Source organism: Sebastes fasciatus, chromosome 21 (assembly GCF_043250625.1).
Source record: "Sebastes fasciatus isolate fSebFas1 chromosome 21, fSebFas1.pri, whole genome shotgun sequence".
NCBI classification, from domain to species: domain Eukaryota; kingdom Metazoa; phylum Chordata; class Actinopteri; order Perciformes; family Sebastidae; genus Sebastes; species Sebastes fasciatus.
This window is the reverse complement of record NC_133815.1, coordinates 17,631,366-17,692,313: the sequence shown is the minus strand read 5'-3', so window position 1 is coordinate 17,692,313 and position 60,948 is coordinate 17,631,366. Positions and strand designations below refer to the sequence as shown.

Here is a 60,948-nt window from a genome sequence, read left to right as displayed (position 1 = left end):
ACAACTAATTGATTATTAGAGAAAATTATCGACAGATTAATTGACCATGAATATAATGGTTAGTTGCAGCCCTAAACTACCGATTACTTACTCAAGAAACTTTCCTTAAAAACGGTGGCATCACTGTAATAATGAGACCAAAATTGTGACCATGAAAAAGGTAAAAACTATAATTGAGCACATAACCGAGTAACAAAAATACATTTTAATAAAACTAAGGGTCAATATTAGACGTAAATGAACTACCTGCACTTGAACTTTGAGATAATTGATAGGAACCTCAAACAGAAGAACATATCATTGATATATTATCCAATATAAATGTATTTATTGTGTTATGTTGCATGAAGTCCTTTGTTTCTGTGTCATTTAGATTGTTTTTGACTGTTTAATTGTGGCTGTTGGCCTTTAAAACCAGGGTGGAACAATTTAATAGGAGGAGACTTAACGTCAAATAGCTATATATGTGTGATCAGCAAGTGTGACCTTTAACGGACAAATACGATTTTGTAAAAGCCACAAGTCACACCTCTGTACAGTAAAATCAAATAACAGCACTTAGAGGCTTCTTTTAGGTTTTTGCCAGTTGCTGCATTTCTGAATGATCTCTTTCATAACCGCGGACTGCGGTTGTGGCTGTAGAGCACGTATGCATTCATTCATTGTGTGTGTGGGTGTGTGTGTTGTCTGCTGACTCTGCAGGCCCTATCAGAGAACATGAGATGAGAGGGCTGAAGTTTAACCAGACATGTTGTAGCTCTCTTTATCTCATATCTACAGTAGCCCCCACCCCTTTACTTCCCGTCTCGTTCACAGGTCGTACAGTATGTGTGTGTGGGTGTGTAACCCCCTCCCCCAGTTCCCAGAGAGAGAAAGTCACTATTTTTAACAACCAGACGTTAGTATTGTTAGTAGATAAAGTGTAATCCTCCTGCTGGCTCATGACTGAAAGTCAGAACTGTTTCACTCACAGCAGCTACTTATCAATGTTGTAAAAGTGATGATTACATTATTTTCCTAGATGGTTAACTATAAACTTTCAGGGGGCAACTTCACAGCCTCTAATGGCAGCAAGAGGGAACTGCTTGAAATTTGAGCTCCAGTATTCAGACATTATGTAACACGATGTCCAAAATCACAGAGATTCACGTTTCTTTTGGAGGTGGAGGAAGGGAAGATTTTCAGCTCTTTGCTTAATGAAAAAAACTGTTTTGTGTCTCTTTTCAGGTTGCTTCTTTAAAAAATTCCTCTTGCTATTGTATCCACTAAAGCTGAAACGATTAGTTGATTAATCGATTGACAGAAAATCAACTGCCAACTATTTTACTTTCACTGTTTCCATCTTCTTCCAAGCGTTTCTTTATGGAGCTCGATCCATCCCCGGAACTAAATGTCTAAATTATCTCGGGCATCTGCTGCTTCAATTTTGAACTTTGCTTTTTGAAATGAACACCAAACTATACAAATTTAAGTTATACATGTTTTTTAGTACCACTTTACTGTAGTAAAATAGAAGCCATTATTGGGTTAATTTATCAGTATGAATTGAATTACTGCCGATGTGACGGCGTGATGTCCGTGGCTGACGATCACCAGCTGATCTACCGAGCTTCCAGTGAGTGCACAACAGTGCACGTGCAATTTGAGACAACACTATACCCGGTCGAAATTCATGCTCTACGCTAGTAAGTACATATAGTGTGCACAGTGTACTACATGGCAGTGTAGGCCTAATAACGAATGTATGAGACTTTGACTTTGTCAAAAATCACATACTATGTACTACATACTCAATATGCGTACTATGGTGTAACATACTTATGTGTGAATAAACAGCACTGAGCAGTAATTTACCTCGTCACTTACTGAAAGCCTGCTTGCCGGTTGGAGACGTGTAACCATGGTAACCCATGCCAACCTCATGTGACCAAAACGACGGTTTGTGAGAATCAACATCTGAATTAATTCAATATATATATATATACTCCTAGAAAAGTGAAATCTTATACTTAAAGTTAAATTGAAGCGTTATTGATGTCACAGAGCTGTTGTCGTTACTAACCCATCGTACTTTGGGATATTTATGCCGCGTAGTGTCCAGCGTTGCATAATGGAATATTTCACTGGAAATAGTATGCAATTTGCCTACTATTGGTTTTATACTACGGTTTCGGACATACTAAAATATCTCACATGCTGTTTTAGCGTACTGAATAGCATGTTAGTATGGAATTTCAGACGCAACCACAGCTCAATTTTAAATGACTGGAGTGCCCCTTTAAATTATGCACCGAAAACAGATTGCAACTCCTCTTTTTTCTTTTTTCTTGAACACAAAACAAACAACAGTACAGAACACCAAACATTACATCAGTGGTCTATTTCAGTAATAATAAGAAATATATAAACAATAATAGGCTAATAGTAATGGGAATAAATAAAATTTTTATTTTTATTTTATTAGTTTATTTGACAGGGACAATACATAGGCATTGTTACACTTAATTAAAGTGCAACCGATGCAAGGTATATAGGACTTCTAGCCATAGCTAATTTGCAGACCTTGGCACTGGTTAGGCTTTTAAGAAAAAGAAAATAAATAAAAAAAAAAAATACAGAATAGCACATCTTACATAAAATCCCATAATACAACACTGTACATTACAATCAATTTACATATCAATAATCAGTGATCACAGGTTTGGTTTAGTTTCAGCCAGTGTTTCACCTTTTCATTAAACGTTTTCAGGTCAGGTTGTATTTTTATTTCCATTGGTTGGGCGTTCCAGAAATGTGTTCCTCTTACTATAAAAGATGACTGGCCGAAGGTAGTTTTGCGCTGTGCCACTCTGCAGTTACCATTTGTTGATCCCCTAGTGGCTATTCTATTGGTATTCATTTTGATGACATATGGACAAATTACAGCCGGGGCAAGATTGTTCACACATTTAAAAATCAATTTGATAAAAGAAAACTTGATAAAACTATCAAACCTGAGCAGCTTATACCTTTTCAGAATTATACAGTGGTGCCATTTCATCTTCTTTTGATCCAGTATTTTCAGTGCTTGTTTATATAGCGATGCAACAGGTTTGACAGGTGACTGTGAAGCCTGACTCCATACAGTAACACAATAAGACAAGTGTGAAAATATCATGGCATGCATAAACAGTTGAGCTGCTTTAAGGGGTATGTATTGTCGTATCATTCTAAAACAGTTTAGATTTACCTTTACTGTCATAAATAGATTGTGCAGGATTTACAGAAACAATCATCAAAACTTAAAAAAATGACCTCTCATGGATTGTATTTGAGATTTGAGGTCTACAATAAAAACAAAGTACAACTTACAACTAACCTGGACCATTTTATACTCACTTGTTGCTGAATAAAACATTATAACTTTAACAAGGAAGTGTAAAAGTAGATTTCTTTTTAATTTATTATTTCAAAATGACAGTAGCCTATATATAATAACAAATACAGAAGAAGCATAGCGAAAACATAAACAAAGATCTGTGCCCAACATAAAAGGACAACAGAAATTAAACAAAACCAACATAAAGTATTTCACTTAAAAACGTTAAAGATATTGCATACATTCATTGTTTTTTGTTTTGTGAGGAAGACATTGTTTAGCTGACGTGTGTCGCCTCACTGTTTTGATCAATGCTCGTTCACGTCTATGTAGAGCGAGCACAAGCATGAGCCCGTCGCTGACTTTCGTTGACTTAACGGCCACAGGTGTCGCTGTTAACAAGCATTTCTGATTCTTACAAACAATCCCTTTAAATAAAGGTTAAACAAATAAATAAATAAATAAAATAAAACAAAAAAAAGTACAACTTACAACTAACCTGGAGCATTTTATACTCACTTGTTGCATTGTGTAGCAGAATAAAACATTATCACTTTAACAAGGAAGTGTAAAAGTAGATAGGCTTGTGCAACACACTTGAGTTGTTGCACTAGTCTGTAACCTGAAACCTCTTCAGGAGGAGTTTCATGTGAACACACATCTACACTATCAAGCATGTGAGATCTATTTCCGGATGTGTCTCGTACTTCCGGATGTTCCTCCTCCACGCTGGTTTCTAGTTGTTCTGCGATGCGGAAACTTGTTTGACTTGGGAGGGGCAACAAGCCGGTAGAGCTCCGTTGTTTTGGAGGAGAGAGGACACAACAATATGGAAACAACCTCCGAAGAAGTAATTATATTTAACTTTAAGAGCTCCTCCTCCTCAGAGAGCCGGTCACTTCTTTCTGCAGAGTGATGCGTTTAGGGACCCTCGGAGAACTGCTCTGTACACTGTGTTCATGCGTCCACAGTTCACTGGTTCACATCAAAGGTGTCTTCGTGTGAATGTCCACGTTGAGCAAAGTGCAAGGTCTCCTCAGAGATCATCAGATATGAGCTGCGACGAGCTCTGATCCTCACTTTACCTCCGCAGCTACCTTTAAATGTGCCTTTTTTTGCACTTTTTTTATTTTGTATAAGATAGTTTTATTTTATTTTTTTGCATCTAAAACATGTCGTGCATGTTGCTGGGAGTCATACGAAGGTGAGTTTATTGTGACTTTATTGTGTTGTTTTTTATGGATTTAAAATGTTTTTAACTTTGTGAATGATGCAATTCATTGTAATTGTACTATGTTTAGAGAGTTTGTGCTTCACAATGCACAACATGGCTAAAAAATAAAATAACAACCTGCAATTAATGTAATTTAAAGGGCAACTGTGCCCATTTTCAAAATTCATACATGTTATTCCTACGGTCCAAGACAGTCCAAAATATGGATATATAATCGTGTTTTAACTTTGTGAACAACACATTTCATTGTCGTTAAGCTAATGTTTAAAGAGTATGTGCTTCAGAATGTACAAAATGGCTAAAGAACCCCAACACAATCTGCTATTTAAATGTAATTTAAAGGGCAACTGTGCCCATTTTCAAAATTCATACATGTTATTCCCACGGTCCAAGACAGTCGTAAATATGGATATATAATTGTGTTTTAACTTTGTGAACAATACATTTCATTGTACTTGTACTATGTTTAGAGAGTATGTGCTTCAGGATGCACAAAATGGCTAAAAAAAACCCCAAAACAATCTGCTATTCAAAATGTAATTTAAAGGGCTACTTTGCCCATTTTCAAAATTCATACATGTTATTCCTGCGGTCTAAGTCAGTCCAAAATATGGATATAAAATTGTGTTTCAGCTTTGTGAACCATACATTTCATTGTACTTGTACCAAGTTTTAGAGAGTGTGTGCTTCACAATGCACAAAATGGCTAAAAAATAAAATAACAACCTGCTATTCAAATGTAATTTAAAGGGCAACTGTGCCCATTTTCAAAATTCGTACATGTTATTCCTACGGTCCAAGTCAGTCCAAAATATGGATATAAAATTGTGTTCAAGCTTTGTGAACAACACATTTCATTGTGCTTGTACTATGTTTAGAGAGCGTGTGCTTCAGAATGCACAAAATGGCTAAAAAAACCAAAATAATCTGCTATTTAAATGTAATTTAAAGGGGAACTGTGCCCATTTCCAAAATTCATACATGTTATTCCCATGGCAGTCCAAAAATATTAGTAAACATGAACAACTCTCTCCCAAATCCTAAAACTAGAGTGCCAAAACTCAAACTTGTGGTGTCATAGGGTATAAAGTGTGGAGCTGCTTCATGGACAATGAAATGGAAGAGTAGTAGGAGTATATGGGTACATTTTCTGTTTCACAACTCGCAACACTACAATAGAATAAAGCTCATTTGGGTATAAACAAAAAAGAGAACAAACATTCTGTTGGTCCACAAAATCAGTCGCCCATTCATTATCTATGGAGTAGCTCCACACTTTATACCCGATGACATCACAAGTGTGAGACTTACTTCTCTGGTTTCTGGCTTTGAGAGAGAGAGAGAGAGTAGCTCATGTTCACAAATATTGACTGAACTCTCCTAGGCCATGGAAATAAAATATTGGAACTGTTAATTTAGGTGGTGTTTACTTTAGCAAATGGTCTCTTTGGAATAATGTTCACCACTTTTCTGAAGCAGACACTAAATATATTGGCTTACGACACAATAAAGGCTCCCATTTTAACACAAAATTGAATACATGATGTCTACTTCTACAATGAGATAAGACCTGTAGCAGCTGCATTGTTAAATATTCATTTGCTATGCAGCAGACTGCTGCAAGAAACTTGCCAGACTTGATCTCAGATCAGATGACATTGAGCAAAGACATATAGGCTCTTTATAGGTAAACAACACTCTACAGTTGTATTTGATTTTGAAAAAAGGGCTCCTGTCCTGTCTTTTTGCATTCCTTCTCTTCACACCTTTCCCCCCCTCCAGGCTCTGTGATGACACCCCATCACACAGGGACCCTGGAGTCAATGTGAGCACTCCATGGCATTGTGTGTGTGTCTGCTTTTATTTTCTCATTAAGGATGCATGTGAGCGAGTGACTGACACCATGGTAGGACATGTGAGATAGTGACAAGGAGGCCCATGCTGCTGTGCATTTTTGTTTGTATTTCTGCCTGAGAGTTAATGTCTGGAGTCATCATTCACCACTCCTCTATTTGCCTGAATTTCGTGGAGCATGTTCCGTGTATTCTTCTTCCTCCCGGGTACTCGCTGTACCATGGCGTGATGTATGCAGCACGTGTGCATGTTCTTAGTGATACTGTGGCTTGTCTCTGCTTCATGTTTAGACTCTGCCCCAAAGAGGCTATTGACCAGGATCAGTATGAGGGGGGAGTGTAGGCGTGTCTGGCTGTGGTGTGTGAGGATTGGCTTGCTGACTTGGAGGTGTGTTTGGAGGAAGAGTTGCTCAGCTGGTCGCTAGAGACTGCCAGGGGAATGGATTCCAGATGAGGGTTATCTGTTCCTCGACATTCCTCGTCCCCACCTCTCTCTGGACGACGTCCTTTATTTCAGGCTTATTTTGCACCCTTAAAAAAAATAGAGAATGATGTTCCCTCTATCAATGTTGCCGATCAGTCGCATTTCAAAGGTTTCCTTAAAAGCTGATGCTAAAGTTATCAAATGGGAGGCATGCTTGTCCTCATTAGGTATGGGGCACGGGGTGGCAGAGACAAAAGCATGAGAGGATAAATGCCTGCGGGGGAGGGGGGAAATTGGGAACAAAGGTCACCAGAGTCTGAAAAAGCTTCTTTTTTGATGCAAAGAAGGAGAAACAAAGCTGCTAATCTCGTCCCACTGCTTTTATCCTTTTATCTTTTGTCTCAAGTCAGCCACGGCCCGTCCCGTGCTTCTGCAAACAAACAAATAATCAACAATTCTGTTTATTAATTTCAAATTCAGATCGACTCATCTACTTTCCTAATCACGTTGAAGATAATATTCAGCGCCACCCGAATGATTACAGTAATTAGTGGCATAACAGGATGGATTATTGCAAGCATAGGTAATTGATTTACTGCGGGGGGAGAAGAGTGTAAAGTTCTGTGGAGCTGATTTTAAGGAGACTGGTTCCTCTAATGTCACAGATAGGGCTGACACAGGGCCTTTTATGTTTTGGTCTTCTGAGGCTAAAGGTCAATCTAGGGTGCTGTGATGATACAGTAACACTATTGTTCTTTTAGTTCACTTTCAGCTAATAATTCATTCATTCATCTGCTCAGATCGTAATCAAACAGTCTAAACTGAGACACATCAGCCGTGTTTCTTTTAAGAAAAAGAGAAATTAGAGTGTTTAAATGTGCTTATTTGGTGGATTGTCATTTGAAATGTAGTACAGACACTTTCTGATAATTTTGTTCTTCCATCTTCACAACAAAGTGCACAGTGCTTTACTTTTCTATCTTTGACTGATGTTCAATTATAGCATTTTTTATGGAGAATATTTACTGTAAACTTTACTGTAATCCGCCAACTATTTTGATAATCGATTAATCGTTTTTTAGTAATATTTTAAGAAAAAAAAGTCAAAATTCTCTAATTCCAGCTTCTTAAATGTGTCTTTCCTCCTCTATGACAGTAAACTGAATATTTTTGAGTTGTGGACAAATCAAGACATTTGAGGACGTCATCTTGGGTTTTGGGAAACACTGATCGACTATTTTTCACCATTTTCTGTCACGTTATAAACCAAACAAGTAATCGATTAATCAAGAAAATAATCAACAGCTTAATCGACAATGAAAATAATTGTCAGTATAATTGCTAATAATAAGTTAATAAGATGAATATTTTTATCCGTTCAGATCTTCTCTCATCTGGACTGTGGTGGGTGAACAGGTAGAAAATACAGTCTACAGTACGAAAATTGACCTGAAACTGCAGGCTAAAACGATGTTGACGTCTCTGGTGACGTCTATGACGGCTACGACCTAATCTACAGCCATCCCCAAATTATTGTCAAGATTATAAAATTCAACATAGATATTTAAGAAAATTCAAAAATTCTTGAAATGTCAATTCTAAGTATTCAGTGGCTGTTCAAATTGTAATAATGATGTCTCTTATTTATATATGTCGAGCATACATTTTCAGCACACAGTGGTTCATGATTAATCGCTGCCACATCAACACGGTACAGGTCGCCTGTTCGGAGGGAGTTTGAACCCTGAGGCTGGCACTAGTCAGCTCTCAACTCTTTGCCCCGTCGAGCTGCATGTTATCGTCTCTCTCACCGTGAGCCTCTCTGTTCTACTCATGCCCTTTGTACGCGCGCTCCAACCAGATTTACTTGTGTGTCGAGTAGATGCGTGTCTGTGCGCGTGCGATTTACACATAATGGCGCACTCGGTGCAGCCAATTGGGAGCCGCGTGCCTGCACTTGACGGGAAGACCTCACCCCATTGTCTTTGAAACAACAAAGTGTCATTTGTATTCCCAGTCAAATTAGCCTTTGATGACAGTTGATTTATGGTTGAAGTTCCTGCAGCTCCTCTGGGCTTCTCATTTGAGGACACAGGAATTCAAATTTCACTTTTTTTTCACGTTTTTAAAGAGGTCATCTGTGGTCATCCACATTGTCCACGGACAGACAATAGAATAGACGATGTGTGTATGTGCTTTGTTTTCTAACAGTAGCTGTGGACAGACAGGCAGGAGACGTGCACATACACACACACACACACACACACACACACACACACACACACAGGCTTGTGTTTTAACAGCTTGCATATATAGCTACTGCCCTCTCAGTGACTTGTGTTTAGTGAATATCATGCTACTAACAAACAATAGGCCGACCCCCTGCATGCCTCTCTTTATGTGGAGAAGTTTAAGGCTCTCAGGTTACACCAATATCTGCAACAAAGGCATCTCTCTATCACTGCTGCCACATGATAACTCCAACTCCTTATTTAAACTTGTGTTAAAAGTGTTCCTCATGCTCTTCCAACTCCTCAGTATCCATTGGTATAAATATTAAAGTTAAAGGTCCAATGTGTAACATTTCGGGGATCTACTAGCAGAAATGGAATATAATATTCATAACTATGTTTTCATTAGTGTATAATCACCTGAAACTAAGAATTGTTGTGTTTTCATTAGCTTAGAATGAGCCCTTCATATCTACATAGGGAGCAGGTCCTCTTCATGGAGTTCGCCACGTTTCTACAGTAGCACAGAACGAAAGCGAGAGCCTTTTGTGTTTTTACGTTACCTGAAGGCCACCATAGTTCTCTGACACACTTGTGTTGTGTTATTATGGTATGGATGGCCTCCGTGTGAGGTTAACGGCGTTACCACTGGTTTGCACTCGGCGGCTCACGTTAGCGCAGTCTTGGAAAGGGAGGAGTGAGCGGAGGGGGACCCAGTTGGTTGCAATCTGCAACCACACCCCTAGATGCCTCCAAATCCTACACACTGTAGCATTAAGAAAAAAAATAGCAGTGAATAAAGACTAGAATCTCAAAGATAATGAGACAAAAAAAATTTAATATCTGAAGCAAAATTAACCTCGTAAGAGACTGAACTCGTCTTAACCCACTAAACTAAATGTGTCTTCCCTTGAGCCAATAAGGACGCTCTCCCTGCACTATATCCTGTTAATCTGCACTCATGTATCTCCCTACATTGATAATGTCATTAAATAAGATCTAGATAAGATAAGTCTGTCTATAAATTCAACAATGCTATGTACAGTGAAGTGAACAGCATGGTCTGTTGAGGTCACAGGCCGCTGTAGCATTACGTAGATGACGGATCACAGGGCTGTCGCACTGCTAACACCGATATCCTGCACATGACAAGTCCAACAAATGCTGCTGTTCATGCTCTTGTCATCTCAAAGAATGGCACGTAATATTTCATGTATATGAGTATCAGTTTAGTTGGAATGTCCCTGGGTCACAAGTAAAAGGTCAAAAGAATAATGACTAACTTATATGCCCGTTGTGTTTCAGGCATGGTGGCGTTGGGGCAAGTGTCGGGGTTCGGTCCCTGGCTTCCATCCCCTCGCTGCCCCCGGCGGTGGCCGAGTTTGTGAAGGGAGCGGTGGCTGAATGTAAGCCCGCCGGTGTGCACGTGGTGACGGGGACGCCGGAGGAAGCGGCCAACATCCTGGCAGGTCTGGAGAGGGAGGGGATGGTCAAGAGGCTCTCCAAATATGAGAACTGGTAAGGGCTTTACATTCCGTACACTCGCACACACACACACACACACACACACACACACACACACACACAAATACAAATACATGCATTCGGTGGTGTGTTGCTTCAAGGCAACGTTCTTCTGCATCATGCTCAGATTCCTGCTTCTTTTTTCAGTTGGTTGGCGCGTACAGACCCGAAGGACGTTGCTCGGGTGGAAAGCAAGACTGTGATTGTGACCAAGAGCCAGAGGGACACCATCCCCATCCCTGCTGGAGGGGTGAAGAGCCAGCTGGGCAGCTGGATGAGCGAGTCTGACTGGCAGAAAGCCAGACAGGAGCGTTTCCCGGGCTGCATGGCAGGTTCGTTATTGGATGGAAATGTTTATCCCTTGTTGCCAGAAGATGTGTACGAAGCCCTCCTAGACCCCTAGGAGAACATTTTTATTAATTTGTGCCCTCAAGTTACTTCATAGAGCACTTCTTCCAATCATTCCTGACAGTCCACGCACTGCTGATGTACAGAGCTCCCCTAGATGATGTGCTTTGGTAAAGTTGGAAAGATATTGACAGATTCAAACTTCATGGATCAATAACTCATAACCGAAACATTGTTAAAACACAAACATCGGCTCTTTCTAAACATAGTAAGGTAAAAAAACGAGCTGCAACCTCATCTTAATCACAACGAGTCGTCCTCCGAGCTGGTCTCTATGTACAGCTGGCTGTGAGACGAGCGGTCAGGGACCGTCTACAAAGTGCAACGCCGAAAAGAGATGCTATAAAAATATTCCATAACTTCACTATTATACAGTGTAGTACCATCAAAATTACTTCACACATCAATGGTCTCTTCATAGTTGTACTACAACACTTAGTTTGGAAAAATATGCTTTTGCATAATTTTGGTGAATTTTTAATGGGAAAAATATTGTTTTTCGGGAGACTCCAGAGGTGGCGAGTCGCAATTGGCAGTGGTTTACGGGATGAGTAATTCCTTCACTCTTAAGATAATTATGTACACGTTCTTGTGCCTAAGGAGTAAATGAATGGGAAATTCACTCCCTGAACTCTTGAGCTCTATCTTAACCACCTTTTCAACATTTGTCAATATTGAAAAAATAAACTGCATTAATGTGTTTATGCTTCTCTGTGTGCCCTCTGTAGGTCGGACCATGTATGTGATTCCCTTCAGTATGGGTCCTGTAGGCTCCTCTCTGACTAAATATGGTGTCCAGGTACTGACTGTGCTCCTCTCAAAGAATGCAATAAAGCAATAACCCAGCTGTGTTGCACCTATAAATATCTATGATTTATTATAGTAATTTATCACACGGTGTATTCTAATGAATTGCTGTAGCACTTTATGGTTATTACTCGCTGAGTGTTTCAGGTTGTAGATCAGGGCGATAAACATTTTTGCTCTGCTTGAAGGTGACGGACTCACCTTACGTCGTGGCCAGTATGGGGATCATGACGCGCATGGGCTCTCCGGTCCTGAAAAAACTGGCCGAAGGAGCGGAGTTCGTCCGCTGTCAGCACTCTTTAGGACGACCTTTACCCCTCAAAGGTACATATTCTAAGTTCCTGAAACAAGTTGTTTTAATGCTTTTGTAAAAGTTAAAAGATCTTACAAATCCTCCCTCTCTGGTATTTCCCCTCTGTGTCTCCTCTCCAGCCCCTCTGGTCAACTCGTGGCCCTGTAACCCAGAGAAGGTGCTGATATCTCACCTGCCAGACACCAGGCAGATCATGTCCTTCGGCAGCGGCTATGGAGGAAACTCTCTCCTGGGGAAGAAGTGCTTCGCCCTCCGCATCGCCTCCCGCATCGCCAAGGATGAAGGCTGGCTGGCTGAGCACATGCTGGTGAGAGTGGAACGTTGCTGCCTAAAGCCAGCGCCACATGCTTCACACATTATTCTCCATTAAAAGTGTCTTATTTCTGTGAGGAATCCAGATTCATGCTGTAAAATGTCAGGGATTTACTGTTTTATTTGTTGACTACTGTAAAGCATGGTCGTTCTTTCGAAAGTGTTTGGCCATGATGCTCTGTCAGTTTGAGTGAATTGATATTCACCACTCTCTCTCCCCTCCTCAGATCCTGGGTATTACCAACCCTCAGGGAGTGAAGCGCTACGTCGCGGCGGCGTTCCCCAGCGCCTGTGGTAAAACCAACTTGGCCATGATGAAACCAACTCTGCCAGGCTGGAAGGTGGAGTGCGTGGGCGACGACATTGCGTGGATGAAGTTCGACAGCCAAGGTGAGAGGGAGGAGGACGTCTCCTACTCATATAAATCACTTTGTTACTCCACAGGTTGGTGTTGTAAATCCTCCCATCTGTCTCTGCAGGGAAGCTCAGAGCGATCAACCCAGAGAACGGTTTCTTCGGCGTAGCTCCCGGCACCTCGGACAAGACCAACCCCTATGCCATGGCCACCATCGCCAAAAACACCGTGTTCACCAACGTCGGAGAGACCAGCGACGGAGGAGTGTGGTGGGAGGGCCTCGACCCCCCCGCAGCCGGGGTCAAACTCACAGACTGGCACGGAAAAGCCTGGCAGAAAGGTAACCGGCTGGGACCGCCCAGGCTTTTATAAAGACATCAATCTAAAGAGTCCTGCTGGTAGTTCAGCCGTTCTGGAGGAGATGAATTGGTTTTACCACTTAGTTTCTAATGAACATCAGTGAATACTCAGCAGTTTTACTGATTTAATTTTAGCTTGAATTATGCAGTTGTTTTTGTGCCAACAAAGACATCAGAAGTTCTGATTATTGATAGGCCCCACAAAGAGCAGGCCTGGCTCATACACAACTTTAAGAATCAGTCACTGAAACGCCATCTTGTATATTACTATCTCTTTCATCACAGACTTCCTGGATAAATCAAACTAACAAATGAAGAGTAAAATGAACAGCCATAGTGTATACAGTGCCATCTAGTGGTATGTCAGAGCAAAGCAATTTATGGAAATTGAGGGACCAGACACAGTATAAACCAGCAATTCTCCACCACTGGGCCAGGACCCACTGGTGGGCCTCAGAGCGCCACGTAGTGGGCTGCGGAGGTACTGCCAAATGGTTAGATTAGATTAAAAAAATATATATATTGTTTTAATTTACAAAGCCAGTTATTTTTACATCTAAATGTGCTCAAGAATTCACATAAAAAACATAGGAATTCAAACAAAGCATAATTTCCATGACCAGTTACGTTTGAATATCACCACACCAATCACGACGCATCATCAGGACAAGTAGAGACAAACGCGTTTTGCCACTGTAAGCTAGTTAACGTTCCCTCAGACACAAAATGGATTGTTTTTTTAAATGAAAAAGTGATGTGGGAGACAACCCTGCGCTAGTAAAAGCACCGAGGGCGGCTGTGCATATGTCGATGTGTCCTTGAGCAAGACACTTAACCCCAAATTGCTCCCGAAGGCATAGCGTGTGTGATGAGTATTTAGATTAGATCCTGATGGGCAAAGTTGGCACCTTAGCAACCTCTGCCATCAGTGTGTGAATGTGTGTGTGAATGGGTGAATACTGACATGTAGTGTAAAGTGCTTTGAGTGGTCGGAAGACTAGAAAAGCGCTTTATAAATGCAAGTCCATTTACCATTTACCAAAGCGTGTGGTGAGGACCCTGAATGCATTAAATCTGGATTCATAATGTTAGACAGTGATAGGTGAGGGTAAGCCGTATATTTATTTTGTCATTACAGCTGACAGTGGCAGAACACACATTTACAGCCCAGTTTATTTTTCTCCTTTTTTGTCATGTTATGTTTTTTTTCTCATTTATTTGGGAAAGTGGTCATTGGAATTTTTTTTAACAATCAAAAGTGGGCCTTAAGTACCCAAAAGGTTGAGAACTCCTGATATAAACTATGATATTCAGATGTAGATTACTAACTACTGTGACATTAAATAACATGAACAACACTGAAGATATAATAAACTCTGGTTTCCTCTTTGTACAAAAGGAAGCGCGACCCAGTGCGCCCACCCCAATTCCCGCTTCTGTGCCCCGGCGGCCCAGTGTCCCATCATTGACCCCCGGTGGGAGAGCGAGGAGGGCGTTCCCATCGACGCCATCATCTTCGGTGGCAGGAGGCCGGAAGGTTCGTGTTGCTCTCACTGAACATGGAGAGATTTTCTCTAAATAGTCACAGACTTTATTTTACCATTTCACATTTGAAGCCTTTAGTTGTTAGTCTTCTTTGACAGTCACAGAGGGAAGTAAGCTAAATTAGCTTAAAGGGGAACACCACCTAAATTTCTAATATGTTATTTTCATGTCCTAGTAAAGTTCAATCCATATTTGTGAACATGAGCTGCTCTCTCTCAAAGCCAGAAATCAGAGAAGTAAAACTTGTGATGTCATAGGGTAAAAAGTCTGCAGCTGCTCCATAGACGATGAATGGGAGACTGATTTCATGGACCCACAGAATGTTTATTTTCTTTTTTTACACCCAAATGAGCTTTATTCTATCATAAAGTTGTCAGTTGTGAAACAGAAAATGTTCCCATATACTCCTACTACTCTTCCATTTCATTGTCTATGGAGCAGCTCCACACTTTATACCCAATGACATCGCAAATTTGAGTTATAGCACTCTAGTTTTGGATTTTGGAGAGAGTTGTTCATGTTTACTAATATTTTTTGGTCTGTCTTAGACCATGGGAATAACATGTATGAATTTTGAAAATGGGTGTAGTTCCCTTTTAACTTCCTCTACATGTCTATCTTACATTGCAACCAGAAAAGGAAGCCTAGAAACATTATGTAAAATTGTGTTGTCTTGCCCTTTAGCATATTACACGTTTGAGTCGTCACACACAAGTAGCTGTGCATTAAACGTGATAAAATGTTGCTGTTGTCAGGAGTCCCTCTGGTCTACGAGTCTTTCAACTGGCAACACGGAGTCTTTGTTGGAGCCTCCATGAGGTCTGAAGCCACGGCAGCTGCTGAACATAAAGGTACAAACTGACACACCTGATCTCTCTGTGGTCTAAATTCCTGTAAATACATTAATTGTTCTGGCGATGAGGTGTTTTAAGATAATGGGATGATAAGGACGTTATTCTTACTATTACTAAAGCCAATTCTTTGTCCTTCAGGCAAGATGATTATGCACGACCCCTTTGCCATGCGGCCGTTCTTCGGCTACAACTTTGGCGACTACCTCGCTCACTGGCTGAGCATGCAGAACCGAAAGGCCCCCACTCACCTGCCCAAGATCTTCCACGTCAACTGGTTCAGGAAGGACCCCGCGACCGGCGCCTTCCTCTGGCCAGGCTTCGGCGAAAACGCCCGCGCGCTGGAGTGGATCTTCAAGCGCTGCAGCCGGGAGAGGGAGGACGAGGCGGCCAAGAAGAGCATCATCGGCTGGCTGCCGGAAGACGGCGCCATCGACACTAAAGGCCTGAGCGGCAGCGTGGATATGGGCGCCCTGTTCGACGTGCCCAAGCCTTTCTGGCAGAAGGAGACGAAGGAGCTGAGAGCCTACTTCACTCAGCAAGTCGGAGCTGATCTGCCGGCTCAGGTGGAGGCCGAGCTGAAGGCGCTGGAGGACAGAGTGCACAAATAAAACGCTACTGACAGGAAGTTCATCCAGAAACAGGGAGGTAGTCACTGTTGACTCAGCATTCAGATCATTAGGGTGCAATCAGAGTCACTGGCTGGGTTTATATACACAGAGAAAACAGTTTGGGTTTTATGCTGACAGGTCACTTTGGCTTAGAAACAATGCAGTCAAAAATGGTTTATGGAAGCCACATTTTGGGATCTCCATGTTATATGTTGAGAAAAAACCTTTCAGAAAAGGTAGACATGTATTTCTTCAATCATAGGTTGAATAAAAAGCTGGCTAGTAGTTAACTTCCTGTTTGCATGTTAACACAGCCAGTGACTCTTAATTCTCTCTTTAATGAAGAGATTTCTTTTAAGAATTAAATATCAGAGATAAAAAGCTAATAATCTACACTGCAATAACTTTGGATACGACTTCACACTAATGCTGTAACCTTGAGAGAGACTGGTGTTAGGTTGGTGGTAGGAGGGATGTTTGAAGGTTAGATTTCTGTGACGTCAAACTTATGTAGAGAAGCTAATGTCGATACCTCCATTCACTCACAAGACCTGGCATGGTACTAAAGCACAATCAACATAGCCTCATGGTGCCTTTTAGACATTAAACAATACAGTGTTTACAGGCTGAGGCCCAAAGATCTTTTTTTTTTGGCAAAATTCTGACAAAAAGTAGATAAAGTTTTAACATCTTTACTCATAAAACGTTTTTCAATAAATTTTAGTACCAGATCTTTTAGTACACCATTGACTGAGTCTCATGAAATGCCTTTTTATTTTGAATTGAGCTTGATATTCAAATAGATATATATATATATATATATATATATATATCAGAAGTCCATTAACTTCTCCAAAACACCGTAGTAGGTTTCCAGTGGGAATTACTATGCATTATTCATCTTGCCACTTTTGTAATGTTTGTGATTAATTTGTTTGATTTCAGGTGATGTTTACACACAATTATGTGAAATGTTGGACCAATAAATGCAACTGAGATTAATAGGTATTTTTTAGAAGTTGTATTTCATGGTTTTTATTACAGTGCAATGAATAAATATCTTCAAATGCAGAAAATGTCTCATGTTTATTTTTTTAAGTAATTAAAATACAAATAAAATGTGGGACACAAAATATGTAAGAAACAGAATAGATAACTAAATGAGATTAAATATGCTTTGTTAAAAATGATCTGTAAAATATCACAAAATTACACAAACTTTTCCAAAAAAATGATCTTGTAGTACATTGTTAATGTGTGAACTGCTTCTTCTCATGTCGCTATTTAGAATAGTTCCCCATTAAGAGCCTTTTCAGACTTATACTTGAACTGATCTGATGTACAGATTGCTAGTTCTCCTTTATTTAACTGTGGCCAGTGAAGATTGCATTTTCTTCTCAAGTGTCTTTTCCTACACTAACTGACATATAAAACTTCTTGTATAAGTAAAAAATAAAGGTATATTACAAATACCACCCAAACATGATCACAAAACAACACTCATTTTTTCTTCACTTGAGCATAGAGATCCTCTGGGACGTCAGCAGCCTGTCTTAAGCTGCTCACTGTCTCTGACACGTTGACCTGTGCATACAGCGTATCCTGCTGCTGTCCACCGTCCTGCTCCGAGGCCGAGGACGGTTCAGGTCTCCGCTTGGAGAAGTCGATCTCTCCATAATGGATGTCTTCTTCTGTTTTGCTGGTTGGCATTTGAAGAGTCAGCTCGTCACCTCTTTGACTCTGTGAGAAAAAAGGTGCTAAATGATACGTCTGAATACTGATTCAAGTTAAATTAGTTGATGCTCCTAGATTACAGTGCAACCTTTAATATTGTTGTAAAGTACTTCTAGACTGGCTGATAAATTATACTAAATTACAACCCTCACTAGAGTCAGGCCATATCTTGAAGGTAGGGGCCATGCTGTCGCCCTTAGTGATCATTATTCAGAGAGTGGAGTCCCCCAGGGTTCGATTCTCGGGCCTCCATTATTCAACCTCTGTGTGCTTCCACTAGGCCAAATCATGAAAGACAAAAAGACTGCTTATCATAGCAGTAGTATAGGACTGGTGCATTTGCGCGTGCATGTGAAATGCGCGTGCACGTGAGCGTGCGTGTGAGCGTGCGTGTGCGCGCGTGCGTGCGCGCGTGCGTGTGTGTGTGTGTGAATACAGGTGAACCCTTGGTGACCCTGGTGACCTTTTTGTAACCCTAGGGCTGATGTTAATTATTGGTAGTTGTCCAAAGGTGTCTGCTGTAGGTGTTATCAGTTGCTCCACAAAAAAAAAAGAAGACCCCATCCTGTGGATCCTGATGCAGATAAAAAATACAGTTGTATCCCTATATGTGAACTCCGTTGTATCCAAGAGTTGTCTTTTTATTACAGTATCATTAAAAGTTCAAACAAACCCCTGGTCCCTGTGACCAAAATGTTTTTGCTTTTTGATGTTGCCACAGAAGACCCATACTGTTGATCCTGAGTCAGATAAAAAAAAAAGTCGGTTGTATCCAAGATGTTATCAGTTGCTCCGTAAACAAAAGAAGACCCCCTCCTGTGGATACTGCTTCAGTGAACAAAACACAGTTGTATCCCTATATGTGAACTCCGTTGTATCCAAGAGGTGTCTTTTTTATTACAGTGCCCATAAAAGATCAAGCAAACCCTAGTGTGCTGTGGTCAAAAATGTTTATGGCTTTTGATGATGTGGTGGTTGGTACTGTTTGCAGGCTATATCAGCATGGATCCTGTAACCATATGTTTGTTTGTGAGAGGGTGTATGGATTAGCGTTGTTCGTAGTCGATATTAACATGTATCCAGGACAAATGGTGTGAGAAGGGAAGTATGTCATCTCCTTCATGTCATCTCCTAAAATTCTTTATGAGATGTATCTGTGAGAGGGGGTGGGGTATGGGGTGGTATTGTTTGTAATAGATATCAGCATGTATCCAGGGACAAATGGGGTGGATGTGAGCGGGATGGGGGTCATCTCTTGTATGCCATCTCCTAAAATTCTTTAGGAGATGTATCTGTGCTGTAATGATTTGTTAACATTTAAATTGGTAGATGTGTGTTAGTACACCACTAATTTTGCTTGTAGTCATCTCCCAAAAAAAAAAAGCGGTGCAATGTCGGTAGAGTTACAATATAGTGGGTTTTTAAAAAAAAAAAAAAAAATGTATGTAGTGTGAATGGGGCAACCTCAAGGCCTGTCAACCATGCGTATTCATGAGATGTCACTAGCTCCATCTTTTACCTACACTTTGTGTATATAGTCAGCATTCAGCTGAGGTCGTGTTTACCAAACTTCACAACTTTTGAAGAGGACGCTTTTCCTAACGCCACTCTTGCATTTTGCACATTAGGTACAGTGTTCTTTTCTTTGGATGCTTCATTTTTGGCGTCTGTGAACATAGAGCTGATGTGACTTGCCAAAAAGCCCCAGTTTTGTCTCATCTGTCCAAAAGACATTCTCCAAGAAGCTTTGTGGCTTGTCAATATGCATTTTGGCATATTCCAGTCTCACTTTTTTATGATTTGGTGTCCTCCGGGGTTGTCTGCCATTAAGTCCACTTTGGCTCAAACAGGAGAAAATGGCTCATGGACTACTACTAAAACACTATGAATACTATAGAACTAACTAGCATTGTTAGAAAAATAATTATTAATGGGACAAATTTCTTGGGTATTTTAGCGTGCGATCAACTGCCTAAACACATCAGGCTGCTTGGAGATGGTCTTATAGCTTTTACCTTTAACATGCTTGTCTATAATTTTCTTTCTAATCTCCTGAGACAACTCTCTCCTTAGCTTTCTGTGGTCCATGTTCAGTGTGGTACACACCATGATACCAATGTTTAATGTGTCCCTATGGTCAAATTATTTTCAATCTTTTCTAGGGGTACCATCATTTTTGTCCAGGCCAGCTTCATTAGTTTGTTTTTTAAATGATTCTGAACCAAAATTCAAAAACATTAGCTGATTTTCATTAGTTAATTTTCAACAAATTTTTATTTATTATTACTTTTTGTCAGTTTCAAGTTATTTCAGTGACCATTGTTTTTTTTTATTCTTTCTTTAACGGAAGGGTACCAACAATTTTGACTATGTGTGTAGATACACACACACACACACACACATACAGTATATACATATGTCTATATCCACACCCGCTTACATATAGATATCCACTTAGACACATCCAATGTTTAATGTGCCCCTATGGTCAAATTATTTTCAATCTTTTCTAGGGGTACCATCATTTTGTCCAGGCCAGCTTCATTAGTTTGTTTTTTAAATGATTCTGAACCAAAATTCAAAAACATTAGCTGATTTTCATTAGTTCATTTTCAATAAATTTTTATTATTACTTTTTGTCAGTTTCAAGTTATTTCAGTGACCATTGTTTTTTTTTATTCTTTCTTTAACGGAAGGGTACCAACAATTTTGACTATGTGTGTAGATACACACACACACACATACAGTATATACATATGTTTATATCCACACCCGCTTACATATAGATATCCACTTAGACACATTCGCTTACACAGTTATCTATTCTATTTTACAGACAAAAAAAAAAAAAAAAAAAAAAAGGACATATTTACATCCCTTTAGTTGACCTTTTTGTCGACATTACTTATTAATTAATTTTGTTTAACTCCAATCCTCACCCTGACTCAAAGTAGCCCACCCATGATCAAAAATGATATTCTGTTCTTTTATTTCTATTAACATCCCTCTCAAGAACCCACTGATGTTTCAAAAACATTTTGAAATGTTCAGTGTTTAACTGTTGTCTTTTTATAGCTTTAAATATAAATGCTTTCCCCATCGTAATGATGATGTTGTTCAGGTCTTTTCCTTTTTTTTTCATCACCCCTTAAATCACCAAACATTATAGATAAAGGACAACTATAGAAATTTGATTTGTAGACTGAGATCCACTTTTTTCAACGTTAATCCAAAATAATGCAACTTCCTTACAATACCAAAAATAAATGAATGTCTGACTCCTCTTCCTCCTCACACAATCTACATATGTCACATTGTTGGATGCCCCATTTTTATTTATTTTTTTAGCATTCTCTTAGTAGGCAAGAATTTGTAGATTAGTTTTAGTTGTAAAATTCTAATGGAGACATCAAAAGAAGTTGTGTAAATACATGCATATACTTTCCTCCATGGGATACATTTGTCTAACAAATACCCCCATTTTTGACTGGATAGCTACTGGTGTAGCAGAAATGTGTTTAAGTTGCATGTATAACTGATATATTTTCTTGTTTATTTTTGTCTTATTCATCCATGTTGTGTCCTTAATGTAGGGGTAACATGCCATTTGTTTTGTACATAATAATAGCTTCCTTTTCCAGATCTGAGGTATAGCTGCACAGAGTTGATTAAATGTAAAAAGGGCACAAACATTACCGTATACTATTTTAAATTCATCATAAGTCTTGATTTCGCCCCACTATTCAAGAGGTCATTTATAAATAATATTCCTTTTTTCAAACATTGATTCAATAAAGATACGGTGATCATTAATCAAAATATTTCTATTATACCACAACACTTGGCTCTGGATTTCATAACTTCACTCTGGTTGATGATATTGGTATTGAAACCAACTGACTATGGCCTATCCTATATAAGGGATGCTTTTAGTGCAAAGTTGAGTGCCTTAAGGTTTAACAATTTAAGTCCACAGTGTTTGTAATCATTATACAGATAAGCTCTTTTAATTTTGTCAGGCTTCCAACCCCATATGAAATCGAACACATTTTGCTCATATTTTTTAAACAGCTCCTCTCCTGGGGTAGGTAATGACATGAGGATATAGATAAACTGAGGAATCACTAAGGAATTTATCACGGTTATTTTTTTCTGTATAAAGTTAAGTTAGTCATTCCCCAAACTTTTTAATTTTCTGTCTAATGTATGTAGCTTTCTATCAAAGTTTTCCTTCGTGATAAGGTCCATGTCTTTAGGGATATGTATACCAATGACATCTATTGGGCCATCTGACCATTTTAGTGGGCAGATTACTATAGATATTAAAATTTGTACCTTTCAGAGATCCAATTCGCAGCACAGTACATTTATCATAGTTAGGTTTTAGTCCGGAAATTACTGAGAAGTTATTCAACTCTTTAACCAAAGCAGTAAAGGATGCAACATTTGGTTGATTTTGAAAGTTTACATCGTCCGCATACATTGATATTTTTGATTCCAAACTATTTATTCTCAAACCTTCTATGTTGTTATTCATTCTTACTTTTTGTGCTAAGATTTCTATAGCTATAATAAATAGATACGCAGACAGTGGACATCCTTCTTTCAATCTTCTATATTGGCTTAATTGTTTCAGAAAAAAAAAACATTGTTTATTATTTTACACTTTGGATTACTATACATTACTTTTTATCCAACTAATTAATGAGTCTCCAAAGTTAAAATATTCTAAACATTTATAAATAAAATCCAAACGTACTTTATCGAAAGCTTTCTCAAAGGCAGCAAAAAAAAAAAAAAAAAAAAAAAAATGAAAGCAGGGGTTTTTGTTGAGTCATAATATTCAATTATTTCAATTATTTGTCTAATACTGTCACCGATAGATCGACACTGTAAGAAGCCACACTGATCTGGATGAATAATATTGGGCAGTACTAGTTTTAATCTGTTTGCAAGACATTTGGCTAATATTTTAGCATCGTTACATTGTAGTGTGATTGGCCTCCAATTCTTTAGAGTAGTGGGATCTTTATACCTTCCACCTGAATCTTGTTTCAATAATAGTGAGATTAAACCTTCCTGTTGAGTTTCTGTAAGTTGTTTTTTGCTATATGACCAGTTGAAGGTGTTCAGCAAAGGTGTTTTAACAGACTCATAGAAGGTTTGATAAAAGTTTACAGGTATGCCATCGGCTCCTGGACTTTTTACCTTTTTCAAAGGAGTTAATAGCTGGATGTAATTCCATCCAGCGTAATAAGTCCCTCACAAGATTTTTTTCTTTCTCTGTAAACTTTACGGTATTATCGTCTTGAGAATTGGGGCTAGTATTTTGAGGCAATAAATCCTCTGGTGGGCTCTGAAAGGAGTACAATTTTGAAAAAATAATTATGTTGTACCTGCAAAATTTCCCTTGGTTTTTTCAATGATTTTATTTCCTACTACAAGCTTCAAAACATTTTTCTTTACAGTGTTTTTATACTGCAGATTTAAAAAATATTTGGTTGATCTCTCCCGATTTTTTCCAGCCATTCTATTCTATTTCTCAAATATGATACGTTGGCTTTCTCTGCACATAGTCTTTCTAACTCTCTTTCCTTGTGCTCAAGATTGTCCAGTAGAGCTTGTGACACATTTGTATTATTGTCTACCCGTTCTGTTAAATCTTCTATCTCAGCTATCAATATTTTTTTCTGTCTCCAAACGATTTTTAATTTTCCTTGAGCTGTATTGAATGCAGTGCCCCCTTAAGGTGTATTTTAAAAGCATCCCATATAATCAAAGGATCCGCTGTATCATTATTCACTACAAAGAAATCTTTTATGAATTTGTTTGTTGTATCTATAAACTCTTTATCCTTCAATAGCTTCTGATTTAATTTCCAGTATCCTGGACCACTATGAATCGTTGTGGTACAAATGCTCAAGGTTATAAGATGATGATCTGACCTAAATCTCTCTTTAATCTCGACTTTATTCATTTTTGGAGTCAAAGAAAATGATGTTAAGAAATAATCTATTCTGCTAGCCTGATTTCCTCGTCTCCATGTATATCTTGTTTGAAAAAAAAAGGATGGAAATAATAATAGTGACACCAAAACAACGGGAAGGGGCTGAAAAAAAAGAAAACATACAAAAGGCAAAAACAATTAAGGTAATATAATAAAGTAAATTTAAAAAATAAAATACAAAAACAGAAGCATATAACACAGGATCATATTTGGATCCCTCGAGTAAACTGACGTAAGATTGGGATGCTCAGCCTGAGCTCGCCTTGCTTAATTATAAAAGGGGCACCGTAAGTCTGATTGTCTTACAGTAATTGAAGGTGGTTCAAATAATGCAATTTGCTTTGCTACACTAAGCTATTCCCCTCTCCCCTCTTCTCATTGCCCATTCCTGGACACACCATACCAACCCAACTTCCCACCTTCACGTATTTCCTGTTTCTTCCATCCTCTGATGATATATTTTCTATTGTCATATTTCTCTCCCTTTTTAAATAGCGTCTAAGAGAAACATTTTACTATAACAAAACATCCAATCCCAATTTATGAGCGCAAAACTAAGAACAAAAGATCATCATTTTTTTATTTCAAGAATCCTGAAAGTATAGAATCCACTGAAGATCAAATATGTCTAAGTTAGTAATATCAAGCTTCAACTGTAACGGTTTAGCTGATAGGAAGAAAAGGGGACACTTTATTAGTTGGCTTACGGATAAAAACTATGATATATTTTGTTTACAAGAGACTCACTCTACCCAACTGTATGCGATTAAATGGAAAACAGAGTGGAGGGGATAACATATACTTTTCACACGGATGCTCAAATTCTAAAGTTGTAATGATAATGTATAAAAAAAGGAAGTAGATATTGTGGTCAAAGATACAATAATACATCAAGCAGGTAGATATATTATACAAGATATATTGGTGGATAGCCTAGAATTTGTATTAGTAAATCTGTATGCACCTAATTCTGATGATCCACTCTTCTTTCAAGATATATTCAACATGTTGCAAGAAAAGAAAAACTACATGATAAAAAATTTGATAATGACAGGAGACTACAACACTGTGTTGGATGTAGATCTGGATCGAAAAGGCATACAAACTAAGAATTATCATTCTAGAGCATATAATGCTATTTCCGGCCTCATGACCTCACTAGATTTAATTGACATATGGCGATTGCAAAATCCAAAGCAAACAAGATATACATGGAGACGAGGAAATCAGGCTAGCAGAATAGATTATTTCTTAACATCATTTTCTTTGACTCCAAAAATGAATAAAGTCGAGATTAAAGAGAGATTTAGGTCAGATCATCATCTTATAACCTTGAGCATTTGTACCACAACGATTCATAGTGGTCCAGGATACTGGAAATTAAATCAGAAGCTATTGAAGGATAAAGAGTTTATAGATACAACAAACAAATTCATAAAAGATTTCTTTGTAGTGAATAATGATACAGCGGATCCTTTGATTATATGGGATGCTTTTAAAATACACCTTAAGGGGGCACTGCATTCAATACAGCTCAAGGAAAATTAAAAATCGTTTGGAGACAGAAAAAAATATTGATAGCTGAGATAGAAGATTTAACAGAACGGGTAGACAATAATACAAATGTGTCACAAGCTCTACTGGACAATCTTGAGCACAAGGAAAGAGAGTTAGAAAGACTATGTGCAGAGAAAGCCAACGTATCATATTTGAGAAATAGAATAGAATGGCTGGAAAAAATCGGGAGAGATCAACCAAATATTTTTTAAATCTGCAGTATAAAAACACTGTAAAGAAAAATGTTTTGAAGCTTGTAGTAGGAAATAAAATCATTGAAAAAACCAAGGGAAATTTTGCTGGTACAACATAATTATTTTTTCAAAATTGTACTCCTTTCAGAGCCCACCAGAGGATTTATTGCCTCAAAATACTATCCCCAATTCTCAAGACGATAATACCGTAAAGTTAACAGAGAAAGAAAAAAATCTTGTGAGGGACTTATTACGCTGGATGGAATTACATCCAGCTATTAACTCCTTTGAAAAAGGTAAAAAGTCCAGGAGCCGATGGCATACCTGTAAACTTTTATCAAACCTTCTATGAGTCTGTTAAAACACCTTTGCTGAACACCTTCAACTGGTCATATAGCAAAAAACAACTTACAGAAACTCGACAGGAAGGTTTAATCTCACTATTATTGAAACAAGATTCAGGTGGAAGGTATAAAGATCCCACTACTCTAAAGAATTGGAGGCCAATCACACTACAATGTAACGATGCTAAAATATTAGCCAAATGTCTTGCAAACAGATTAAAACTAGTACTGCCCAATATTATTCATCCAGATCAGTGTGGCTTCTTACAGTGTCGATCTATCGGTGACAGTATTAGACAAATAATTGAAATAATTGAATATTATGACTCAACAAAAACCCCTGCTTTCATTTTTTTTTTTTTTTTTTTTTTTTTGCTGCCTTTGAGAAAGCTTTCGATAAAGTACGTTTGGATTTTATTTATAAATGTTTAGAATATTTTAACTTTGGAGACTCATTAATTAGTTGGATAAAAAGTAATGTATAGTAATCCAAAGTGTAAAATAATAAACAATGTTTTTTTTCTGAAACAATTAAGCAATATAGAAGATTGAAAGAAGGATGTCCACTGTCTACGTATCTATTTATTATAGCTATAGAAATCTTAGCACAAAAAGTAAGAATGAATAACAACATAGAAGGTTTGAGAATAAATAGTTTGGAATCAAAAATATCAATGTATGCGGACGATGTAAACTTTCAAAATCAACCAAATGTTGCATCCTTTACTGCTTTGGTTAAAGAGTTGAATAACTTCTCAGTAATTTCCGGACTAAAACCTAACTATGATAAATGTACTGTGCTGCGAATTGGATCTCTGAAAGGTACAAATTTTAATATCTATAGTAATCTGCCCACTAAAATGGTCAGATGGCCCAATAGATGTCATTGGTATACATATCCCTAAAGACATGGAACTTATCACAAAGGAAAACTTTGATAGAAAGCTACATACAGTAGACAGAAAATTAAAAAGTTTGGGGAATGACTAACTTAACTTTATACGGAAAAAAATAACCGTGATAAATTCCTTAGTGATTCCTCAGTTTATCTATATCCTCATGTCATTACCTTCCCCAGGAGAGGAGCTGTTTAAAAAATATGAGCAAAATGTGTTCGATTTCATATGGGGTTGGAAGCCTGACAAAATTAAAAGAGCTTATCTGTATAATGATTACAAACACTGTGGACTTAAATTGTTAAACCTTAAGGCACTCAACTTTGCACTAAAAGCATCCCTTATACCAAAATGTATCTTAAATCCGCAGTGGTTTTCAGCAAAATGATTGAGGTCTGCTCATCCTCTGTTCCACAAAGAACTCTATCCTTACCTCCAGTTAACTGCTTTTCAGTTCACTATATTAAAGAGAAAGTCATTTCCATACTTATCCGGCTTTTTGGAATAGGCCATAGTCAGTTGGTTTCAATACCAATATCATCAACCAGAGTGAAGTTATGAAATCCAGAGCCAAGTGTTGTGGTATAATAGAAATATTTTGATTAATGATCACCGTATCTTTATTGAATCAATGTTTGAAAAAAGGAATATTATTTATAAACGACCTCTTGAATAGTGGGGGCGAAATCAAGACTTATGATGAATTTAAAATAGTATACGGTAATGTTTGTGACCTTTTTACATTTAATCAACTCTGTGCAGCTATACCTCAGATCTGGAAAAGGAAGCTATTATTATGTACAAAACAAGTGGCATGTTACCCCTACATTAAGGACACAACATGGATGAATAAGACAAAAATAAACAAGAAAATATATCAGTTATACATGCAACTTAAACACATTTCTGCTACACCAGTAGCTATCCAGTCAAAAATGGGGGTATTTGTTAGACAAATGTATCCCATGGAGGAAAGTATATGCATGTATTTACACAACTTCTTTTGATGTCTCCATTAGAATTTTACAACTAAAACTAATCTACAAATTCTTGCCTACTAAGAGAATGCTAAAAAAATAAATAAAAATGGGGCATCCAACAATGTGACATATGTAGATTGTGTGAGGAGGAAGAGGAGTCAGACATTCATTTATTTTTGGTATTGTAAGGAAGTTGCATTATTTTGGATTAACGTTGAAAAAAGTGGATCTCAGTCTACAAATCAAATTTCTATAGTTGTCCTTTATCTATAATGTTTGGTGATTTAAGGGGTGATGAAAAAAAAAGGAAAAGACCTGAACAACATCATCATTACGATGGGGAAAGCATTTATATTTAAAGCTATAAAAAGACAACAGTTAAACACTGAACATTTCAAAATGTTTTTGAAACATCAGTGGGTTCTTGAGAGGGATGTTAATAGAAATAAAAGAACAGAATATCATTTTTGATCATGGGTGGGCTACTTTGAGTCAGGGTGAGGATTGGAGTTAAACAAAATTAATTAATAAGTAATGTCGACAAAAAGGTCAACTAAAGGGATGTAAATATGTCCTTTTTTTTTTTTTTTTTTTTTTGTCTGTAAAATAGAATAGATAACTGTGTAAGCGAATGTGTCTAAGTGGATATCTATATGTAAGCGGGTGTGGATATAAACATATGTATATACTGTATGTGTGTGTGTGTGTATCTACACACATAGTCAAAATTGTTGGTACCCTTCCGTTAAAGAAAGAATAAAAAAAAACAATGGTCACTGAAATAACTTGAAACTGACAAAAAGTAATAATAAAAATTTATTGAAAATGAACTAATGAAAATCAGCTAATGTTTTTGAATTTTGGTTCAGAATCATTTAAAAAACAAACTAATGAAGCTGGCCTGGACAAAAATGATGGTACCCCTAGAAAAGATTGAAAATAATTTGACCATAGGGGCACATTAAACATTGGATGTGTCTAAGTGGATATCTATATGTAAGCGGGTGTGGATATAGACATATGTATATACTGTATGTGTGTGTGTGTGTGTGTGTATCTACACACATAGTCAAAATTGTTGGTACCCTTCCGTTAAAGAAAGAATAAAAAAAAACAATGGTCACTGAAATAACTTGAAACTGACAAAAAGTAATAATAAATAAAAATTTGTTGAAAATGAACTAATGAAAATCAGCTAATGTTTTTGAATTTTGGTTCAGAATCATTTAAAAAAACAAACTAATGAAGCTGGCCTGGACAAAAATGATGGTACCCCTAGAAAAGATTGAAAATAATTTGACCATAGGGACACATTAAACATTGGTATCATGGTGTGTACCACACTGAACATGGACCACAGAAAGCTAAGGAGAGAGTTGTCTCAGGAGATTAGAAAGAAAATTATAGACAAGCATGTTAAAGGTAAAAGCTATAAGACCATCTCCAAGCAGCCTGATGTGTTTAGGCAGTTGATCGCATGCTAAAATACCCAAGAAATTTGTCCCATTAATAATTATTTTTCTAACAATGCTAGTTAGTTCTATAGTATTCATAGTGTTTTAGTAGTAGTCCCTGAGCCATTTTCTCCTGTTTGAGCCAAAGTGGACTTAATGGCAGACAACCCCGGAGGACACCAAATCATAAAAAAGTGAGACTGGAATATGCCAAAATGCATATTGACAAGCCACAAAGCTTCTTGGAGAATGTCTTTTGGACAGATGAGACAAAACTGGGGCTTTTTGGCAAGTCACATCAGCTCTATGTTCACAGACGCCAAAAATGAAGCATCCAAAGAAAAGAACACTGTACCTAATGTGCAAAATGCAAGAGTGGCGTTAGGAAAAGCGTCCTCTTCAAAAGTTGTGAAGTTTGGTAAACACGACCTCAGCTGAATGCTGACTATATACACAAAGTGTAGGTAAAAGATGGAGCTAGTGACATCTCATGAATACGCATGGTTGACAGGCTTTGAGGTTGCCCCATTCACACTACATACATTTTTTTTTTTTTTTTTAAAAACCCACTATATTGTAACTCTACCGACATTGCACCGCTTTTTTTTTTTGGGAGATGACTACAAGCAAAATTAGTGGTGTACTAACACACATCTACCAATTTAAATGTTAACAAATCATTACAGCACAGATACATCTCCTAAAGAATTTTAGGAGATGGCATACAAGAGATGACCCCCATCCCGCTCACATCCACCCCATTTGTCCCTGGATACATGCTGATATCTATTACAAACAATACCACCCCATACCCCACCCCCTCTCACAGATACATCTCATAAAGAATTTTAGGAGATGACATGAAGGAGATGACATACTTCCCTTCTCACACCATTTGTCCTGGATACATGTTAATATCGACTACGAACAACGCTAATCCATACACCCTCTCACAAACAAACATATGGTTACAGGATCCATGCTGATATAGCCTGCAAACAGTACCAACCACCACATCATCAAAAGCCATAAACATTTTTGACCACAGCACACTAGGGTTTGCTTGATCTTTTATGGGCACTGTAATAAAAAAGACACCTCTTGGATACAACGGAGTTCACATATAGGGATACAACTGTGTTTTGTTCACTGAAGCAGTATCCACAGGAGGGGGTCTTCTTTTGTTTACGGAGCAACTGATAACATCTTGGATACAACCGACTTTTTTTTTTATCTGACTCAGGATCAACAGTATGGGTCTTCTGTGGCAACATCAAAAAGCAAAAACATTTTGGTCACAGGGACCAGGGGTTTGTTTGAACTTTTAATGATACTGTAATAAAAAGACAACTCTTGGATACAACGGAGTTCACATATAGGGATACAACTGTATTTTTTATCTGCATCAGGATCCACAGGATGGGGTCTTCTTTTTTTTTTGTGGAGCAACTGATAACACCTACAGCAGACACCTTTGGACAACTACCAATAATTAACATCAGCCCTAGGGTTACAAAAAGGTCACCAGGGTCACCAAGGGTTCACCTGTATTCACACACACACACACACACGCACGCGCGCACGCGCACGCTCACGTGCACGCGCATTTCACATGCACGCGCAAATGCACCAGTCCTATACTACTCATAGCTATCCAAATAACTTCCAGATCCAAGTAAATAATATGGATGAAAACTTATTTCCTTCATTTAAATCAAGATAAGAAAGTTGATTTTGCAACAAGGAGGAAAGACTCAAAGTTATCGCTCAGGTTACATTATAAAGACTAAAGGCAAACATTTTGTATTCATATACTTATCAATGCAATTGTACAAAAGGATGACCATAGAAAACTATGAAGAAGAGTAGGCTACACTAATGGTTTGTCTATTTTTTCTCACTTACATGGGCGGGGTGGGCGGAGGCGGGTAATGTTCCTGTTTCTTAACCGCTTCAACATTTCATCTTCCTTTAAAAAATATAGACTAAAGGCAAGAGCAAGTCATTCCTAATGTACTAACTACCAGACCTTCGTAAATGTATGTATGACTTTAGCAGACTTGGAGAATGTGTGTTTCAGAGAGTATTCCTACAGATTAAAATGAGTGGGAAATAACAATTAAGGTTATGCTAACAAAACTGAAGTTATTTTGGTTTTATTTAATTAGGCTAATGTCATAACCTTTGGTAATTTGATATATATTTCGTTATTTTTGTGAAATTAAATTTTTAATCTTCCCAGTTTACATAGTTATTGAATAGCACTTAAAGGTAGGATTGATAGTGTTGTTCAAATACATTTTTTGTTATATTTGTTGAAATTCTCATTGCATGACAGGGTGCTCCAACTTTAGCCATTTTCAGATCTAAACTTAAAAAAGTTTAGATTTCTTACAGTTTCCAAATAACAGCATGTTGCTAACAGGTTGTTTTGTCACATTTGTTGTACTTCTTAATATTTAACCTCTCAAAGATTGTCAACTTAGTATTAAGACAGATGCTTTCGACATAGTCACTGTGAGCAGATTTAAAATATTCACAACACACACTGTACAATGAAGTTTAATATTCACCTGAGTTTGTGGACGTTTCGACTTAAACCACCTGGAAGACATGAGAGAGCTGTCAGAATAATTATTGTACTGTCTGTTTCAGGTTAAATAAATAGTGTGCTGCCAATAGAGAGTAAGGACTGATGGGAGACAGACAATATTGAATGTGCATCAGTGGAAAGAAAATCAAGATTGAAACTAAGGTTTTGTCAAGTCGCAGAACAGGTGCAGAAATGAGCAAAACTGACAGATCACATACTCATCCATGCCGTCAGGGTTACCAACATAGGTTTAGTTAAACCATTATTGCCAGAAAGCGAATAAATTTAATTCATTTACTTACCAAACACAGATAGCAAGGCAGATGAGTATGATGACAAGGATCCCTCCAAGAGCTGAACCCCACTGTAGCGAGCTGACAGAGCTCTCTGTTCATAGAAACACAAAACCAAGTGACTAAAAGAAAACAGTTTAAATGTAGACATGTAACAATACAGGTGTAAACATTATTTGTATAAGGTAATTTCATAAAAAAAAACTAAAACAAAACAAGTGAAAAACAGAAAACAGAGGAGCGCAGATTAAATTAAACAGATTCAGTTCAGTTCTATATTTACCTGCAATATTAATCCGTGATGACGTCTGATTACCGAGATCATTTGTGGCCACACAGTAATAACCTTCTATATCTGCCACGGAGGTCACCTTGAAAAAGTCTCCTTCAGATACATTGACAGGTCCGCCTTTGCTGGTCTTGAACCAGGTGAAGCTGACAGGAGGCTTGGCTCTGCTGGAGCAGGTCAGGGTCACCAGGCTACCTGCTGACACCAAACCTGATGGACTGATGGACACTGAGGTGTTCTTGGGAGCATCTGAGGAAAATGTGAGAATCACTGTATTCATTAAAATCATCCCATGAATCATCATGTGCTGACAGAATCTAATAACAAACACTTATTATCTTACATGAAACACTGAGCGTCGTTCTCTCCTCTGCTGTCTTGACGTCTTTTCCTTCATTTACAGGATATCTTGCTGAACAGGTGATGATGAATCCATCATGTTCGTCTGACAGAGAGAAGGTCTTCTGGATTTTAGTTGTGAAGGTTTGATCTGTGTTTTCCTCTATTTTGTTGTGAGGGTCTTGTTGGAGAGTCCAGGTGAGTTCAGGAGGGGAGTGTGGACAGGGAGTGAAAGCTGAGCAGGTTATAGTGACAGACTGCTTCTCCTTCAGATCACCTGAGATCTCAATGCTGGGCCTCGGAGGAGAATCTGGAGTTTCAAATCAAACAGAGATTGTACAATGAAAAATAGATTATGATAGATAAGAACACTTTTGCGAAAGCTGTCACAGAAGGTGATGATCTTGTATTGAAAATGCATAAAGTGTCTAAGGTTTGCTTTTTAATATCCCCAAAATGTGACCATTTTAATGTCAAACTGTAACAACAGAATCAGTGTTTAATCAGAATTTAAATTCATGGCAAAGTGAAAAACCTCCAAAATAAAAAAGATTCAACTTTCACTTTTTATTCTAAACAATAACGTTATAGACTGACTGATAAAAAAACAAAACTCTCTTACCTTTGACTGTTATTTGAAGAGGATCACATTCAGCTGTTGCCCTGAATGGTTCGTTCTCAATTCTGAAGTAGTACTTGTCTGTGTAACTTGTGTTTACACTGGAAAATAAAGTGGTGCAGTTTTTCTGACTCAGGTCTCCAGTAAGACTCATTGGATAGATATTATCCATCCTGCTACTGTTGAAAATCACATTATGTGGATTTTTAGCAAAATCTGTGGTATTTTTCATCCACACTCCGATGGTTGGTCTTTTGCTGTTGAATGCCTCTCCTGGTTTAACTGTAAAGTTACATGGGATCTGCAGACAAGATCCACTCAGTGCTTCCATCTGCTTTGGTGTAGTGATGAATAGGGATGGTGTTTCAGGACAAAAAGCCAAAGCACCTGTGAAACAGACTCGTGATGAACAAATTGTGAAGCAAAATGTGCATGAAGAGAAAGTTCATGATGCACAAACTGTAATTCAGCAGCAACATGTTTGGTCTTTTTAACAATGTCAGTATGAAACATTTCACTTTGCAGACAGAGCATGAACAGTTGGAAAAAGTAACGTCTCCAAATAAAAGTGACTGAACAAACAGCTCACCTGAAACTAAGAAGACGCTCAGTACCGCGATGGCTGTCACCATTTTCACAGACTGGACTGAAATGACACTCATCACCTGGATTTGACAAAAAGTTATTTTTCATAAAATATCTTTTAAACGAAGCATTCATGTTATTTTAAAGCCACCTCAAATTAATACATTCAAACCAGGAACTCTCCGTGTACAATCAGATGTTACTGTGTTATATTAGTGATCAATAATCTCTGCAGAGTTAAAAACAGTTTAAATATAAAATGATCCAGTGTGAGTTTATGATGTTTCTGCTAAAACAAAACCCAATAAATAAAAGTAGAGTTTATGAAAAGTAGCAAAATAAAAGGAAACTCTCAGAGTTAAACATAAAAGCAGTAACATGTTATCTTACCAAAGGAACCTGCAGCTAAAACGAAGAAACAATTAGTTTTAAAATCAGACAATTTGTAAATATTAGCAGAACTGCAACAGACCCAGTAGCTACCCGACTTCCCTGCTAAACCGTTGTGATATTAAAGCAAATATGAAATGACTGAAACACCTCCTGCCCACATCCTGTGAGAGAGGAAGTCATCTTTTGAGACAACCTCAGCTCATCAGGCTGCGAATGACATATTCATTCTCAAAGATTATTTTTTATCACATGACTCAAAGCAAGCCTGTATGCCTTATCTTCTCTTGTAGTTCATGTTACATCAATAACAATAGTGACACATTAAACAAATATAAAAACAATGAACAAGTCAGTAGATATAAAATATAGACATGTACTATATAGAGGGAGTTTTACTACGAGTACTGTAGATGTTGTGGTACTGTTTTGTTATTACAAAGGAGGATGATTTGAGACCATCAGTACAGATAGCCAGTGTTCATCATATCAGATCATATAACCAAAGAGTAATTTATTATACAACAAACAACTGTTTCTTCTGTAGGAAAGGTCAGATAATACAAGTTAATACGTAGCAGCTGTATACTGTGTTGTTGCTGTTACCTTGACTGTTAGCCAACAGAGATTTATAATGTAGATCTGCATGTCGTTCACTGTCAACTATCAAGTGATCCAGTTAGTTTAGATAAAGATCTAGATGTACTCATGCTGAATTTCTTATTTTTAAACATGCAACTTCTCATTGATGTTAGCAAATACAGAAGTGGAGAAGTGGTGATGCGCTGTCGTTGACAAGGTTAATGAAGTTGTTGAAGTCTTGGTGCAGACTACACGGAGCCTCCTTGCTATTATTCTATTACATTCATAAAGTGAAGCTGTAACGTCACCCTCAGCTACACAAGCTAAAGCAAAAGCAGTCTGTATGTAGTCTAACTGTTTAGCTTAGTTTGCCACATTACTATTTTTTTTTTTAATTTAACCTTTATTTAACCAGGAGGTCCATGAGATTAAAATCTCTTTTTCGAGGGAAATCTGGATATCTTAAAATGGTTGTAAACTAAGCAACTGGCTGAGACAAAGCAGCCACTCCTCCCTCTGACAGGCTGACATGGGAAATGTATAGCTAATATGCACACTTCAATATTAGTTTATTTATTACATATTGTCATCACAATACTGAACAATGTTATCGCACATCTCAGATTTAACTCGTATCCTGCAGGCCTACACTCAGCTTAAATCCAGAGGAGCAAACTGACAAGTCAAGTTCCTCAGAAAGTGTTCCACGTCAAAGAGTAAATAGTCAATAAGTGAATAATAAACACAATTCTGGACTGATGAAGACGTTTTGTCGCTATGACGATCCTGCAGAAGGACTTGTCGATAAAACCCAGCCAACCGACTTCCCCTTTTTACTCAGTTCTCAGCTTTTTCCCAGCGCTCTGTTCATGACTTGACCAGTTTACATCCCACCACTTCTCTTTGGCTGTGAGGTGTCTATGTTTCCTTGTAGAACTGAAAATAATATTTATTAATACCAACATCATGCCTCAACTTATTCTAAAGTGTATTTCACACATGTAGGTAGCACAGAGTTTATGCTGACTTGTGCACAGTCTGTTTCACTGCTGCTCTGCATTGCCGTGCTGATGAGAGAACCTCAGTCATTAAAACGCTTTGTTCACTTAATGCTTTTAATTCAGCAGTCTCATACACATGTATATACAAATACAAATGAGAAAATACCTGATCAAAATTAACACTTTCTGCTTCCTCATCACCTGAATTTAACTGTCCTTTAGTCAAACATATATATATATTCACATGCAAAGAAACCCCATTGAGGCAATGAAAAATAACTACCATAATAATGCCATAAATCAGCACAATCTTACACAAACTAATGATGAAGCTGCTATATATTAGATTCATGTTATCTAATGCCCTGTTTGCACTCTGTTCATCTTACCAATCGTCTGCAAAGTAAAGCCATTTAATATTTAAGAATTAGCTGAATAAGAAATAGAGAAATATTCCATCTATGGTGAACATGACATCATCTTCTTCTCCTTCATGATGCTTGGATCTCAATCACTCTGTTGACATAGTCTGCTTCTACTGTGTCCTGTGGACATGAAACAACAGAGAGAGAGAGAGAGAGAGAGAGAGAGAGAGAGAGAGAGAGAGAGAGAGGTGTTAAGTGCTCTGCAGTACATTTTATTGTTGAAAGAATAATGTACCTGTTGCTCACCTTCACTGGTTTGTTGCAGCATCTTGATCTAAACCACCTGAACGAAAAGGAAACGAAGGAATAAAAGTAATAAATTAACTTTTCAAAGAGACCAATAAGTCTTTAGCTGCAAATGACCATATCATAGAAAAGTTTGTCTCACCACTCAAAGATGATGATTGTACTGTAGAGCGCTACGATTCCCAGGATCTTCAGTGTAACGTAGACGACAGCCCCAAACTCTGGATTATCTGTAACAAGACAGCATGGTCACCTTCTCCTTAATGGGAGAAGTTACGGCTCTAAAACATCATCAACCTGAATTCCTTCTGTTAACCTCAAACATAAACTGGTTTATAGCATTATTTCATACAAATGCAAACAAAGCAATACAGAAAACGAGAAAAACAGAAAAGAGAGGAGAGCAGATTAGATTCAATTAAATTAAATCTTTAATATTTTCTAATAACTAGACCAGCTCCTATCTGCGTCACCAACATTGTGGTGCCCCGGGTGAGGCATAGTATTATCGTACTGTAATTCAGCAGCAACATGTTTGGTCCTTTTTCCTTTTAACAATGTCTGTATGAAACATTTCACTTTGCATACAGAGCATGAACAGTTGGAAAAAATAACGTCTCCAAATAAATGTGACTGAACAAACAGCTCACCTGAAACTAAGAAGACGCTCAGTAACACGATGGCTGTCACCATTTTCACAGACTGGACTGAAATGACACTCATCACCTGGATTTGACAAAAAGTTACTTTTCATAAAACATCTTTTAAACGAAGCATTCCTGTTATTTTAAAGCCACCTCAAATTAATACATTCATACCAGGAACTTTCCATGTACAACCAGATGTTACTGTGTTATAATAGTGATTAATAATCTCTGCAGAGTTGCTCTGAAAACAGTTTAAATATAAAATGATCCAGTGTAAGTTTATGATGTTTCTGCTATAACAAAACCCAACAAATAAAAGTAGAGTTTATGAAAAGCAGCAAAATAAAAAAAACCTCTCTGAGTTAAACATAAAAGCAGTAACATGAAATGACTGCATGTTAACACAGCCGGCGACTCTTGCTTCTCTCTTTATGAAGAGATTTCTTTTAGGAATTAAATGTCAGAGATAAAAAGCTAATAATCTACACTGCAATAACTCTGGATACGACTTCACACTAATGCTGTAACCTTGACGGAGACTGGTGTGAGGTTAATGGAAGGAGGGATGTTTGGAGGTTAGATTTCTGTGACGTCAAACTTATGTAGAGAAGCTAATGTCGATACCTCCATTCACTCACAAGACCCTGTATGGTACTAAAGCACAATCAACATGGCCTCGTGGTGCCTTTTGAGACATTAAACAATACAATGTTTACAGGCTGAGGCCCAAAGATTTTCTTTTTTTGGCAAAATTCTGACAAAAAGTAGATAAAGTTTTAACATTTTTACTCATAAAAAGTTTTTCAATTAATTTTAGTACCAGATCTTTTAATACACCATTGACTGAGTCTCATGAAATGCCCTTTTATTTTTGATTGAGCTTGATATTCAAATATATATATATATATATCAGAAGTCCATTAACTTCTCCAAAACACCGTAGTAGGTTTCCAGTGGGAATTACTATGCATAATTCATCTTGCCACTTTTGTAATGTTTGTGATTAATTTGTTTGATTTCAGGTGATGTTTACACACAATTATGTGAAATGTTGGACCAATAAATGCAACTGAGATTAATAGGTATTTTTTAGAAGTTGTATTTCATGGTTTTTATTACAGTGCAATGAATAAATATCTTCAAATGCAGAAACTGTGTCTCATGTTTATTTTCTTAAGTAATTAAAATACAAATAAAATGCGGGACACAAAATATGAAAGAAAAAGAATAGATAACTAAATGAGATTAAATATGCTTTGTTAAAAATGATCTGTAAAATATCACAAAATTACACAAACTTTTCCAAAAAAATTATCTTGTAGTACATTGTTAATGTGTGAACTGCTTCTCATGTCGCTATTTAGAATAGTTCCCCATTAAGAGCCTTTTCAGACTTATACTTGAACTGATCTGATGTACAGATTGCTAGTTCTCCTTTATTTAACTGTGGTCAGTGAAGATTGCATTTTCTTCTCAAGTGTCTTTTCCTACACTAACTGACATATAAAACTTCTTGTATAAGTAAAAAATAAAGGTATATTACAAATACGACCCAAAAATGATCACAAAACAACACTCATTTTTTCTTCACTTGAGCGTAGAGATCCTCTGGGACGTCAGCAGCCTGTCTTAAGCTGCTCGCTGTCTCTGACACGTTGACCTGTGCATACAGCGTATCCTGCTGCTGTCCACTGTCCTGCTCCGAGGCCGAGGACGGTTCAGGTCTCCGCTTGGAGAAGTCGATCTCTCCATAATGGATGTCTTCTTCTGTTTTGCTGGTTGGCATTTGAAGAGTCAGCTCGTCACCTCTTTGACTCTGTGAGAAAAAAGGTGCTAAATGATACGTCTGAATACTGATTCAGGTTAAATTAGTTGCTGCTAGATTACAGTGCAACCTTTAATATTGTTGTACAGTACTTCTAGACTGGCTGATAAATTATACTAAATTACAACCCTCACTAGAGTCAGGCCATATCTTGAAGGTAGGGGCTATGCTGTCGCCCTTAGTGATCATTATTCAGAGAGTGGAGTCCCCCAGGGTTCGATTCTCGGGCCTCCATTATTCAACCTCTGTGTGCTTCCACTAGGCCAAATCATGAAAGACAAAAAGACTGCTTATCATAGCTATCCAAATAACGTCCAAATCCAAATAAATAATATGGATGGAAACTTATTTCCTTCAGTTAAATCAAGATAAGAAAGTTGATTTTGCAACAAGGAGGAAAGACTCAAAGTTATCACTCAGGTTACATTATAAAGACTAAAGGCAAACATTTTATATTCATATACTTATCAATGCAATTGTACAAAAGGATGAACATAGAAAACTATGAAGAAGAGTAGGCTACACTAATGGTTTGTCTGTTTTTTCTCACTTACATGGGCGGGGTGGGCGGAGGCGGGTAATGTTCCTGTTTCTTAACCGCTTCAACATTTCATCTTCCTTTAAAAAATATAGACTAAAGGCAAGAGCATGTCATTCCTAATGTACTAACTACCAGACCTTCGTAAATGTATGTATGACTTTAGCAGACTTGGAGAATGTGTTTCAGAGAGTATTCATACATATTAAAATGAGTGGGAAATAACAATTAAGGTTATGCTAACAAAACTGACGTTATTTTGGTTTTAGTTGATTAGGCTAATGGCATAACCTTTGGTAATTTGATATATATTTAGTTTTTTTTGTGAAATTTAATTTTGAATCTTCCCAGTTTACATAGCTATTGAATAATACTTAAAGGTAGGATTGATAGTGTTGTTCAAATACATTTTTTGTTATATTTGTTGAAATTCTCATTGCATGACAGGGTGCTCCAACTTTGGCCATTTTCAGATCTAAACTTAAAACAGTTTAGATTTCTTACAGTTTCCAAACACAGCATGTTGCTAACAGGTTGTTTTGTCACATTTGTTGTACTTCTTAATATTTAACCTCTCAAAGATTGTCAACTTAGTATTAAGACAGATGCTTTCGACATAGTCACTGTGAGCAGATTTAAAATATTCACAACGCACACTGTACAACGAAGTTTAATATTCACCTGAGTTTGTGGACGTTTCGACTTAAACCACCTGGAAGACATGAGAGAGCTGTCAGAATAATTATTGTACTGTCTGTTTCAGGTTAAATAAATAGTGTGCTGCCAATAGAGAGTAAGGACTGATGGGAGACAGACATTATTGAATGTGCATCAGTGGAAAGAAAATCAAGATTGATACTTAAGTTTTGTCAAAGTCAAGTCGCAGAACAGGTGCAGAAATGAGCAAAACTGACAGATCACATACTCATCCATGCCCTCGGGGTTACCAACATCGGTTTAGTTAAAACGTTATTGCCAGAAACTGAATTAATTTAACTAATTTACTTACCAAACACAGATAGCAAGGCAGATGAGTATGATGACAAGGATCCCTCCAAGAGCTGAACCCCACTGTAGTGAGCTGACAGAGCTCTCTGTTCATAGAAACACAAAACCAGGTGACTAAAAGAAAACAAAGGATGAATGTAGATATGTAACAATACAGGTGTAACCATTATTTGTATAGGGTCATTTCATAAAAATGCAGTAAAAAAAGTGCTTCACAGAGAACTAAAAAAAACAAGTGAAAAACAGAAAAGAGAGGAGAGCAGATTAGATTCAATTAAACAGATTCAGTTCAGTTCTACATTTACCTGCATTATTAATCCGTGACGACGTCTGATTACCGAGATCATTTGTGGCCACACAGTAATAATCTTCTATATCTGTCACAGAGGTCACCTTGAAGCTGTAAAAGTCTCCTTCAGATACACTGACCGGTCCGTCTTTGCTGGTCTTAATCCAGGTGTAGCGGATGACGGGAGGATTGGCTCTGCTGGAGCAGGTCAGGTTCACCCGGCTACCTGCTGACACCAAACCTGATGGACTGATGGACACTGAGGTGTCTTTAGGAGCATCTGAGGAAGACGTGAGATTCACTTTATTCATTAAAATCATTCCATGAATCATCATGTGCTGACAGGATCTAATAACAAACACTTTATTATCTTACATGAAACACTGAGCGTCGTTCTCTCCTCTGCTGTCTTGACGTCTTTTCCTTCATTTAAAGGATATCTGGCTGAACAGGTGATGTTGAATCCATCATGTTCGTCTGACAGAGTGAAGGTCTTCTGGATTTTAGTTGTGAAGGTTCGATCTGTGTTTTCCTCTATTTTGTTGTGAGGGTCTTGTTGGAGAGTCCAGGTGAGTTCAGGAGGGCAGTGTGGACAGGGAGTGAAAGCTGAGCAGGTTATAGTGACAGACTGATTCTCCTTCAGATCACCTGAGATCTCAATGCTGGGCCTCGGAGGAGAATCTGGAGTTTCAAGTCAAACACAGATTGTACAATAAAAAATAGATTATGATATTAGAACACTTTTGTGAAAGCTGACACAAAAGGTGTCAATCTTGTATTGAAAATGCATAAAGTGTCTAAGGTTTGCTTTTTAATATCCCCAAAATGTGATCATTTTAATGTCAAACTTTAACAACAGAATCAGTGTTTAATCAAAATTTAAGTTCATGTCAAAGTGAAAAACCTCCAAAATTAAAAAGTTGCAACTTTCACTTTTTATTCTAAACAATAACGTTATAGACTGACTGATAAAAAAACAAAACTCTCTTACCTTTGACTGTTATTTGAAGAGGATCACAAGAAGCTGTTGCCCTGAATGATCCGTTCTCAATTCTGAAGTAGTACCAGTCTGTGTAACTTGTGTTCACAATGGAAAATAAAGTGGTGCAGTTTTTCTGACTCAGGTCTCCAGTAAGACTCATTGGATAGATATTATCCGTACTGCTACTGTTGAAAATCACATTATGTGGATTTTTAGCAAAATCTTGGTTACTTTTAATCCACACGCCGAAGGTTGATCTTGTGCTGTTGAATTCCTCTTCTGATTTAACTGTAAAGTTACATGGGATTTGCAGACAGGATCCACTCAGTGCTTCCATCTGCTTTGGTGTAGTGATGAATAGGGATGGGCTTTTAGGACAAACAGCCAAAGCACCTGTAAAACAGACTCTTGATGAACAAATTGTGGAGCAAAATCTGCATGAAGAGAAAGTTCATGATGCACAAACTGTAATTCAGCAGCAGCATGTTCGGTCTTTTTTAACAATGTCAGTATGAAACATTTCACTTTGCAGACAGAGCATGAACAGTTGGAAAAAATAACGTCTTCACATTAAAGTGACTGAACAAACAGCTCACCTGAAACTAAGAAGACGTTCAGTAACACGATGGCTGTCACCATTTTCACAGACCGGACTGAAATGACACTCATCACCTGGATTTCACAAAAAGTTACTTTTGATAAAACATCTTTTAAAAAAAGCATTCATGTTATTTTAAAGCCACCTCAAATTAATACATTCAAACCAGGAACTCTCCGTGTACAAGCAGATATTACTGTGTTATAATAGTGATCAATAAGCTCTGCAGCATTGAAAAGAGTTTAAATATAAAACGATCCAGTGTGAGTTTATGATGTTTCTGCTAAAACAAAACCCAACAAATAAAAGTAGAGTTCATGAAAATCAGCAAAATAAAAAAAACTTCCCTGAGTTAAACATAAAAGCAGTAACATGTTATCTTACCAATTTGTGAATGTCAGCAGAACTGCAACAGACCCAGTAGCTACCCGACTTCCCTGCTAAGCCGTTGTGATATAAAAGCAAACATGAAATGACTGAAATACTGCCGAAAAAGAAGAAGAAACACTCCTCCTGTTCGCACCCTGTGAATGAGGAAGTCATCTTTTGAGACAACTTGATCTCATCAGGGTGCGAATAACATATTTATTTTCAAACATGATTTTTATCACATGACTCACAGCAAGCCTGTATGCCTTATTAGGGGCCGAACAGTTATGCTGCTGGTCCCTCTTGTTTTTGTCGATATTATCTTCTCCTGTAGTTCTTGGAGACTACTAAGACTACTAAACGTCATCATGCCGACTCGTCCACCATTACAGCCTCGTTGTTTATACTCGCGCTCATGTGACCGTGGTGTAGTTTATTTATATCCTAATGTTAGCTTTTTACTTCATAAAAGTGGTGTTCATTTGTGGAGATTATCTTGCTGAACAAAACGTATAAGTATCATAAACGTTTGTTTGCCGAGGAGCTTATTTTCTGCAATAATCCAAAACCCAATGTGAAAATCCCATTGGCTTTTTGTCAAGGTAACCAGGGAGATGCTAACTTCCTGGCTTGTCTACAAAAATACGTCATCCCTGGAGCACCCTAAAGAGGGAGTTTAATTACGAGTAGTTTATTTGTTGTGGTACTGTTTTGTTATTACTGAGGAGGATGATTTGAGACCATCAGTACAGAAAGCCAGTGTTCATCATATCAGATCATATAACCAAAGAGTAATTTATTATACAACAAACAGCTGTTTCTTCTGTAGGAAAGGTCAGATAATACAAGTTAATACGTAGCAGCTGTATACTGTGTTGTTGCTGTTACCTTGACTGTTAGCCAACAGAGATTTATAATGTAGATCTGCATGTCGTTCACTGTCAACTATCAAGTGATCCAGTTAGTTTAGATAAAGATCTAGATGTACTCATGCTGAATTTCTTATTTTTAAACATGCAACTTCTCAGTAATGTTAGCAAATACAGAAGTGGTGAAGTGCTGTTGTTGACAGGGCGTGGGAAATGTAGAGCTAATATGAACACTTCAATATTTATTTATTTATTACAAGTCATGTTGTCGTCGCAATACTGAACAATGTTATCACACATCTCAGATTTTACTCGTATCCTGCAGGCCTACACTCAGCTTAAATCCAGAGGAGCAAACTAACAAGTCAAGTTCCTCAGAAAGTGTTCCACGTCAAAGAGTAAATAGTCAATAAGTGAATAATAAACACAATTCTGGACTGATGAAGACGTTTTGTCGCTATGACGATCCTGCAGAAGGACTTGTCGATAAAACCCAGCCAACCAACTTCCCCTTTTTACTCAGTTCTCAGCTTTTTCTCAGCGCTCTGTTCATGACTTCACCAGTTTACATCCCACCACTTCTCTTTGGCTGTGAGGTGTCTATGTTTCCTTCTAGAACTGAAAATAATATTTATTAATACCAACATCATGCCTCAACTTATTCTAAAGTGTATTTCACACATGTAGGTAGCACAGAGTTTATGCTGACTTGTGCACAGTCTGTATCACTGCTGCTCTGCATTGCCGTGCTGATGAGAGAACCTCAGTGATTAAAACGCTTTGTTCACTTAATGCTTTTAATTCAGCAGTCTCATACACATGTATATACAAACACAAATGAGAAAACACCTGATCAAAATCAGCACTTTCTGCTTCCTCATCACCTGAATTTAACTGTCCTTTAGTCAAACATATATATATTCACATACAAAGAAATCCCGTTGAGGCAATGAAAAATAATTACCATAAGAATGCCATAAATCAGCACAATCTTACAAAAACTAATGATGAAGCTGCTATATATTATGTTCATGTTATCTAATGCCCTGTTTGCACTCTGTTCATCTTACCAATCGTCTGCAAAGTAAAGCCATTTAATATTTAAGAACTAGCTGAATTAGAAATAGAGAAATATTCCATTTATGGTGAACATGACATCATCTTCTTCTCCTTCATGATGCTTGGATCTCAATCACTCTGTTGACATAGTCTGCTTCTACTGCGTCCTGTGGACATGAAACAACAGAGAGAGAGAGAGAGAGAGAGAGAGAGAGAGAGAGAGAGAGAGAGAGAGAGAGAGAGAGAGAGAGAGAGAGGTGTTAAGTGCTCTGTGAGTCTACCGTGGTTTGAAGAGAAATGCCAGCAGCACATTTTATTGTTGAAAGAATAATGTACCTGTTGCTCACCTTCACTGGTTTGTTGCAGCATCTTGATCTAAACCACCTGAAAGAAAAGGAAACGAAGGAATTAAAGTCATAAATGAACTTTTCAAAGAGACCAATAAATCTTTAGCTGCAAATGACCACATCATAGAAAAGTGTTTCTCACCACTCAAAGATGATGATTGTACTGTAGAGCGCTACGATTCCCAGGATCTTCAGTGTAATGTAGACGACAGCCCCTAACTCTGGATTATCTGTAACAAGACAGCATGGTCACCTTCTCCTTAATGGGAAATGTTACGGCTCTAAAACATCATCAACCTGAATTCCTTCTGTTAACCTCAAACATAAACTGGTTTATAGCATCATTTCATACAAATGCAATAAAAGGTGTTTTACAGGGTACTCAAACAAACAAACAAACAAACAAACAAACAAAGAAAGCAATACAGAAAACGAGAAAAACAGAAAAGAGAGGAGAGCAGATTAAATTAAACACATTCAGTTCAGTTCTACATTTACCTGCATTATTAATCCGTGATGTCTGATTACCGAGAATATTTGTGGCCACACAGTAATGATCTTCTATATCTGCCACAGAGGTCACCTTGAAGCTGTAAAAGTCTCCTTCAAATACACTGACAGGTCCGTCTTTGCTGGTCTTGAACCAGATGAAGTTGACGGGAGGATTGGCTCTGCTGGAGCAGGTCAGGTTCACCAGACTACCTGCTGACACCAAACCTGATGGACTGATGGACACTGAGGTGTCTTTGGGAGCATCTGAGGAAAATGTGAGATTCACTTTATTCATTAAAATCATCCCATGAATCATCATGTGCTGACAGGATCTAATAACAAACACTTATTATCTTACATGAAACACTGAGCGTCGTTCTCTCCTCTGCTGTCTTGACGTCTTTTCCTTCATTTAAAGGATATCTGGCTGAACAGGTGATGTTGAATCCATCATGTTCGTCTGACAGAGTGAAGGTCTTCTGGATTTTAGTTGTGAAGGTTCGATCTGTGTTTTCCTCTATTTTGTTGTGAGGGTCTTGTTGGAGAGTCCAGGTGAGTTCAGGAGGGCAGTGTGGACAGGGAGTGAAAGCTGAGCAGGTTATAGTGACAGACTGATTCTCCTTCAGATCACCTGAGATCTCAATGCTGGGCCTCGGAGGAGAATCTGGGGTTTCAAATCAAACACAGATTGTACAATAAAAAATAGATCATGATATATTAGAACACTTTTTAAAATGCCAAAGCTGACACAGAAGGTGACAATTTTATATTGAAAATGCAGAAAGTGTCTAAGGTTTGCTTTTAATATCCCAAAATGCGACCATTTTAATGTCAAACTGTAACAACAGAATCAGTGTTTAATGAGAATTTAAATTCATGGCAAAGTGAAAAACCTCCAAAATTAAAAAGTTGCAACTTTCACTTTTTATTCTAAACAATAACGTTATAGACTGACTGATAAGAAACAAAACTCTCTTACCTTTGACTGTTATTTGAAGAGGATCACAAAGAGCTGTTGACGTGAATGGTCTGTTCTCAATTCTGAAGTAGTACCAGTCTGTGTAACTTGTGTTCACAATGGAAAATAAAGTGGTGCAGTTTTTCTGACTCAGGTCTCCAGTAAGACTCATTGGATAGATATTATCCGTACTGCTACTGTTGAAAATCACATTATGTGGATTTTTAGCAAAATCTTGGTTACTTTTAATCCACACGCCGAAGGTTGATCTTGTGCTGTTGAATTCCTCTTCTGATTTAACTGTAAAGTTACATGGGATTTGCAGACAGGATCCACTCAGTGCTTCCATCTGCTTTGGTGTAGTGATGAATAGGGATGGGCTTTTAGGACAAACAGCCAAAGCACCTGTAAAACAGACTCTTGATGAACAAATTGTGGAGCAAAATCTGCATGAAGAGAAAGTTCATGATGCACAAACTGTAATTCAGCAGCAGCATGTTCGGTCTTTTTTAACAATGTCAGTATGAAACATTTCACTTTGCAGACAGAGCATGAACAGTTGGAAAAAATAACGTCTTCACATTAAAGTGACTGAACAAACAGCTCACCTGAAACTAAGAAGACGTTCAGTAACACGATGGCTGTCACCATTTTCACAGACCGGACTGAAATGACACTCATCACCTGGATTTCACAAAAAGTTACTTTTGATAAAACATCTTTTAAAAAAAGCATTCATGTTATTTTAAAGCCACCTCAAATTAATACATTCAAACCAGGAACTCTCCGTGTACAAGCAGGTGTTACTGTGTTATAATAGTGATCAATAAGCTCTGCAGCATTGAAAAGAGTTTAAATATAAAACGGTCCAGTGTGAGTTTATGATGTTTCTGCTAAAACAAAACCCAACAAATAAAAGTAGAGTTCATGAAAATCAGCAAAATAAAAAAAACTTCCCTGAGTTAAACATAAAAGCAGTAACATGTTACCTTACCAAAGGAGCCGGCAGCTAAAATGAAGAAACAGTTAGTTTTAAAATCAGACAATTTGTGAATGTCAGCAGAACTGCAACAGACCCAGTAGCTACCCGACTTCCCTGCTAAGCCGTTGTGATATAAAAGCAAATATGAAATGACTGAAATACTGAAGAAAAAGAAGAAGAAGAAGTCTTGACTCCTCCTGCTCACACCCTTTGAGTGAGGAAGTCATCTTTTGAGACAACTTGATCTCATCAGGGTGCGAATGACATATTTATTCTCAAAGATTAATTTTTATCACATGACTCACAGCAAGCCTGTATGACTTATTAGGGGCAGAACAGTTATGCTGCTGGTCCCTCTTGTTTTTGTCAATATTATCTTCTCCTGTAGTTCTTGGAGACTACTAAGACTACTAAACGTCATCATGCAGACTCATCCGCCATTACAGCCTCGTTGTTTATACTCGCGCTCATGCGACCGTGGTCTAGTTTATTTATAGCCTAATGTTAACTTTTTACTTCATAAAAGTGGTGTTCATTTGTGGAGATTATCTTGCTGAACAAAACGTGTAAGTATCATAAGTGTTTGTTTGCCACCGAGCTTGTTTTCTGCAATAATCCAAAACCCAATGTAAAAATCCCATTGGCTTTTTGTCAAGGGAACCAGGGAGATGCTAACTTCCTGGCTGGCCTACAAAAATATGTCATCACTGGAGCACTCTATAGAGGGAGCTTCATCATGAGTAGTTTAGTTGTTGTGGTACTGTTTTGTTATTACAAAGGAGGATGGTTTGCTGTAACCCTGACTGTTAGCCACAGAGATTTATAATGTAGATCTGCATGTCGTTCACTGTCAACTATCAAGTGATCCAGTTGGTTTACATAAAGGTCTAGATGTACTCATGCTGAATTTCTTCATTTTAAACATGCAACTTCTCAGTAATGTTAGCAAATACAGAAGTGGTGAAGCGGTGAAGTGGTGAAGCGGTGATGCCTGTTGTTGACAAGGTTAAAGAAGTTGTTGCCGTCTTGATGCAGACTATACGGAGCCTCCGTGCTATTATTTTATTACCTTCATAAAGTATAGTTGCAACGTAACCCTCGGCTACACAAGCTAAAACAAAAGCAGTCTGTATGTAGTCTAACTGTTTAGCTCAGTTTGCCACATATCTTAAAATGGTTATAAACTAGGCAGCTGGCTGAGACCAAGCAGCCCCTCCTCCCTCTACTAGCATTACCTGCAGGCAGTGCTTCTAGTTTTACGTCCTTTTTGCTCCTATTTTTGCATAGAAAGAATTTAGGAGAAGAAAAATAATGATAATAAAAATGTGGCAAAAAACAGCCCAACCTTACAGAGAGGAAACAATCTTCATCTTCTTTTCTGTCGTAATTAAAATGACTGTATGGAGAAAACGGGATACACAATACATAACAAAACAAGGTCGATGCCTTGTCAGAAATAATCAGAAGATATCATGAAACAAAATGACACATAAACATGTCAAAACTAAATGTAATCTTGTACAACATTACGAATGTGTGTGCAGAACTGCTTATGGTGCCATGTTCACCATCCTTTGCATGTCATCATTTTTGACTATAGCTCCCTATTTAAAGCTTTGGGACTTTTATTTGCACACATCTGGACATATGAATAACAAATCACACATAAACAGCTGCGTGAGTTCAGCACACAAATATTTATTTATTTTTATTTTATTTTATCTTTATTTAACCACACAAGTCAATTGAGAACCAATTCTCATTTACAATGACGACGTGGCCAAGAGGCAGCAAGACATAAGAACAGGGGTCTCCAACCTGTTTCCCTCTGAGAGCTAATTTGACAAAATGAAAGTGGCTGAGAGCTACTCAAAGCACCAAGTCTGTCTTACTTTTATAGTCCTTTAATAACATTTCAGCCACCGCAGTCATCGCCTCTATTACAATTCTTTCATAGGTGAAGGGCTTTTTTGTTTCGTTAGGATGTGCACCACTAAACGATGGCTGTTTGCTTCATCGGCCTTCTTTGGTAAACAGAGACTGTCGTCTTTTAAGGATTGTTTTTGGCTCCTTTACCTTCTTTGTTCATAAACTGCTACCAGCCGGAAAGTCCCATGAAAAGTTTCTGTGGACTTGGCGCTCGATGTTACATTTTTTACTGACTAACACGCTTACACCGCAAATGTGACACATACCGATTCCTCATGAAAATAATGTATTTTTTGCCTTTTATTGGCCTGCGGTCATTGTCAAATCCAGTCTCTGTATGTTATGGCGTTACAAACCTGACAGCAGCCTAACTAGTTTAATTGACAGCCGATAGGCATATAATCATTTGGTCTCAGAATGGGGTGGGATGTCTGTGAATTTGATTGGGTTGTAATTTAAACAGTTTTACAAAGAACCATTAGCGAACCACTCAGAAACTGGTAGCGAGCTACTGGTAGCGAGCGAGCTACTTGTTGGAGACCCCTGCATTAGAACATAGAACATAAATACGACTACTGCAATGTCGTTCACTGTCAACTATCAAGTGATCCAGTTGGTTTACATAAAGGTCTAGATGTACTCATGCTGAATTTCTTCATTTTAAACATGCAACTTCTCAGTAATGTCAGCAAATACAGGAGTGGTGAAGTGGTGAAGCAATGATGACTGTTGTTGACAAGGTTAAAGAAGTTGTTGCCGTCTTGGTGCAGACTATACAGAGCCTCTTTGCTATTATTTTATTACCTTCATAAAGTATATCTGCAACGTAACCCTCGGCTACACAAGCTAAAACAAAAGCAGTCTGTATGTAGTCTAACTGTTTAGCTTAGTTTGACACATATCTTAAAAAGGTTGTAAACTAAGCAGCTGGCTGAGACAAAGCAGCCCCTCCTCCCTCTACCTGGCAGATGTGGGAAATGTATAGCTAATATGCACACTTCAATATTTATTTATTTATTACAAATCATATTGTCATCGCAATACTGAACAATGTTATCGCACATCTCAGATTTTACTCGTATCCTGCAGGCCTACACTCAGCTTAAATCCAGAGGAGCAAACTAATAAGTCAAATTCCTCAGAAAGTGTTCCACGTCAAAGAGTAAATAGGCAATAAGTGAATAATAAAAACAATTCTGGACTGATGAAGATGTTTTGTCGCTATGACGATCCTGCAGAAGTACTTGTCGATAAAACCGAGCCAACCAACTTCCCCTTTTTACTCAGTTCTCAGCTTTTTCTCACGCTCTGTTCATGACTTCACCAGTTTACATCCCACCACTTCTCTTTGGCTGTGAGGTGTCTATGTTTCCTTGTAGAACTGAAAATAATATTTATTAATACGAACATCATGCCTCAACTTATTCTAAAGTGTGTTTCACACATGTAGGTAGCACAGAGTTTATGCTGACTTGTGCACAGTCTGTATCACTGCTGCTCTGCATTGCCGTGCTGATGAGAGAACCTCAGTGATTAAAACACTTTGTTCACTTCAAATGCTTTTAATTCAGCAGTCTCATACACATGTATATACAAACACAAATGAGAAAACACCTGATCAAAATCAGCACTTTCTGCTTCCTCATCACCAGAATTTAACTGTCCTGTTGTCAAAGATATATATATATTCACATGCAAAGAAAGCCATTTGAGATAATGAAAAATAATTACCATAATAATGCCATAAATACGCACAATCTTACACAAACTAATGATGAAGCTGCTATATATTATATTCATGTTATCTAATGCCCTGTTTGCACTCTTTTCATCTTACCAATCGTCTGCAAAGTAAAGCCATTTAATATTGAAGAACTAGCTGAATAAGAAATAGAGAAATATTCCATCTATGGTGAACATGACATCATCTTCATCTCCTTCATGATGCTTGGATCTCAATCACTCTGTTGACATAGTCTGCTTCTACTGCGTCCTGTGGACATGAAACAACAGAGAGAGAGAGAGAGAGAGAGAGAGAGAGAGAGAGAGAGAGAGAGAGACGTTGTGATATAAAAGCAAACACAAAATGACTGAAATACTGCAGAAAAAGAAGAAGTCTTCACTCCTCCTGCTCGCACCCTGTGAGGGAGGAAGTCATCTTTTGAGACAACTCGTCCGCCATTACAGCCTCGTTGTTTATACTCGCGCTCATGTGACCGTGGTGTAGTTTATTTATAGCCTAATGTTAGCTTTTTACTTCATAAAAGTGGTGTTCATTTGTGAAGATTATCTTGCTGAACAAAACGTATAAGTATCATAAACGTTTGTTTGCCGAGGAGCTTATTTTCTGCAATAATCCAAAACCCAATGTAAAAATCCCATTGGCTTTTTGTCGAGGGAACCAGGGCGATGCTAACTTCCTGGCTGGCCTACAAAAATACGTCATCCCTGGAGCACTCTATAGAGCAGGGGTGGGCAATTAATTTTTACAAGGGGCCACATGAGAAACCTGAGTTGTGTTGGAGGGCCGAACCAACAATAACTTGAACTCAATTCTGCTCAGTATTAATTTTCCCCATTGTAAAAAGCATTAAATTATATATTTTTGATTAGTTGCTACTCGTAATCAGAAGAATAAGGATATTCTGTAAATATTTATATAAATATATGAAATTGTGGTGTAGGTCATATAGGAAAATACTCCTATAGAAGTAATAAACAGTAAAAACAATAATTGCATCAGTGTTTCATTTTATTTTTAACATGTTAATCTTCCCAAATACTGAATAGGTGTTTTACAGTATGTTAAAGATAGGCAATTGTCAACTTGATGCAAAAAGCAATAAATGCTTTTAATGTTTTACAGTTCATTTTACTTGTTCAGTGGGAAAAATCCAGCCTGCTCTGGGCTTGAACAAGTGCATTGAAATCTGGCTGAATGTCTGAGGTGGATATGCGAAGGACAGCTGAGAGGTGGTCATCAGTGATAGAGGATCTGTATCTGGATTTGTTGAACTTCATCACTGAGAATGTCTGTTCACATACTGTACGTAGGTAGATCCAAAGAGGACTAGAATCTTCTGAGCATGACTCCTCATGTGTGGAAAGTTCTCCTCTTTGAGGGAAGAGTAGAAGTCAAGTAGTGAGACTGACCTAAAGTGCTCTGCCAGAAGTGTGTCAGACTGCAGGTCAATCAGTTCCATCTGAACATCACTGGGTGCATTCTCCACACTGCAGGTGAAGGGAGAACCTGCCAGCTTGTCCCATTTTAGTCCCAACTTGTCCAAACATGCATTTACCTCCGTGAATAAATCACTCCCGGTTGTTGTCCCTTTCATTGACTGCATGGTTGCCAGCTCCTCCGTGATTTTAAAGTCCGTAGATATCCCACGTATGAAAATGAGTAGCTGGGCAGTGTCACGTACATCGCAGCTCTCATCCAAAGCCAGGGAAAAATAGTCGAAGCTGACCGCTCTGTTCTTCAGCTGAAGTTCCAGATTCCCCGCGATGTCCTCAACCTTCCTCGTTACAGTCCGATGGGAGAGGGGGATGTCCTCAACCTTCCTCGTTACAGTCCGATGGGAGAGGGGGACGTTCTCAAAAGCTCCCTTTTTCTCCGGGCATATTAGGGCAGCAGAGTCCAGCAAACATTCCTTAATAAACTCCCCGTCAGAAAACGGTTTACTTTTTCTGGCGATTTTGTGGGATATGACATAACTTGTCTTGACAGCTGCATCTCTGGATGTGCAACGTTTAGTAAAAAGTCCTTGTTGGTTTTGCGGCTTAGCTAGCAAAGCATCCGACTCCCTTGCGCGCTCTTGTTTAGACAAGTTCTTGTATTTCTCCTCGTGTTTGGTCACGTAGTGGCGATTCAAATTGTAATCCTTGAACACGGCGACCTGCACACCACAAACTAAGCAAACGCCTTTACCTTTGACTTCTGTAAATAGATATTTAGCAGTCCATGTCTTGTTGAAAACGTGGCATTCGGTATTGATTTTTCTTTTGTTGCCGTGGGCTGACATGTTGAGGGCGAGCTTAGCTTACCAGCATCACATGTAGCTGTTTACCTACGCATGTGCGTGACTAAGTAAATAAAAAAACCTTTTCAAAAGAAAAGCAACACAGCCGTATTGCGTGCACAGCATAAATAGGCCTATTTTTTTATGTATGTTCTAATTTACTTGACCTCACGCGGGCCAGACAGGGACAGCCAACGGGCCGAATGTGGCCCGCGGGCCGTAAAATGCCCAGGTCTGCTATAGAGGGAGCTTTATTACGAGTAGTTTAGTTGTTGTAGTACCGTTTTGTTATTACAGAGGAGGATGATTTGAGACCATCAGTACAGATAGCCAGTGTTCATCATATCAGATCATATAACCAAAGAGAAATTAATTATACAACAAACAGCTGTTTCTTCTGTAGGAAAGCTCAGATAATACAAGTTAATACATAGCAGCTGTATACTGTGTTATTGCTGTAACCGTGACTGTTAGCCAACAGAGATCTATAATATAGATCTGTATGTCGTTCACTGTCAACTATCAAGTGATCAGTTAGTTTAGATAAAGATCTAGACGTACTCATGCTGAATTTCTTCATTTTTACACATGCAACTTCTCAGTAATGTTAGCAAATACAGAAGTGGTGAAGTGCTGTTGTTGATAAGGCGTGGGAAATGTACAGCTAATATGAACACTACAATATTTATTTATTTATTACAAGTCATATTGTCGTCGCAATACTGAACAATGTTATCGCACATCTCAGATTTTACTCGTATCCTGCAGGCCTACACTCAGCTTAAAACCAGAGGAGCAAACTAACAAGTCAAGTTCCTCAGAAAGTGTTCCACGTCAAAGAGTAAATAGTCAATGAGTGAATAATAAAAACAATTCTGGACTGATGAAGACGTTTTGTCGCTATGACGATCCTGCAGAAGGACTTTTCGATAAAACAGAGCCAACCAACTTCCCCTTTTTACTCAGTTCTCAGCTTTTTCTCAGCGCTCTGTTCATGACTTGACCAGTTTACATCCCACCACTTCTCTTTGGCTGTGAGCTGTCTATGTTTCCTTGTAGAACTGAAAATAATATTTATTAATACCAACATCATGCCTCAACTTATTGTAAAGTGTATTTCACACATGTAGGTAGCACAGAGTTTATGCTGACTTGTGCACAGTCTGTATCACTGCTGCTCTGCATTGCCGTGCTGATGAGACAACCTCAGTGATTAAAACGCTTTGTTCACTTCAAATGCTTTTAATTCAGCAGTCTCATACACATGTATATACAAACACAAATGAGAAAACACCTGATCAAAATTAACACTTTCTGCTTCCTCATCACCTGAATTTAACTGTCCTGTTGTCCAAGATATATATATTCACATGCAAAGAAAGCCATTTGAGACAATGAAAAATAATTACCATAAGAATGCCATAAATCAGCACAATCTTACACAAACTAATGATGAAGCTGCTATATATTATGTTCATGTTATCTAATGCCCTGTTTGCACTCTGTTCATCTTACCAATCGTCTGCAAAGTAAAGCCATTAAATATTTAACAATAAGCTGAATGAGAAATAGAGAAATATTCCATCTATGGTGAACATGACATCATCTTCTTCTCCTTCATGATGCTTGGATCTCAATCACTCTGTTGACATAGTCTGCTTCTACTGCGTCCTGTGGACATGAAACAACAGAGAGAGAGAGAGAGAGAGAGAGAGAGAGAGAGAGAGAGAGAGAGAGAGAGAGAGAGAGAGAGAGAGAGAGAGAGGTGTTAAGTGCTCTGTGAGTCTACCGTGGTTTGAAGAGAAATGCCAGCAGCACATTTTATTGTTGAAAGAATAATGTACCTGTTGCTCACCTTCACTGGTTTGTTGCAGCATCTTGATCTAAACCACCTGAAAGAAAAGGAAACGAAGGAATAAAAGTAATAAATGAACTTTTCAAAGAGACCAATAAGTCTTTAGCTGCAAATGACCATATCATAGAAAAGTGTTTCTCACCACTCAAAGATGATGATTGTACTGTAGAGCGCTACGATTCCCAGGATCTTCAGTGTAACGTAGACGACAGCCCCAAACTCTGGATTATCTGTAACAAGACAGCATGGTCACCTTCTCCTTAATGGGAAATGTTACGGCTCTAAAACATCATCAACCTGAATTCCTTCTGTTAACCTCAAACATAAACTGGTTTATAGCATCATTTCATACAAATGCAATAAAAGGTGTTTTACAGGGTACTCAAACAAACAAACAAACAAACAAACAAACAAACAAACAAACAAAGCAATACAGAAAACTAGAAAAACAGAAAAGAGAGGAGAGCAGATTAAATTAAACACATTCAGTTCAGTTCTACATTTACCTGCATTATTAATCCGTGATGTCTGATTACCGAGATCATTTGTGGCCACACAGTAATAATCTTCTATATCTGTCACAGAGGTCACCTTGAAGCTGTAAAAGTCTCCTTCAGCTACACTGACAGGTCCGTCTTTGCTGGTCTTGAACCAGGTGAAGCTGACGGGAGGATTGGCTCTGCTGGAGCAGGTCAGGTTCACCAGGCTACCTGCTGACACCAAACCTGATGGACTGATGGACACTGAGGTGTTCTTGGGAGCATCTGAGGAAAATGTGAGATTAACTTTATTCATTAAAATCATCCCATGAATCATCATGTGCTGACAGGATCCAATAACAAACACTTATTATCTTACATGAAACATTGAGCGTCGTTCTCTCCTCTGCTGTCTTGACGTCTTTTCCTTCATTTACAGGATATCTGGCTGAACAGGTGATGATGAATCCATCATGTTCGTCTGACAGAGTGAAGGTCTTCTGGATTTTAGTTGTGAAGGTTCGATCTGGGTTTTCCTCTATTTTGTTGTGAGGGTCTTGTTGGAGAGTCCAGGTGAGTTTAGGAGGGGAGTGTGGACAGGGAGTGAAAGCTGAGCAGGTTATAGTGACAGACTGCTTCTCCTTCAGATCACCTGAGATCTCAATGCTGGGCTTTGGAGGAGAATCTGGAGTTTCAAATCAAACACAGATTGTACAATAAAAAATAGATCATGATAGATTAGAACACTTTTTTAAAAACCAAAGCTGACACAGAAGGTGACAATCTTGTTTTGAAAATGCAGAAAGTGTCTAAGGTTTGCTTTTAATATCCCAACATGTGATCATTTTAATGTGAAACTGTAACAACAGAATCAGTGTTTAATGAGAATTTAAATTCATGGCAAAGTGAAAAACCTCCAAAATTAGAAAGTTGCAAATTTCACTTTTTATTCTAAACAATAACGTTATAGACTCAATGATAAATAATAAAAGTAGAACTCTCTTACCTTTGACTTTTATTTGAAGACTATCACAATAAGTTGTTGCCCTGAACGGTCCGTTCTCAATTCTGAAGAAGTACCTGTCTGTGTAACTTGTGTTTACACTGGAAAATAAAGTGGTGCAGTTATTCTGACTCAGGTCTCCAGTAAGACTCATTGGATAGATATTATCCATCCTGCTGCTATTGAAAATCACATAGTTTTGATATTTGGCAAAATCTTTGCTACTTTTCATCCACACTCCGAAGGTTGGTCTTGTGCTGTTGAATTTCTTTCCTTGTTTAACTGTAAAGTTACATGGGATTTGCAGGCAAGATCCACTCAGTGCTTCCATCCGCTTTGGTGCAGTCATGAATAGGCCTGAGGTTCTAGGACAATCAGCCAAAGCACCTGTGAAACAGACTCATGATGAACAAATTGTCGAGCAAAATCTGCATGAAAGAGAAAGTTCATGATGCACAAACTGTAATTCAGCAGCAACATTTTCTGTTCTTTTACTTCTAACAATGTCAGTATGAAACATTTCACTTTGCAGACAGAGCATGAACAGTTGGGAAAAGTAACCTCTCCACATAAAGGTGACTTAACAAACAGCTCACCTGAAACTAAGAAGACGCTCAGTAACATGATGGCTGTCACCATTTTCACAGACTGGACTGAAATGACACTCATCACCTGGATTTGAAAAAAAGTTACTTTTCATATAACACCTTTTAAATGAAGCATTCATGTTCTTTTATAGCCACCTCAAATTAATACATTCAAACCAGGAACTCTCCGTGTACAACCAGATATTACTGTGTTATAATAGTGATTCATTATCTCTAAAAAGTTGAAAACAGTTCAAATATAAAATGATCCAGTGTGAGTTTATGATGTTTCTGCTAAAACAAAACCCAACAAATAAAAGTAGAGTTCATGAAAAGCAGCAAAATAAAGAAACCTCTCTGAGTTAAACATAAAAGCAGTAACATAGGAGCCGGCAGCTAAAATGAAGAAACAGTTAGTTTTAAAATCAGACAATTTGTGAATGTCAGCAGAACTGCAACAGACCCAGTAGCTACCCGACTTCCCTGCTAAGCCGTTGTGATATAAAAGGAAATATGAAATGACTGAAATACTGCAGAAAAAGAAGAAGAAGAAGTCTTCACTCCTCCTGCTCACACCCTTTGAGTGAGGAAGTCATCTTTTGAGACAACTTGATCTCATCAGGGTGCGAATGACATTTATTCTCAAAGATTATTTTTTATCACATGACTCTCAGCAAGCCTGTATGCCTTATTAGGGGCCGAACAGTTATGCTGCTGGTCCCTCTTGTTTTTGTCAATATTATCTTCTCCTGTAGTTCTTGGAGACTACTAAGACTACTAAACGTCATCATGCCGACTCGTCCACCATTAGAGCCTTGTTGTTTATACTCGCGCTCATGTGACCGTGGTGTAGTTTATTTATAGCCTAATGTGAGCTTTTTACTTCATAAAAGTGGTGTTCATTTGTGGAGATTATCTTGCTGAACAAAATTTGTAAGTACACGTTTGTTTGCCACAGAGCTTGTTTTCTGCATTAATCCAAAACCCAATGTAAAAATCCCATTGGCTTTTTGTCGAGGTAACCAGGGCGATGCTAACTCCCTGGCTGGCCTTGAAAAATACGTCATCACTGGAGCACTCTATAGAGGGAGATTTATTACGAGTAGTTTATTTGTTGTGGTACTGTTTTGTTATTACTGAGGAGGAGGATTTGAGACCATCAGTACAGATAGCCAGTGTTCATCATATCAGATCATATAACCAAAGAGTAATTTATTATACAACAAACAGCTGTTTCTTCTGTAGGAAAGCTCAGATAATACAAGTTAATACGTAGCAGCTGTATACTGTGTTATTGCTGTAACCTTCACTGTTAGCCAACAGAGATTTATAATGTATATCTGCATGTCGTTCACTGTCAACTATCAAGTGATCCACTTAGTTTAGATAAAGATCTAGATGTACTCATGCTGAATTTCTTATTTTTAACCATGCAACTTCTCATTAATGTTAACAAATACAGAAGTGGTGAAGTGGTGACGCGCTGTTGTTGACAAGGTTAAAGAAGTTGTTGCCGTCTTGTTGCAGACTATACAGAACCTCCGTGCTATTATTTTATTACCTTCGTAAAGTATAGCAGCAACATAACCCTCAGCTACACAAGCTAAAACAAAAGCAGTCTGTATGTAGTCTAACTGTTTAGCTTAGTTTTCCACATATCTTAAAATGGTTATAAACTAAGCAGCTGGCTGAGACAAAGCAGCCCCTCCTCCCTCTACCAGGCTGAAGAGGGAAATGTATAGCTAATATAAACACTTCAATATTAGTTTATTTATTACAAATCATATTGTCATCGCAATACTGGACAATGTTATCGCACATCTCAGATTTTACTCGTATCCTGCAGGCCTACACTCAGCTTAAATCCAGAGGAGCAAACTGACAAGTCAAGTTCCTCAGAAAGTGTTCCACGTCAAAGAGTAAATAGGCAATAAGTGAATAATAAAAACAATTCTGGACTGATGAAGATGTTTTGTCGCTATGACGATCCTGTAGAAGGACTTGTCGATAAAACCCAGCCAACCAACTTCCCCTTTTTACTCAGTTCTCAGCTTTTTCTCACGCTCTGTTCATGACTTCACCAGTTTACATTCCACCACTTCTCTTTGGCTGTGAGGTGTCTATGTTTCCTTGTAGAACTGAAAAGAATATTTATTAATACCAACATCATGCCTCAACTTATTCTAAAGTGTATTTCACACATGTAGGTAGCACAGAGTTTATGCTGACTTGTGCACAGTCTGTATCACTGCTGCTCTGCATTGACGTGCTGATGAGAGAACCTCAGTGATTAAAACGCTTTGTTCACTTCAAATGCTTTTAATGCTTTTAATTCAGCAGTCTTATACACATGTATATACAAAAACATGATATATAATACTACAATATAATCTTGTAGTACATTGTTAATGTGTGAACTGCTTCTTCTCGTGTCACCATTTAGAATAGTTCCCCATTAAGAGCCTTTCGGACTTATACTTGATCTGATGTACAGATTGCTAATCGCACAGCAGCAGTCATATGAGGTCAGTTCACACATATGATTTATTATATCTTGATGGCAAAACTATTTGAGCTGCAGTATGTGGAGGTTTTGAGTTCCCCTTTAACTGTGGCCAGTGAAGATTGCATTTTCCTCTCCAGTGTATTTTCCTACAATAACTGACGTATAAAACTTCTTGTATAAGCAAAACATAAAGGTATATTACAAATCCCACCCAAACATGATCACAAAACAACACTCATTTCTTCTTCACTTGAGCGTAGAGATCCTCTGGGACGTCAGCAGCCTGTCTTAAGCTGCTCGCTGTCTGGGACACGTTGACCTGTGCATACAGCGTATCCTGCTGCTGTCCACTGTCCTGCTCCGAGGCCGAGGACGGTTCAGGTCTCCGCTTGGAGAAGTCGATCTCTCCATAATGGATGTCTTCTGTTTTGCTGGCTGGCATTTCAAGAGTCAGCTCGTCACCTCTTTGACTCTGTGAAAAAAAAGGTGATAAAGGTGTTAAATGATACGTCTGAATACTGATTCAGGTTAAATTAGTTGATGCTGCTAGATTACAGTGCAACCTTTAATATTGTTGTAAAGTACTTCTAGACTGGCTGAAAAATTACACTGAATTACAACCCTCACTAGAGTCTGGCCATATCTTGAAGGTAGGGGCTATGCTGTCGCCCTTAGTGATCATTATTCAGAGAGTGGAGTCCCCCAGGGTTCGATTCTCGGGCCTCCATTATTTAACCTCTGTGTGCTTCCACTAGGCCAAATCATAAAAGACAAAAAGACTGCTCATCATAGCTATCCAAGTAACGACCAGATCCAAATAAATAATATAGATGGAAACTTATTTCCTTCAGTTAAATCAAGATAAGAAAGTTGATTTTGCAACAAGGAGGA

General features: G+C 38.0%; 4 protein-coding genes across 4 annotated transcripts; 1 reads left to right on the top strand and 3 right to left on the bottom strand.

Moving 5' to 3' along the window:
• Window positions 1-4,026: 4,026 nt before the first annotated feature.
• pck2 (phosphoenolpyruvate carboxykinase 2 (mitochondrial)) lies at window positions 4,027-17,193 on the top strand. Its single transcript, XM_074621805.1, has 11 exons — window positions 4,027-4,562; window positions 10,406-10,618; window positions 10,772-10,956; window positions 11,761-11,831; window positions 12,028-12,163; window positions 12,272-12,459; window positions 12,692-12,854; window positions 12,944-13,159; window positions 14,578-14,715; window positions 15,479-15,574; window positions 15,716-17,193. Exons 1-11 carry the CDS (start codon window positions 4,531-4,533, stop codon window positions 16,183-16,185), a joined length of 1,908 nt encoding a protein of 635 aa, XP_074477906.1. The 5' UTR covers window positions 4,027-4,530; the 3' UTR covers window positions 16,186-17,193.
• Window positions 17,194-17,685: 492 nt separating this feature from the next.
• Window positions 17,686-34,116, bottom strand: LOC141760098 (myelin-associated glycoprotein-like). Its single transcript, XM_074622749.1, has 7 exons — window positions 34,074-34,116; window positions 33,488-33,871; window positions 32,870-33,175; window positions 32,521-32,775; window positions 32,247-32,331; window positions 31,925-31,955; window positions 17,686-17,925 (listed from the first exon to the last, which is right to left on the bottom strand). The coding sequence occupies exons 1-7, from the start codon at window positions 34,114-34,116 to the stop codon at window positions 17,686-17,688; spliced, it is 1,344 nt and encodes a 447-aa protein (XP_074478850.1).
• A 7,235-nt stretch (window positions 34,117-41,351) lies between these two features.
• LOC141759758 (myeloid cell surface antigen CD33-like) lies at window positions 41,352-42,671 on the bottom strand. The gene is made up of 3 exons (XM_074622088.1): window positions 42,599-42,671; window positions 42,012-42,395; window positions 41,352-41,701 (listed from the first exon to the last, which is right to left on the bottom strand). Exons 1-3 carry the CDS (start codon window positions 42,669-42,671, stop codon window positions 41,352-41,354), a joined length of 807 nt encoding a protein of 268 aa, XP_074478189.1.
• Window positions 42,672-46,068: 3,397 nt separating this feature from the next.
• LOC141759759 (Schwann cell myelin protein-like) lies at window positions 46,069-47,375 on the bottom strand. The gene is made up of 3 exons (XM_074622089.1): window positions 47,303-47,375; window positions 46,716-47,099; window positions 46,069-46,400 (listed from the first exon to the last, which is right to left on the bottom strand). Exons 1-3 carry the CDS (start codon window positions 47,373-47,375, stop codon window positions 46,069-46,071), a joined length of 789 nt encoding a protein of 262 aa, XP_074478190.1.
• Between the last annotated feature and the right edge of the window lie 13,573 nt (window positions 47,376-60,948).

Excerpts from the sequence above, each read along its gene's own strand:
- LOC141759758 (XM_074622088.1), bottom strand. The coding sequence starts at position 42,671 with ATGAGTGTCATTTCAGTCCGGTCTGTGAAAATGGTGACAGCCATCGTG. Across the intron at positions 42,396-42,598 it reads GAACGTCTTCTTAGTTTCAG|GTGCTTTGGCTGTTTGTCCT; the intron begins GTGAGCTGTTTG and ends TCTGTTTTACAG. Across the intron at positions 41,702-42,011 it reads TCTTCAAATAACAGTCAAAG|ATTCTCCTCCGAGGCCCAGC; the intron begins GTAAGAGAGTTT and ends TTGAAACTCCAG.
- LOC141760098 (XM_074622749.1), bottom strand. The coding sequence starts at position 34,116 with ATGGTGACAGCCATCGCGGTACTGAGCGTCTTCTTAGTTTCAG. Across the intron at positions 32,776-32,869 it reads AACGACGCTCAGTGTTTCAT|ATGCTCCCAAGAACACCTCA; the intron begins GTAAGATAATAA and ends CATTTTCCTCAG. Across the intron at positions 17,926-31,924 it reads CGAAACGTCCACAAACTCAG|AGTCAAAGAGGTGACGAGCT; the intron begins GTGAATATTAAA and ends TTTTTCTCACAG.
- LOC141759759 (XM_074622089.1), bottom strand. The coding sequence starts at position 47,375 with ATGAGTGTCATTTCAGTCCGGTCTGTGAAAATGGTGACAGCCATCGTG. Across the intron at positions 47,100-47,302 it reads GAACGTCTTCTTAGTTTCAG|GTGCTTTGGCTGTTTGTCCT; the intron begins GTGAGCTGTTTG and ends TCTGTTTTACAG. Across the intron at positions 46,401-46,715 it reads TCTTCAAATAACAGTCAAAG|ATTCTCCTCCGAGGCCCAGC; the intron begins GTAAGAGAGTTT and ends TTGAAACCCCAG.
- pck2 (XM_074621805.1), top strand. The coding sequence starts at position 4,531 with ATGTCGTGCATGTTGCTGGGAGTCATACGAAG. Across the intron at positions 11,832-12,027 it reads TGACTAAATATGGTGTCCAG|GTGACGGACTCACCTTACGT; the intron begins GTACTGACTGTG and ends CTCTGCTTGAAG. Across the intron at positions 13,160-14,577 it reads CGGAAAAGCCTGGCAGAAAG|GAAGCGCGACCCAGTGCGCC; the intron begins GTAACCGGCTGG and ends TTTGTACAAAAG.